The 54,978-nt window shown below is 33.4% G+C and overlaps 3 protein-coding genes, 2 long non-coding RNA genes and 1 pseudogene across 8 annotated transcripts; 3 read left to right on the top strand and 3 right to left on the bottom strand.

Annotated features, from left to right (window-relative positions):
• Window positions 1-5,859: 5,859 nt before the first annotated feature.
• On the bottom strand, window positions 5,860-7,687 carry LOC144558691 (uncharacterized). Its single transcript, XR_013512969.1, has 3 exons — window positions 7,449-7,687; window positions 6,762-7,009; window positions 5,860-5,994 (listed from the first exon to the last, which is right to left on the bottom strand). It is a non-coding gene; the product is annotated as an uncharacterized LOC144558691 (long non-coding RNA).
• An 83-nt stretch (window positions 7,688-7,770) lies between these two features.
• Window positions 7,771-9,102, bottom strand: LOC144558839 (uncharacterized). Its single transcript, XR_013513004.1, has 4 exons — window positions 8,839-9,102; window positions 8,248-8,325; window positions 8,059-8,154; window positions 7,771-7,969 (listed from the first exon to the last, which is right to left on the bottom strand). It is a non-coding gene; the product is annotated as an uncharacterized LOC144558839 (long non-coding RNA).
• Window positions 9,103-18,296: 9,194 nt separating this feature from the next.
• HK5 (histidine kinase 5) lies at window positions 18,297-25,637 on the top strand. 3 transcript variants are annotated; one of them, XM_078307030.1, is made up of 14 exons: window positions 18,297-18,574; window positions 18,918-19,329; window positions 19,930-20,292; window positions 20,636-20,692; window positions 21,069-21,299; window positions 21,387-21,480; window positions 21,996-22,202; window positions 22,611-22,741; window positions 22,838-22,887; window positions 23,062-23,291; window positions 23,376-23,479; window positions 23,708-24,148; window positions 25,059-25,238; window positions 25,365-25,637. In XM_078307030.1, the coding sequence occupies exons 2-14, from the start codon at window positions 18,982-18,984 to the stop codon at window positions 25,494-25,496; spliced, it is 2,568 nt and encodes an 855-aa protein (XP_078163156.1). In that variant the 5' UTR covers window positions 18,297-18,574; window positions 18,918-18,981; the 3' UTR covers window positions 25,497-25,637. The 3 variants fall into 3 exon arrangements, with proteins under 3 accessions (XP_078163156.1, XP_078163154.1, XP_078163155.1); XM_078307028.1 differs by having other exon boundaries at window positions 18,418-18,574; window positions 21,069-21,480; XM_078307029.1 differs by having other exon boundaries at window positions 18,547-18,678; window positions 21,069-21,480.
• A 974-nt stretch (window positions 25,638-26,611) lies between these two features.
• On the bottom strand, window positions 26,612-27,657 carry LOC144558431 (protein GLUTAMINE DUMPER 3 pseudogene; annotated as a pseudogene). The gene has a single exon (XR_013512907.1). The product of XR_013512907.1 is annotated as a protein GLUTAMINE DUMPER 3 pseudogene (transcript).
• Window positions 27,658-40,352: 12,695 nt separating this feature from the next.
• Window positions 40,353-41,660, top strand: LOC144558558 (polygalacturonase At1g48100-like). The gene is made up of 4 exons (XM_078307402.1): window positions 40,353-40,388; window positions 40,645-40,867; window positions 40,970-41,051; window positions 41,135-41,660. The coding sequence occupies exons 1-4, from the start codon at window positions 40,353-40,355 to the stop codon at window positions 41,658-41,660; spliced, it is 867 nt and encodes a 288-aa protein (XP_078163528.1).
• Window positions 41,661-45,673: 4,013 nt separating this feature from the next.
• LOC144558358 (protein GLUTAMINE DUMPER 3-like) lies at window positions 45,674-46,448 on the top strand. Its single transcript, XM_078307191.1, has one exon. It carries the CDS (start codon window positions 45,777-45,779, stop codon window positions 46,329-46,331), a length of 555 nt encoding a protein of 184 aa, XP_078163317.1. The 5' UTR covers window positions 45,674-45,776; the 3' UTR covers window positions 46,332-46,448.
• The last annotated feature ends 8,530 nt before the right edge of the window (window positions 46,449-54,978 follow it).

The following is a 54,978-nucleotide window of genomic DNA, read 5'->3' as shown; positions in this document are numbered from 1 at the left end:
ACGAGCCAGCTCGGCACAGGCTCGGGCCAAAATAAATGAGCTGAGCCAGGGTTAGCTCGGACCGGGCCAGCTCGGCTCGTTAAGCTACAGTGAATTTAGGGTTTAGTCCCGTATAATTTTAAGTCCAGTCTCATTTTTAAAGGCGCAATTATACAAAATTGATGTATTTTCGGTTTGGGAAGAAATGATATGGCTTTAGTTGCTTGAAGATGTGCATGCTGGACAATTTCTTAAATTTTTTGAATGATATTTTTTATTTTTTTTATTTTGAATTTGTATAATAGCAGCCCAATAAAGTCCAGCGAGCCAGCTCGTCAGCTCGCGAGCTAGCTCGGGCTGACTTGTCACAAGCTGAGCCAGGGGTTTTGACTCGGGTGACCTAGGTCCAGCTCGCTCGGTCCAGGCTCAAGCCAAAATAAACGAGCCGAGCTAAGGCCCAGCTCGGCTCGAGCCAGCTCGTTTACAGCCCTAAACCCGAGACTCCGAGAGGATACGAACTCCTACTGACACGTGTCACTTGAGGAGACTATGGTCGGTCGTCCCATAAAACAATCTAAATATGGGGTTGTCAAACTTTACCGCCACGTGTCTGATTTTTGGTTGGATCTTTACCTTATCAGTTGAATCATCATTGAATGTACAATGAACGGTCTCACTCAATAGAGCTTTCAAAATTCTGTGCCCATGAGGATGAGGTCATTTAAAGTCCGATCAAACAAAGATTTGAGTCTTTTTTGAACGTAACCTCAACATTTATGAAAATTGGTGACTGTTCGATTTACTTTTATGTCTAATTTGATTCCGTGTTTTTACGATGAAGTTTGTTAGTATAACAACTGCATATAAGAAATTATCATTAGACTTCTATTATTTTCATCAAACAATAATGATTAAAATTGTATCCACATGATACACAGATTAGATATCTTGTCTTATTCGAATTCGAAATCCTCGCATGTGTGGAAGCTTGATCAGAGTTTGGAGAAACATGTCAACTTGCTGTCTCGCTAATATTGAATGAAAAACATTTATCTATAAAATTGAGTCTCTTTCTGCATAGCAAAAAATCTCAGATTCTTCTAGAATGAAACCATGTTGTGCAAGATATAAATCACAGCGCTTAATTAAAGGCTTTTTCTATAAAATGAAAACCATATGAGTAACTGGAGGGGAGGGTTCCAAATTGTCGATCCGAACCGTTCAACATGATATATTTACTAAAATATGGTTACGGATGAAATTTTATAATTTTTAGGAAAATTTTTACTATTTTTTAAAATAGATAGAAAATCATTGTTTTTTGAATGGTTCAAAAATAGTAATTTTCTATCCATCTTAAAAAATAATAAATAAATTTCAAAAAAAATATAAAAAATTTTCTCCGTGTATATTTTAGTATAAATATTATATTTAATGGTTCGAATCGACAATTTGAACTTCAAAAATAAAGACATAAAATATGAAGATAAGGCATTGGAACCCTCCTCGTTACTGGATAGGCTTCGTTCCTCTATGAAACCATACAGTTATAATTCTCGATTTCAAATTGTCATGACCGATTTTTAAAATGTTAGCCCATTTTAGCCCATTTTAGCCCATTATCTCAGTTTAGTTAGGCCCAATTGAGTAATTCTTTCAAAAGGAATCATAATAACTTGGTCTTTGACTCTGTGAAGCAGAATAGGAAACGCTGACCATTTTAAGTTCGGCTGAATGCATGTTTGTTTGGGTTATGTATGTATGTTTCATATATAGAGGAGAGTTCAAATATTTTCATATTTTTCATGTTTCTTTATATCTTATATATTTTATTTTTATTTTTAAAGTTTAAATAGTCGATCCGAACCGAGATTTATATATGTTTGAAAACCAATTTTATATTTTCTTGAAATTGTTTATTATTATTTTAGATAAATACAAAGTTATTATTTCTGGACCATACAAAAATAACGATTTTCTACCTATCTAGAATAGTAGTAAGAAATCATTCAAAAAAAAATATAAAATTTGATATATAAGCATGTTTTAACAAGAATATATGCTATAAATAATAATAATAATAATAATGATAATAATAATAATATAATAATAATAATAAAAAAATGATCAAATAACAACCTTAAACCCACAAAAGTTAATTTAAAGCAATTTGATATCGCTCTCCATATAGGATAAGAAATAATAGCTTGTACTAGTCCGGCCATTTTTATTAATACCCTTAAGAAAAAAGTTAATTTTAAAAATAACCATCAGTTCTGTTTTTTTTTCAAAACTAACCTAACCGCCAGGCCCACGGGCGGCCCAATAAATAAGCAAACCGCCTGGCCCACGGGCGGTCTCCTAGGGGACCAAACCGCCCCCCCCCCCCCCCCCGGCGGTCTCCTTTTTTTTTTTTTATAGAGAGATCTGAGTATTTTGATTTAAATAATTTTGTGAAGAAAAAGTTTTCTTGTTTAGAGTGTATGCCAAAAAAATAAGACATTTAATAAATTTATGAAGTGATGTCATAACTCTTTATAACTTTGATTTTATTTGTCAGTTAGATATCACAAGTGACAAGTCTAAATATAACACTAATGAAGGACTTGGCATTTATTCAAAAATTTCCAAGCTCTGACAGCTTGTTGATCTTTTTCTCTTTTTCCGGTTTTTATAATATATGTATAATATATACAGAGATGGGCTACGGTGAGTTGCGAAGTAAAGCGACTATTTTACTTCACGCTCATATTTTGTGATTTTAAAGTTCAAAATGTCGATCCGAACCGTTCATCTTGTTCTCCATATTGAAATGTGCTTGGAGACCAAATTTTACATTTTTTGGAATTTTTTTACTATTTATTAAGCAATTTTGAAAGTCGCTGATCTGATAGTTCAGAAAATTTTACTGTTTTTTTACTGTTCACAGCAAAACAACAATTTTAAAAAATGCTTAATAAATAGTAAAAAAATTCCAAAAAATGTAAAATTTGGTCTCCAAGCACATTTCAATATGGATTAAACATCTAACGGTTCGGATCGGTCGTTTGGACTTTCAAAATAAAATACGGCGTGAAGTAGAAATGCGTTTTACTTCGCAACTCACCGCAGCCTACCTCAATATATACATATATACATATATACATATATGCATATATACATATACACATATACACATATACATACATACATATATACATACATACATATACATATATACACACATACATATACATATATACATATACATATATACATATACATATACACATACACATATACACATATACATATACACATATACATATATACAAATTTTTTTTTTATAAACTCAGTTTTTTATAATATATGTATATATGTATATATAAAGAGGAGGGATCAAGTTACGACAAGTTACAACAACTATTTTTTATATTTTTAAAGTCCAAATCGTCGATCCAATCCGTTAGATGTGATCTCCACAATAAAATGTGCCTTCAAATCAATTTTTACATTTTTTGGAATTTTTTTACTATTTATTAAGATGGGTACAAAATTCAATAGTCTGAATTTTCCTAGTTTTTGTACCCATCTTAATAAATAGTAAAAAAATTCCAAAAAATGTAAAATTTGGTCTCCAAGCATATTTTACTGTAGATATCACATCTATCGGTTTGGATCGACAATTTGGACTTTAAAAATGTAAAAAATCATTGTTGTAACTTGTTGTAACTCAAAAATTGTTGTAACTTGATCCCTCCTCGTATATAAATATATACATATACATAGGAATATGCTAGCATGCTATGCATAACATAGAGCCCCTCCATGCAACGCCTTGGATTTCGACTTTTCAAAATCCTAACGGTCGATCCGAACCGTTCATCTTGTTCTTCATATTAATATGTATTTGGAGACCAAATTTTACATTTTTTTGGAATTTTTTTACTATTTCTTTAGATTTATTGAAAATCGCTGTTTTTTTATGGTCCAGATTTGCTGAAAACAGTGATTTTCAATAAATCTAAAGAAATAGTAAAAAAATTCCAAAAAATGTAAAATTTGGTCCCCAAACACGTATTAATATGGAGAACAAGATAAACGGTTCGGATTGACCGTTAGAATTTTGAAAAGTCAAAATCCAAGCCGTTGCACGGAGGGGCTCTATGCTATGCATAGCATGCTAGCATATTCCCATATACATATATTATATAGAGATAGGCTAATGTGCTTTCGGTAGCATATGGGCCGAAATACACACGGTCCAAATTTGAAATTTCAAAATTGAAAAAGTAGATCTGAACCGTTCATCTTGTTCGCCATTTTTATTAATATGGAGAACAAGATGAACGGTTTAGATCGACTTTTTCAATTTTGTGTATATGTATATGTAGATATGTATATGTGTATGTGTATATGTGTATGTGTATATGTGTATATGTATATGTATATATGTATATGTGTATATGTATGTATGTATGTATGTATGTATATGTGTATATGTATATGTGTATGTGTATATGTGTATATGTGTATATGTATATGTGTATATGTATATATGTATATATGTATAGAGTTAGGCTGGGGTGCTATGGATAGCATAGTGGCCTCCCGTGCTACGGCTCAATATTCAAGTTTTCAAAATCCAAACGGTCGATCCGAACCGTTCATCTTATTTTCCATATTAATATCTGCTTGGAGACCAAATTTTATAATTTTCTGAATTTTTTTACTATTTATTAAGCCACTTTGAAAATCGCTAATCCAACGGTTTTACTGTTTTGTGCAGCCACCGTTGGATCAACAATTTTGTAAAATACTTAATAAATAGTAAAAAAATTCAGAAAAATGTAAAATTTGGTCTCCAAGCAGATATTAATATGGAGAATAAGATGAACGGTTCAGATCGACCGTTTGGATTTTGAAAACTTGAATATTGAGCCGTAGCACGGGAAGCCACTATGCTATCCATAGCACCCCAGCCTAACTCTATATGTATATATGTATATATGTATATGTGTATATGCATATTATAAAAAAATGAGTTTATAAAAAAAATTGTATATATGTATATGTGTATATGTATATGTGTATATGTATATGTATATGTATATGTGTATATATGTATATGTAATTATGTATATATGTATGTATGTATGTATATATTATACATATATTATAAAAACCGGAAAAAGGAAAAAGATCAACAAACTGTCAGAGCTTGGAAATTTTTGAATAAAGGCCAAGTCATTCATTAGTGTTATATTTAGACTTGTGATATCTAACTGACAAATAAAATCAAAGTTATAAAGAGTTACAACATCACTTCATAAATTTATTAAATGATTTAGAAGATGAAAAATTAGGGTCTACAATAATATACTAGTAATCGTGCCCGTGCACAGCAACGGGAGCAAATTATGTAGTAGAAAACATAATTTACTAAAGTATTTTTTTTCATAAAAAAATAGAGAAAATAAATATCATTGAATGTAATAACTTTAGAAAACCTAATTTACTAAAGTATTTGATTTCGATTGAAACTGATTGAAACTAATTTTGCCTACGTGTTGGGAGATGAGTAAGGTATAGCTGATTTTCACCTAGATCCATATTTGAACCCAAAAAATAAAATAAAAATATAGCACCTTAAGTATAGTAATTTTCATTTGTGTCTATGTTGCTTTCAAGTCTCATTGAAAATCTATTAATATGCCTTATTTTGTAATTTTTTTTTATACAGAGTTAATTTTCATAATCAAACCTCTTAAGATAGATTCTATTTTTTTTATTTGTAACTAATATAGGAACCCAATTATTTTTTAAGTAGAGAATGAAAGAAACATATCATTATCCATATTACATAATATACTCTTTTTTTTTAAATTAATATACTCATAATAAAAGATACAAAACTATAATAAAGGACAAAGTGAAATGGAAACGTGTTGAAATGATAATTCAAATGAAAGTAAAACTATTAGACAAATAAACGCACATCTGGAATTGTTCGGTATCTCTGAACTTCAAGCTGAACTGCGCATAAATTAAATAAACTAAATTATTTACCAAACAAATGTGCAAAGGTCATTGTAACATGGGAATACCAAATATATAAAATTGATGAGTCCAGGTTATTATATGTTAATTTGGACAATAATAGATGAGTTATTAGTAACAAAATCAGTATTATTACATGGGAAGATAATCAGTGTTGCTAAAAGGGAAATTAATTGCTTTCAAATATTAAAAAAATCCAACGGCATGGAGAAATCCAACAACACTGAGATTATATATTGGTGTATAGACATTATGGTTCTCTTAGGCCAAAATACAAACAGTTGGTGCGCAAGACAAAGGCATAAATAAACAGATGTCGAAGCACAGAAAAAAAAGTAAACATGGATTGCATGAACCATGAAAAAGAGCAGAAGAGAGGCATTTGCTTTGCTAAAGAGTGAAGGGCCTTTCTCCCCATGGATATAAATTAACAAATATTAATAAGGTCAAGTTTAAATTTTAGAAGAAAAAAATAGAAGAAAAAAATAATAAAAAAAAGAAACAACTGCAGTGAGTCAAAGCCATTTGACATAATGGCAAGATCAACCCTTGTTGTCGATTAATGTATTTAAGTACCTCTTTCTATACAGCTAGACCATCCAACATTAAAATTGCCAGTTATTTGCTTGCAACACATAATAACAGTAAATCGACCAAGCTTTCAACTTGTTATAAAAATATGTCTTAATTGTAATACTATTACCACCCAACGCAAAACCTGAGAAATAATTTTAAAACCGTACTTGTATGTGTGCCAACCATTCTTGTCGCTGCTTTGCATCCCTGTAGGAGAACAGGGTGTTAAGACAGGATCCTGTAAGACGATTGTCCTCAAGACAATGTCAATGTCCATGTCTCCCATAAAGGACACTGACCCAAAGCCAACGGACCCTGCCTGGAAACCTCTAGCTTGTCGATCAGTTCCATGGAAGCAAACAACTGGTTGTAGTACTTGATTGCCTCATCAACCTCCCCTAAAGCAAGAAAACAACTGGAAGTAGAAGTACGTTAATACCCTTTCGTTACAAATACACAACATGAGACAGTATAATGGTGCTCCCAAAGAAAAAAAATACTAAACACTAAATGCAAGTCTTTTCCTTCCTTTATAATGTAACTTAAGTGTCCCCCATCAAGAATGAGAAATATCATCACACCGTTAATAATTAAAAGCATCTTTTGCAGGCCCTTCTTTACCCACAGTTACCTTTTTTTCTTTATTATCTGTTTATTAACCTTTTTTTATTTCTGGGGCACACATGAATTTTCTGTTCTTCCAAACTTATCTCACCCCCCCTACCAATTTCTTTCGGTGTATCCCTTCTTTCAAATTAAGATCAAAGATGTAATAGGTTCCACATGAATTTTCTAGGCACAATTTTGTGATTTGTTCCAAACCAGGCGTTTTCCCCAAATTATTACGCACTTACTTTGCAGCTCTAACACGAGCTCTGAGAAACCCAGTATCAGCCTCCAAGGCAATAAGACAGTCCCCTACTTCTCAAAAATTTTGAAAGTGAAATATTGGAAGAACTGTTGTACTCACCAATGCCAACCAACAATACAAGCGAGAAAACAGTGGCACACATCACAGCTGTAGTTATTGCATCAATAGGGCCTCCACTTGTCACAACATAGTGTAGAAAATATCTAAAAAACATAGAAAGTAAACCAAACTAAGATGGGACAATCAATTTTGAGGGTTTAGGGACAATCACAGCTGTCAATCTCCTAACAGGAGCTCGACCGAGGCACAAATACCAAATTATATATATATTAGAAAAAAAAAAAATCAAACTTAAACCAACAACAAAGAAAAAAAATACTATAAATAAGAACCATATGAAATTATGTTCTTCAATGATTATCGATTTACCTTGATACAATTTCCAATGTTATCACAGAAAGCCATTAACAAAGTCATTTGTCTATCCAATTGACCGTGCCAGCTCTATTGGAGAAAATACATCACATAAATTAATTTAAATTGATCACAAAAGAGGTTAAATAGAATAAGAGTAGATTGAAAAGAAGCCATACCCAAAAAGTATAGGGAGAAATCCAGTGTAGAGGCACCGAGACAACACAAGCTAGAGACCACATGAAAAGTTTATCCAAAATTGGATGTTGCAATTTCTGCAAAGTTGAAACAATTAGTACCTAAAATTGAAAAACAGAAAACATCTAAACATTTAACTAAAAGAAAATGTAAAGAAAACAGTGCCTCACTGGATTGGCATTAGAGCTTGGTTCCTTGTATTTGCTGGTAAGAGATTGAACTTCTTTCATAATTTCCTACTACCCCTCCTAAAAAAAATATAGTTTACTATTTAGTCCTCGGTTCATCCAATTATAAAGTATTCATAATTTAGTACCTATCTTCACTGCATTCTGATCAGACGGTTTACATACATAACTGGATTGCCCTTTATAACACCTCGTAACAGCATGGTACCAAAAAGATAGCAAATACCATAATTGTCCTTTCTGGGTTCATAACTGAACTGGTACATAATCAAACTTTTTTATAAAAAATCCTTTGATAACATGACATACATAAATAGTCTCATAAAAAAACATAAATTTATTATAGTGGCATCTAGATCCTATATAACCTCATCACTTGAATTCAATTCGGACTGGCTAGAATTCTTTCCAATAAAAACACAAGCAATAAGCTTCTGAATCTATATAGCAATATTATCACTCAACACATCCAAGGAATAACTTTAGCTTATATACATTAATTGAATTTAGAGCCTTAAAATGCAGATAATTTAAAGAGAGTAGCAAAGAAAATCAGATGCTAAAAACATGTACATGTTGAACTAACCCATCTTCACTGCAGCTGTAGAATGCATGTGAGCTACCGGGTTCAATTGCTATTTTGTGGAGTGTGGACACTTTCACCATGAGACCCAATTTTCTTTGTGTTTGCTCTGCCATTATCCTTGATCTTACCAACTCTAACCTGATTAAAATTGAAACTTTTGCAGTTAATTTGTACCTACTGATTCTTATAACAATTCAGAATTCAATTAAAAGTCAGACAAATAATTTTCACTATATTATTGGAAATAACAAAATCGTGGCCACTTATAGATTTGCTACAAAATGAAGAAAAATGGCAGAATTTCGTAAAAATAAATAGAAAAGATTGAGATATCTAATCAACACGATAGGAATTGCATACAAGATAGGACCAAACAAAAAGCAACTCAAATCGAATCAAATCAATCAACACGATAGGAATTGCATACAGAACAGATCGATTATTCATCAGACAATATTGACCTAGAGAAAGACGAACCTTTCTGCTTCTTGTTGCTGTAGAAGTAGAAGGCAGCGACCGCACCAACCGCCGCCACTGCCACGGCGATCGAGATGATTTCGCCTTGCGTCATCTCCATCTCTCTGCTCTCTCTTTGTCTTTATCTCCCGCCTCAGTCTCTCTTTTCTCTTTGTGAGTATCTCTCAAGATTTATGGGTTTGGTGAGAAGAGGGATTCTAGATGGGTAGGTGAGCTGAGCGGAGAGGAGACGTTGGGGCCTTGGGGTAGATGCTGAGGTATGGTAGAGGAGCGGGACAGTTATCTGATATTCTCCCAGTGCTTTGAGAGAGACGGTGAACGAAGGCGGAGTGGCGGAGATCTGAGGCGATTAGGGTTTTCTCTCTTTTTTTCTTCGGAAGAAGGGATCGGGGAGGGAGGGGGGGCACAGAGATAATTTGCTGGGAGAAGCGCAGCGCTCAAGCGAAAAAATTTAGGCATCGTAGATTAATTTGCACGATTTTTGATTGAAATCCGACGGTGCAGAATCAAAATACCTGTGATAATACATGTAGCGGTACGTGTAACGGGTACAATTTTAACTAATTTTGGACTTCTACACGTATAAAGGATGTATTTAATCAAAGGAAGGCAGATTGTTTGTTTAGATGGCTCAGATTCAATCCGAAAAAAAAAACAGTAAATCAGGACCTTTGCAGGATCTAGACATTAAGCTCCTTAATAAGGTAGGGGAGATACAATACGGTTTGTGGGCTGTATTTAAGAAATGTTTTATCACAACGGAGCTCCATTTTTTATTTTTGAAAAATCATAAAACATGAAAATCAAAACCTAAATTTTTTGGAGTTACGAAAGCGTATGCCGAGCGATGACAATAGTTTACTTTGTTTTGTCAACCAGATGAGCAAAGAAACATGCATTATCGTCCCTGCAATATATTATATGAGGAGGATTTCAATGCCTCATTGATTTTATACCTCATATTTTATATCTTCATTTAATAAATCACTGTCGACACAAATGAACATAAAAAGAAAAGAAAAAACCATAAAAGTTAATAAAGGTAAAATTGAATTTATTTAATAAATTAATATGATAGGATTTTAAACATGTACATTAGAAGTTAAGCTATGATAGACTCACTGAGAAAATTAACCTTTTTCCGCCTTTTTTATTGGAACGAGTCTATTCACAATGACCCGTTACACCATATAATACAGCTCAAGTCGCAAAGTATCTCTTATTGTCAACTGAAGTGCATGGTCAGGCACCCTGGCACGTTCTATGATCGATATTCGATGGACAGCTTTGAGCCTTTTATAAATATAATTAGCATTATATAATTGTTATGTCAAGTGCTTAATTAATTCCCAGTTAGCAATTTCTTACTGCGGACCCTTTTGTAAATCTTAGTTCATATATGACCAGATTCATGCCACTTTATACTTGTCCAAAATGTATTTTTTTTTTTTTTTTTTGGGGGGGGTAGCACTCTACAGCGATTATTTTAAAATAATCAAGGCTCATTTTGATCTCAAATCTCAATTGATTCCAACTATGAATCTCTCCCAAACGGGAACATATTTGATCAAATATTAGATTAAAAAGTTCTCTCTCTAGATTCTTAAAAAGTTCCTGATCACTTCGAGATTTGCTAAATCTTATAAAGTTGGGTTTTCTAACACATAGATTCTTGATTCTTATCCAACTCAGATTTTTTTTCTTCTTCTTTTTTTTCAGAAACATAATCAAGTTTCTAAAAAGTTGTGAATTTATAATTAATAAGAAGATACATTTTGACCACTAAACGCCTTGGAATTGGAAACACTGACAAATTGGACTGAACCCATTTTTATTTTATTTTATTTTATATAATAAGCACATTTTATTATTTTGTAATTTATAGGAAATCTCTTTGAAGTTTCCATATTAACCATCATAAGAAAATAAAACTATCCCTAGAAAGTGTATTAGAGTGTATTAACAATGGTTTATACCACATATTACCGGTTTAGAGTATATTGACAGTGATAAAATTATCGGTTTAGAGTATATTAATAGTGGTTTATACCACATATTACTGTATACTTGTTTATATATATATGAATTCTCATTTAAAATCCGTATATATAAGTCCGTATAAAAATCTGCATATGCGGTGGCTTTCTGCATACCACATATAAACTGTACATTAAAACACTAGCAGCACTAGTTGACCCACATAAAAAGAAATTCCGAGTCCGACCTAGATTTTAACAGTAACGAGGTTTTTTTTTCTAACGAGCTAGGGTAATCAAAAATATTTTATAATCGATCAGCAAATATAAGCTTTACATTTGAAATTCGAAATTCAATATTATAAATATGATTAATATGATGGAAAAGGTAAAAAAATATAATATTATTAATTTGATTGTTTTGCTATATATCATTCATGTCGTGTCCATTAACACACTTACTAGTTATTAATTTTTCTTGTAATTAATTTTATTTCAATTGCTTTGAGAAATATATATATATATATATATATACCCTGAAATTAATTAAATCCATGTTGACATTAGTTATAAATTAATTAACATTTAATACTTTTGATCAGCTAATGATTAATAAAGGGACTTAAACTTTAGCGCTGGTAGCACTTGGTAGCTAGATTCCTATTGGATATATATATAAGTTGAGGTTGAGGCCACCATGTATGCATGGAATTTGGATAGATTAATATGCAATAAATAATTAAAGAGGATTAGTCTGAGACCGTGAAGGTCAAGTTGAGCAAAAGCCTTAGGTAATTATTTGTACAACATGCATAATATAATGTAATTGTGTAATTATTTGCACTTTGACAACTTCTTTCATTGTCCTTTTGTATTTCATATTATAGATGATTTTGAACATCACTTATTGTTATTTCATCATTTAACAATTCAAATATCTTGTAACAAAAATATAACACTATCTGTGTGAAGGGGTGGACTCAGGATTTTCGTTAGAGGAGGCAAAAAAATATCGAACCGGATTTAAATAGCTATTTGGGTTTAAATCCATTAACTAATTAGATACTCGATAAAAAACATTGCTTTAACTTATACTTTTCAATACTCTGACTTGTAATTTATGATTCTCTAACTTATAATTATAATTGTCAATTATAATTCAAAAAAATTATTTTAATTTTAACTCTACATTTAACTCGAATTGTAATTATTTACTCTGACTTCCCGGAACACTCTAGGTCCACCCCTATCTATCTGAGAGATCCTAAATTTAAAACTCAGATAATATCTTCGAATGTTATAGTTCAATTTTTATTTACCATTTTTTCAGAGTAAATATTAATCCAAAAATAATTGTTCTTGAAAAAAAAAAAACAGTAGGTAGAAAGTGCCATCACACAGTACTTCTTTTAATCTAAGTTATTTTTTTTAAATTATGAAATGCAGATTTTGAATTAGAGGAGGTGCACTACTATTAAGCTTGCTTTTTGTCTAACAAATCACGCTGACTTGTAATATATTTTTTGAATTCCGTTAAACCTTTTGATTAAAGATAACTTGTATCCGGAGACTTCTGAAAGTGCTTAAAAAACCAATTACTTAAAACAAACTTGAAGGAAACTCAAATTATCGGTAAGATTCCAAGTTGTATAGACCGCGTTCATTCAAAAGTCTATGTACGGACAACCAAAAAAAAAGCGCGGGTAAATGTACCGGGATTGGGGAGACAGCCTCCTCAACTCCGAATTTCTGTGTCAATTTCGAAATGCTACCATGTGCGGCGAGTTGATTCGCCACATAATGGATCCAAACTACAGTGACAAATGAATTATTCGGGTTCGATTCGGCGAGGTTAAAAATTCGTGATTCGGGAATAATTCGGGTATATTTCAAGAATGATTCGAAATTATCTGAACCAGAGATCTCAGTCCTACAAGAGAGTAAAAATATATATATATATATATATTATGAGAAAAATTCACGAATAATTAATAAATTATTCAGATTTAATTTGCGAATTTTGTAACTATTATGACATAACACAAGCATAGACACAAAAGATTAATGGTATCGAATGTATGAAAGAAATATTCAAATACAATAAAAATAAATTCAGAATTATACAATTATAGCCCGGTTTTTATTTATTTTTAATAAATATGCTCCTGCACACATTGAACTTCTATGTTATATAAGCAGAGACGTAGTCTGTGTTATGAATAAAATATTTATGGATGTCCATGCATGTTGCAACTCTTTTGAGCAATTACTTGAAAACTTCTCTTTAAAGAAATATGTTTCTCTCCCACATTTATCAATAGAGTTAATACTAGATGGCTTGTAATTTACATTTTCTAGCCTATAAATAGAGGTTTTGTATGGATCTATTACACATAACAAAAGCATATGAATAAAGCATAGCCATCTTTATACAATCTCAATATCTTGTTTATTATTCTTTTACTTTTTTTTTTTTTTTTTTTTGGTTTTGTTTCCATAAAGGATGAATACATCTTTGGTTAACAACAACAACAATAATGAAGATATATGTCTCGTCGACAGTGCAACAACTCATACTATTCTTAAAGATACAAAATACTTCTCTTATTTACTAATGCACGAAGCCAATGTTAGTACTATTTCTGGTAGTACAAATTTGATAGAAGGCTCCGGAAGAGCTACATTGTTGTTGCATGGAGGAACACAACTTTATATTGATGATGCATTATATTCTTCTAAGTCTCAAAGAAATTTATTAAGTTTTAAGGATATCCGTCGAAATGGATACCATGTTGAGACAACTAATGAAGAAAATATTGAATATCTTTATATTACTCGCAAAATCTCAGATAAAAAATGCATATTGGAAAAATTATCTATGTTATCCTCCGGTTTGTATTACACATATATTAGTGCAATTGAAGCACATATTATTGTGAACCAGAAGTTTACAAATAAGAATATGTTTATAGTTTGGCATGATCGGTTGGGCCATCCCGGATCAATAATGATGCGAAAAATAATAGAGAATTCATGTGGACATTCATTAAAGAACCAGAAGATTCTTCAATCTAATGAATTGTCATGTGCTGCGTGTTCTCAAGGAAAGTTAATTATTCGACTATCACCAGCGAAAATACAAAATGAATCTCTTACATTTCTAGAACGTATACAGGGTGATATTTGTGGACCAATACACCCATCATGTGGACCATTTAGATATTTTATGGTTTTAATTGATGCATCAACAAGATGGTCACATGTAAGTTTATTATCAACTCGCAACCTGGCGTTTGCGAGATTACTTGCTCAATTAATTCGATTAAGAGCACATTTTCCTGATTATCCAATTAAGAAAATACGTCTAGACAATGCTGGTGAATTTACTTCTCAAACATTCAACGATTATTGTATGTCTATTGGAATTGATGTTGAACATCCTGTAGCTCATGTCCATACACAAAATGGACTTGCAGAGTCATTCATAAAGATATTACAATTAATTGCAAGACCATTACTTATGAGGTCTAAACTTCCAATATCTTGTTGGGGACATGCTATTTTGCACGCAGCAGCACTAATTCGCATCAGGCCAACTAGTTATAATAAAACTTCCCCTTTACAATTAGTGTTTGGTCACATACCTAATATTTCCCATATAAGAATTTTTGGATGTGCGGTATATGTTCCGATTGCTCCACCACAACGCACTAAAATGGGACCTCAAAGAAGGTTGGGAATTTATGTTGGATTTGAATCTCCATCTATAATAAAGTATTTAGAACCAATGACAGGAGATTTATTCATGGCTAGGTTTGCCGATTGTCATTTTGATGAATCAATATTCCCAACCTTAGGGGGAGAAAACAATCAGCTGAGAAAAAATATTAGTTGGAATGAATTATCATTGTCTCATTTTGATCCTCGTACTAAAGAATGTGAACTAAATGTTCAAAAGATAATTCATTTACAAAGATTAGCTAACCAATTGCCAGACGCATTTACAGACTCAAAGAAAGTGACCAAATCACATGTACCAGCTGCTAATGCTCCAATAAAAGTTGATGTCCCTGTTGGACAAACTAATGAAATTATGACACGCATGAAGCGTGGAAGACCAATCGGTTACAAAGATAAAAATCCTCGAAAAAGAAAAGGAGCAAAGAATGGTCAAGTCGAGGATATGATAATTTCAGATAAAACTCCAGAAGAGAATCAAATTCTAAGTAATATTGGTGTTCCAGCAGAAACTAAGGTATCTGAAATTCATGAAAATGAAGAGATCTCTATAAATTATATCATGAATGGAATAAAATGGAACCGAGATGAAATTGATGTCAATGATATTTTTGCATATAATATAGCGCTAAATATAATAAATATTGAGGATCATGACCCGAAGTCTATTAAAGAATGTCGACAAGGAAATAATTGGCCAAAATGGAAAGGTGCAATTGAGGCAGAATTAAACTCTTTGGAAAAACGAAAAGTATTTGGGCCTGTAGTTCCAATACCTGAAGGTGTAAAACCAGTAGGATATAAATGGGTATTTACGCGAAAACAAAATGAGAAAGGTGAAATTGTAAGATATAAAGCACGGCTTGTCGCCCAAGGTTTTTCGCAAAGACCTGGAATTGATTATGAACAAACCTACTCACCTGTGGTGGATGCAACAACTTTTCGATACTTAATTAGTCTGGCAGTACATGAAGGACTCGATTTGCGCCTAATGGATGTTGTTACAGCCTATTTATATGGCTCTCTTGATAATGATATTTATATGAAAATCCCTGAAGGATTTAAGATGCCTGAAGCATGCAATTTAGGTTCTCGAGAACATTATTCAATCAAATTGAATAAATCTTTATATGGATTAAAGCAATCTGGACGCATGTGGTATAACCGTCTCAGTGAATATTTATTAAAACATGGATATAAAAATGATACGATTTGTCCATGTATTTTCATGAAAAGATCAGGAAATGAGTTTGTTATAATTGCAGTTTATGTTGATGATCTAAATATCATTGGAACTCCAGAAGAGCTTCCGAAAGCAGTAAATTGCTTAAAGAAAGAATTTGAGATGAAAGATCTTGGAAAGACGAAGTTTTGTCTTGGATTACAAATTGAATATTTGAAAAGTGGTATTTTTGTATATCAAGAAAATTATGTTGCAAGAGTGCTGAAACGATTTTATATGGACAAATCACATCCATTGAGCACTCCGATGGTTGTACGATCATTAGATGTGAATAAAGACCCTTTTAGACCTCGAGAGAATGATGAAGAACTACTTGGTCCTGAAGTACCATATCTTAGTGCAATAGGAGCACTTATGTATCTTGCTGGACATACAAGGCCTGATATATCATTTGCTGTAAATTTATTAGCAAGATATAGTTCTTCTCCCACACGAAGACATTGGAATGGAATTAAACATATATTTCGCTACCTCCGAGGTACAATGGATATGGGTTTGTTTTTTTCAAATGTATCCAAATCTGATTTAATTGGTTATGCAGATGCTGGATATTTGTCTGATCCACATAATGGTCGATCTCAAACAGGCTATTTGTTTACATGTGGTGGAACAGCTATTTCGTGGCGATCTGTGAAACAAACTATAACAGCCACATCTTCTAATCATGCAGAAATTTTAGCAATACATGAAGCAAGCCGAGAATGTGTTTGGTTAAGATCTGTGATTCAACACATTCGTCAGACATGTGGCTTGTCTTCTGGAAAAATGATCCCGACGATCATATATGAAGATAATACTGCATGTATTGCTCAATTAAAGGAAGGATACATTAAAGGAGATAGAACAAAACACATTTCACCAAAATTCTTTTTTACCCATGATCTTCAGAAGGATAATGTCATTAATGTTCATCAAATCCGTTCAAGTGAGAATCTAGCAGACCTATTCACCAAGGCGCTTCCTACTGGGATATTTGAAAAGCTGGTCCGCAATATTGGTATTCGTCGATTTAAAGATCTTGATTAATGTTGTCATGAGGGGGAGTTAAATACGCATTACATTTTCCTTAACCATGGTTTTTCCCACTGGGTTTTCCTGGTAAGGTTGTAATCGTGTATTAAGAAGAATAATGTACTCTTTTTCCTTCACTAGGTTTTTATCCCATAGGGTTTTTCCTAGTAAGGTTTTAATGAGGCATATTCTTATGTAATGGACATCCAAGGGGGAGTGTTATGAATAAAATATTTATGGATGTCCATGCATGTTGCAACTCTTTTGAGCAATTACTTGAAAACTTCTCTTTAAAGAAATATGTTTCTCTCCCACATTTATCAATAGAGTTAATACTAGATGGCTTGTAATTTACATTTTCTAGCCTATAAATAGAGGTTTTGTATGGATCTATTACACATAACAAAAGCATATGAATAAAGCATAGCCATCTTTATACAATCTCAATATCTTGTTTATTATTCTTTTACTTTATTTTATAACAGTCTGGAATTTATTTCTAATATCGAGGAATTTGTTTTTAAATTCAGAGGCTATATTCGATAAATTGGGTCGTCAATCGTCGTCTTTTTGCTACTTTAAATTTTTTTTTTTTTTTTTGTAAACATAAAATAAATAAATAGAATACGTGGCCAACCGAATAACGCTGACTCGTTAAGGTATATTTTATGTGGTACCTTTTATGGAGTTCGTATCCTCTGCATTAATTCAAAAAGGAATCTCTCGAGTTAATGCATCTGGACCGTCTAATTAGCTTTAAGATTCGTGCGAATTAAAATCCGCACTAATATTAAAGACCCTATGTTTTAGGCAGGAACCGGATGAACTCTGTTTAGAATCGGACGGCTGATATGTATTAACTCAAAAGATGCGTTTTGAGTTATCTTTTGAACCTTTAAAGATTGATTTGTTTTTAAAGTATAAAAAACAGCGCTAACTGAGTCCCAGTAGGGAGGTGACAAGTGACAACTGAAGAGACGCTCCGACCAATACACGATTAGTTACAAGCACAAAACAAACCCAAAGATAATGCTCCCAACTTCTCGTTGCACATGTCCTTCTTGCCTAGCACCATTTTTTTTTTCTCTGATCAATTTCTCTTTTATAATCCGTTTTTACCGCTCCGTTTTATATTATTTTCCTCACATGGTCGTCTCCTTTCTCCCCCCCAGCTTAGATCAACGCTTTCCCTACTCACAAAAGGGAACAAAACCCACAAAAAGGAAGAAAAAAAAAAAAAAAAAAAACAAAGGACACACCGATTGGAAGAGGAAGCAGGTATTAACTTGGTTTCTTTCGGGCATTACGGCGAGATATATTGCGAGCATATGTGATTTTTGGTTTTCTCGAGTTTTGGGTATTTGAGGCATTTTGTCAAACAGGTTGTGGGCATCGTTCCTTTCTTTCAAATGCAAACATATTGTGATGATTTAGTCTTTGAAGCATTTCACAAACGGTTGAAAGTATAGTAGTTATTCTTTTTCAACCTAGAATCTCATTTGTTAGAGTCGATTTTGGTCTGAGCGTTGCATTTTTATTCAAGTTTAATTATGTAGATTGAGAAGTAGCAGAAATGATAATCTTCTAATCACATCTGAATTAAATTCTTCTCTTTTTCCAGGTGTTATCTACACTTTCAACACAAACGGAAACCAAGGCATTTTAACAAGATTTGAGACCAAACAATGGGGGAAGATTTAGACTTGTGTGAGTGTGACGAAGAGCCGTTGGCTGCCATGTGGCCAACCGACATTGAAGACAAGTCAAACAAGCAATTCAACATAGAGAAACCGGGCAACACTGAGGAAAACCTTCTGAAAGAATTCCAATCCCAAGAAGAGAAGCACAAGCTTGACTTTATGAAATTAGCCGAATTAACTGACTACAGTGACATTGGGTCCCATCAGCTGACGAGCCTTGTTAAACAGTACAAGTTCCGGCGGGCCAATGCTTTCAGGTTATTGCAGGAAGAATTGGATTCACTGTCTAAACAGCGTCAAGAGATAGAGCAAAGAAAACAGGATATATTACAGGTTTTTTTTTTCACTCAGTTCGGTTCAAGCTGTATTGCAATTAAAAACAACCAGACCCTTTTGGTTTGCAAACTTATGAACCACCACATATATGTAAAGAAAGGAATCGATCAAGCCAGCGAATGTTTAGATATCTAAGCTAAAATATTATGCATACTTTGCACTTTATAATGTCAAGGAGTTCTATTCGGTTAGTTTGCTTCAAGCAGAACCAAAGTTCAGCAAAAGCAAACTAGGTTTACAAAAGTTAAAAAAAAAGCTAGACTATAAAGGTATGGGAATTAACTGGAGTTAGATTGAACAAGCAGGTAAAAAATGTTCATTAATTTTCACTGAAGGGGTTATAAATCTTGATCTGTAAATAAAAATTCCTATGTACTACTTTTACAAAAATAACATATTCCTAATATTTGTTTACTTTATTGGTTTGGCTTATTTGGATTTAAATTATCAAAACCAGAGTGCTGGAACTAAAGTTAACTAACAAATTTCCATTATTGAATAGGAACCAAATGAAAAAAAAGAGCCATATTGACTGAAATAAAATCCTTTCAGTTGAAACCTATAAAAACCTAACCTAAGAGCTTTAACTTATTACAGGAGCACCGTTTTGTGGAGAAAAACCAAATCTCAGTTTTGGATGATGGATATGACATTTGGGGAGCACCAGATTTGGAGAGAGCAAAAAAAGTCACATTCTTATACAAGAACGAGATTGATGTGGGTGTGAATATGACTGGAGAGTATGGTACAGTGGGTTATTGGAAAGGAAGGGCAGTGCGACTGGAGAGGTTGTTGGAGGATAGCTTGAAAAGAGAGAACATCCTGGTACAGAAATTGCAAGAATGTGCGAAAATGGAAGAACAGAAGTTACCTGTTGAGGAGCTGTCCAGTATATTAAAACGGGCCGATAATTTTTTGCATTTTATTCTGCAAAATGCACCTATTGTTATAGCACATCAGGTACAATAATATACAGTACCAGATTGACTTCAACTGGCCAATTTTGTTTTTATTTTTATTTTAAATTTAGTGGTTGTACAACTTAATATTTACTGCCTTAATTTGTAATGCACCCATCTAAACACTCCTACCAAAACATGAATTGAAACCATAATATCCTGGTACATGTACCAAGCATGTCCAGCTTGATATGCTAATTTTAGAGCCTAGAGCTTGGCAACAAAAATAAAAAATGGAATTCAATATCTGGTTATTTTAGTTTTTGTTCTGGAGGTTGCAAAGCTGTTTCTGCTTCTGAAGATATCAAAACATTTACATGAATATGCTTTTCTTTTCCTTTCAGGACAAGGACTTGAGATATCGTTTTATATATAATCACTTCCCTTCACTTGGAGAGGAGGTATATACGACTTTTCAAATGCAAACCTTTTACTTTCTTAAAATCCAGATTTAGCTCTACTAAATCTTGGAAATTTATCTATCCTTTCAAAATGAGATATATTAGTCATGCACGCCAAAGCATCAATAATTCCTCTATATATACCTCGATTCCCTCTTTTTATCAAAATGTGCTGAAACTATCCCGCTTCTATATTTCTTACTACATAAATGAGGTTACATGTGGATATAGATCAATTACTGAGGAAAATTAGTTGAGGAAGTGGCAGCAGTTTATTTCTCAATTTTTGATGACAAATCACATACATTTAATTTTATGATGGTACAATTTGTGCATGACTACTTATATATGAGCTAATTAGTCTCAATTTTTACAGGATATAATAGGAAAAACAGATGAAGAAATTTTGTTAGGATCAGAAGGCGTGAAGGAATTCCAAGATTTTAAGAGAGAAGTTTTAGAAAATGGTAAAGCTGCTAAGCGTGAAATTACATATGCAACCCCATTATTTGGCAAGAAGACATTCTTGACCTATGTCGAGCCAGTGTTCAACAAAAAAGGAGAAATTATCGGCATCAATTATATGGGATTTGAGGTGACAGATCAGGTACCTAGTGACTCAATATTTCGTCTTGAATGTTTCATCCATGCCTCTTACAAGTTTAAAATTATATTTGATTTTATTTCCATGCAGTTGGTAAAAAGAGAGAAATTGGCCAAATATCGTGAAGAGATGGCTGTACAAAAAGCTAAAGAAACTGAATTGTCTAAAACAATTCATGTTACTGGTATGAAACTTCAATTTTTTAATTTACGCATAGATGAATATTTATTGGAGGACTTTCTGGACATACACCAGTCTATGCAGCGTTTGAAATATTCTTTGTTGTATTTGTTAGTAAACATTGTATTGTAATCATCTGGTACAGTGACACTACAGGTTTGACCAATTTTTAGGACCCTTTTTTTTTCATGATTTTGGTTTCAAACTGAGAGATTATGTAGTGGGTCTGAATTTAGCTTAATTTCACTATTGTAAAATTGCACAGCTATTATTGCAAAAGTTGTAGAGGAAAAGATGCACACTAGACCCTAGTAGATGTTTGTGTCAGGACCTCTTGATTTGGGAAAATATGAGACTAAATTGGCTTTTTTATTGGAGAGTTGAGGGTTAATTGGACAAATTTGAGTAAAATCAAGGTTGAGTCCACAATAAAGGGTTTATTAGGATACAATTGACGAATTGATGGATTTACTATTATACTGAGCTATACCGAGTTACTAACTTCATGTAATAATCTAGAGGAAACAATGCGGGCAAAGCAGATGTTAGCAACAATGTCCCATGAAATAAGATCTCCACTTACAGGAGTTGTGGGCATGGCTGAAATACTTGCAAATACAAATGTTGATATGGAGCAGCGTCAATTACTTGATGTTATACTTTCATCAGGCGACCTCGTTTTGCAACTAATCAATGATATACTTGATTTTTCCAAGGTTGAATCAGGTACCATTTTTTTATTGCTATAAGTTATAACCTTGCTTTACCTTTTTAAACAGGTACGGTACCGGACTTTGTCTATGTTAGACTCAAGTTGGCCATAATTTTAGTTAAATCGAATTCTAGAAATGTTACAGATGGATATAAATTGAATGGGATCAACGAACACTAAATTGGAGGTAATTTAGTTCAACTAAAATCTGTATTAGCTAAATAGGAACTTAACTGGCTACAATTGGTTGGCTTCCTTGACAAATTGATCAATTGGGCCCCAGCAAAGTCTCTATTATGCAACTGAATCTTAAATTTTAAACCCGATGTTGCCTCAAGGTGACTTTGAGTTCCCTTTAACTGACTATCAAGAACCTGATTATATAATGCTTTCTATTTTTAATAAATTTTAAATTGTTCTAGGAGTGATGCAATTAGAGGAGACAAAATTTAGACCAAGAGAGGTGGTTAGGCATGTGCTCCAAACTGCTGCTGCATCTTTAAGGAAGGATTTAATATTAGAAGGCCATGTATCTGAAGATATCCCCCTTGAGGTATTCATGATAATAAGCGATAAAAAAATAAAGAAGGCATATCATCACTTATATAGTTGTATTCTATTGTTAACATTGGATTAAATACAATTTCAGGTGATGGGGGATGTGCTTAGAATCCGGCAAATACTGACGAACTTGGTTAGGTAAGGCTTTTGTTCTTTGTGGTTTTTTGCAAACAACTGCCTTATTTGCAATAACATTGACTCTTATGTAAGCCATTAACATCCAAGTATAACGACGAGCGCAATTTCAAGTAGAAGAGCCATATGGGGTGTCATTCCTTACAGGGTTAAGTCTATTATTTCTTTACCTTTCAGTAATGCAGTCAAGTTCACACATAAAGGCACAGTTGGTATAAATCTTCGAGTGGTGTCTAAACCAAACTCTCTTCAGACATACACTGCAAACGCAACAGAAAATCCTGTAACTCAGAAATGTTGTGCTGAGACATCATGTTCTTCTAAAGTTGGAAAAGAAACTGAGAATACAGGTGAAGAAATTGTGTGGTTGCAATATGAAGTGTATGACACTGGAATTGGAATCCCAGGTTTGAATTTACCCCTCTTTTATTATATACTTTTCCTCTATTTAAAATAAAATGACCGAGTATTGTGTTTATGCATATGCACAGAAAAGGCCATCCCAACTCTTTTTAAACGGTACATGCAAGCAAGTGCCGATCATGCACGGAAATACGGTGGTACAGGACTGGGACTTGCTATTTGCAAACAATTAGTAAGCAATCAATCAAGTTTTTTTAACCAATTTAACTTATATATCATCCCCACAATAGAAGGAAGGAAAGCAAAAAGAAAAATGTATAAAAATAAAGAAAAAATAAATAATTAGATATAACAATTTGTTGTTGAATTTGACACGGAAAGAATGTTATATCAATCCTTTTGGGTCAAATTCTCAAAATGACAATTTGTGTTAATTTCTAATGGTATAAAAAACAAACAGGTGGAGCTAATGGAGGGGAATATAACAGTGAAGAGCAAAGAGAATGAGGGGTCCACATTCACATTCATGCTTCCATGTAAAGTGCCTCTTGAGCAAGACCTCTCTGACGATCCTGATGAATCTCCTACTGTTTCCTGCTCTGGCCTTGATCCCATGGAGGGTTTCTTCCTCTTTAAGCCAAAAACATTTCACAGACCAAAATCGCCTGACAGTTCACATTTGAAACAAACTAGTAGTGTAGACCATGATAAAAAAGAGAATGGGAAAAGCAGGCCAAATCATCAGAGTTCAGGTCAGGTTTTACTGGTGGAGGATAACAAGGTTAATATAATGGTTGCCAAGTCAATGGTGGAGCAGCTGGGGCATAGCGTTTGTGTAGTCAACAATGGACTTGAAGCGATTCGGGCAGTTCAACAAACTCGATTTGATCTTATTTTGATGGTGAGCATGTTATTACTTATCTGGAATAAGCCAAGGTCATTGGTTTTGTTTGCAACTTTGCATTACTGGTCAATTTTTTCCTACACACTACTTTCTTTCCAACTAACATAGTGGTCATAATGTTAATTATACTAGAGGTTCTCTGATTGCAAACAGACTAAATTTTTTTTATAGTATTTAATTATTTATAAATAGCACCGTACATTTTTCATACTTGTAACTTACAGTATGTGATTTTGCAAATGAAATTCTAAAGTTATTAAGGGTTGATAATTTCTTCTCGAATTAGAACCCAAATCATACTTTTTTTAAATTGAACTGAAATTAAGTTGGGCAGACTAAACTGTTGGTTTCCATGTGTATGGACTGTTATTAAGCGATTTGGTTTATGTGATAATTTTTTGCTTCTAAGTGAGGCCTTTGATTTAACATTTTGGCGTTATGTTCTATTATAACAGAGAAAAGTACAAAAATGGTCATTTACAAGATGGAAATGGAAACTTTTTGAATCGGCAGTTACATAGCCGTTTGTTACAATCACTAATAATGTCCCTGGATACGAATATAGTAGGCATTTTGCCTGCTACTTAAAATAAACAATTTTTTGTTGTTATACTACAAACAGTCCTAAATATGGTCTTTAATTGCAAATATACAAAACCCAGGTTTTAATTTGAAAATTCTGTAATATATGTCTGGCGTAAATTGCAGAAGATCCTTGAGGAAATCTGTACCAGACATTTTGGTCAATTCTATGGGAGGTTGATACATGTTACTGCAAATTTTCTTCTCTTAAAAGTTAAATAGTTTGTGTCAATGAAGAAAAAGCTGTTAATAAATAGTTGGTATTAGAAAGTACTATTTTCTTCCAGAGTATGATTGACATGGTTCTTTATTTGGTGATTTGAAGGATGTGCACATGCCAGTAATGGATGGCCTTCAAGCCACTAGGTTAATTCGATCCTTCGAGGAAAATGGATATTGGGATGCCTCTGTTGGTCCCACTTGTCAGAGTTCACCTGCCAGTTCTTCTCTGTCACAAGAATGCTATGATGAAACAAGGAAAAGGAAACGAACTCCAATTATAGCGGTAACTTATGTCTTATTTATCCTAGTCAGCTTTAATTCCACGAGAAGGTTAATTGAATTCAAGTAGGGCTTAAATAGGAATGCAATTGAAAAACAATGTTAGCTAACAAGAGTTTGTGCAATTTAGATGACGGCCAATTCATTTGCTGAGAGTGCATCAGAATGTCTTGACAGCGGCATGGATTCTTATATATCCAAACCAGTAACTGTTCAGAATTTGAAAGAAATTCTCCAAAATTTCTTCGCATGTAACTTGTAACAGAAACAGTTTCTTGTATATTTATAGATGAACCGTATATACCGATATAACAAAATTTTGGGAGGGCAGATGATTTTTTTTCTTACTCCTTGTAATTATTATCTTGATGAGGTTTATTTATTTTTATTTTTCCTTTTCTCATTTTTATACTATATTCATCTTAAGAGTACAATTTGTAATAGGAAATCTAACTTGTCATGTTTCAGATAATAGCAAGTAAACTATAAGGCAAAATGTGCTCTTTTATCCAATGAAAAGAACACTTGTTTTGCTTTTTTAGCGAAAGAGACGAGCAAAGCAGCGCAGAGTTGTAGTTTCTCCACTTCAATATATATGATATGTTATATGATTATATCTGATCAGAAATGATGTCAGATTCTCCAAATCGCATTTCTTAATTATTCCCTCCAGCAAATCTTTCTTTCACCATAAAATAAATTATCAAGTTCGTTCGTTTTCTTTTTTTCATTTTGTCGTGTTGTGATTAGGTGTTTGGAACATTTGGTAACTTCTTTGGGCATAATGATGGGATCTTTGAAAAGGATAACCTGAAACGAGAGTAGATGCTAATGCTACCTGGTATCACACCAATCGGTACAGTTCAATTTTTGTATTGCTATCATAAACCGAAATGAAACCAACTTCTTTGTAGGAGAATGAGACACTTGCTGTTGGAACTTTCTCTTTAAAATCTAAGAAGAAGCTAAAATTTAATTTTATTAAGATAATGAAACAAAGTATTAGATACCTTAATTCGGGAATAGATGAGTTCTATCGAATGTAGGGTTTTGGCTTGAATACAGGGTTTCTTCAATTAATTAGGATTGATTATTACAACAATGGGATTTTCTTTTTTACAATTCAATAACCCCTGTACTTTAAATTAGAACAGCTGACTTTTATTTCTCCTCCCTGTTTTATCAGAAAAAAAATGTTTCAATAAATACAAAAATCACAAAATAAAATTATGCTATACTTTTGGAATCAACATGTAGATTCACTCTTCTATATGTTGTGAACAAGTGTTAAGAACTTGTTTTCCTACTTTCATGCAATGTCACCAAAAAAGAGTGTCATATCATCCCTCCTTATATATATATATATATATTGATAAGTCGTCTCTAGAAAAATTTGTCATTCCAAAATCATCTTAAAATTTACATTTCTACTCAAAAACTAAAAAAAATAATCAACTTTTAGCCCCTACAAAAAGGAAAGAAAAGACGGGGAAAAGAATCTCCAACTTGGTTTGATTTCCAAGCTCAAGTGGTAGATTTCTTAAGTACTTCTCTCAGATTTCCTTCTTCTTGTGCAACGACAGTGATTCGCTACACAGATTCCTCCGGAGAAGTTTCACGCTCTCCACTTTCTTCCTCTTCTACCCTCAAATTCCCACCATTTTCATTCTGCCCCTCAGTACTCTCATCAGTCTCTTCCTTTTTCTTCTCCATTGGTGTCGCCAGATAGGTCGGTCTCTCTTCTCCTGCCATGATGACCGCCACGTGTACTGTCTGCAGGACTACATGCCCAACATCGGTACCGTTCGATCCCTTTTCTCCTTCGGTGTCAGACCGGGGCTCTCCATTGGAAGTGACCGAGTCGAGGTAGCCTGACAGCTTCCAATATGAACAAGCAAGTATGAGCAGTGCTAAGGCGATCATGCCCATCATAGCAGCGATGCCACCGAACAGGTACGGAACTGGAGAGCGCCATGTTGAGTGTGGGCCCAACCCGTCAACCATGGTGGAGGTCGATGGAGGAGGAGAGGCAGTGGCGAGACTGTAGGCTTCGGTGAAAATAGGTCCTGGCCTCATACTTTGATTTTGAATTTTGCAAATTTTGCTTATTATTGTCTTTTATGTGTATCTGTGGGTATGTGTGTGATTGAGAGAAAAAGAAAAGGTGGTTATTAGTTGAGTGATGAAGAGGGAGAAGAATGAGAGGCGTATATTTATAAAGGGAAGTTGTTAGGTATGTAATGGGGCGATTAGAGATTGGATGGAATATGAAACAATGATGTCAATATATTCCTTTGTTTTTTTTTATTTTTAATTTGTTCATGCATCTGTTTTCCTTTTTCTAATTTCAACCTTTTTTTTCTTTAGGAATTAATGTGCTGTGGGCATTATTAATTTGAACACATTTGCATGCAACGGTCATGTTTTCAATGGAAGAAATATGATTAAACATTTTTTTAGTAACTTTCACTTAAAATCCGGCACAAATTGCATTCAGTGTAAAGATAGAAATAGGAGCTAAATAAGCAGGGACGTAAGATCAGATACATCACGGTGGTACGGTACCTGTGTCAGTTACGTACTGTGATTCATGTGTTTGTATTATGATTATTCGCGCGACATGATCATCTTTTAGAAAATTATACGACGTGTTACGTCACTCAAAAAATCTAATTATGCCACGTGTAATTACGTGAGTCACGCGTAATTAGAACAATTAGATTTTGATCTTGAATAACCCAACTTAAAACAACAACAACAATAATAATATATATTATTATTATTGTTGTTGTTGTTTTCAAAGAAGATCATATATATCACTAAATTGTTGATTTTATTTCTCTTGGGCGGGCCAATGAACTTCTAAATTATTTCAATTAATTAGTTAACTTGTCATTTTATTAAATCAAATAAACTAATTGAATACTGTTGTTATTATCGATGTCAGTAAAAAAAAAATGCATATCGATACGAAAAAAAATATCGAATAAGCACATCTGCTTAAAAAGCTGTCCATTTAGAAAGATGGAGATATATAAAATCATATATAGAACTATTAGGTTTATATGGGTGAATTATCTAATTAGAATATTATTATTTTTTGCTTAAGATGGACAAAGCCAAAATTCTTATACAAACTTGTAGTCTATGAGAAAATTTGGTTATCATGCAAAAAAAATATTTCCTTAAAAATAACTGTGTTAGTGCATTAAGTTTGTGTTTTCATATATTTTTTTATTAAAGAGTTCTGGTATACTTCAGTTTCTTTCAATATTATTTTCGAGAATTAAACAAACGTCCTCTCCAAAGAGAGACGAAATCTCGTGCCATTGCAGTAAGTCCACGGTTCAAGTTTGTGCATGTTTTCTACTTTTCTTATTAATAGTTGTTCTATACATGTACATATTTAAATTTCTTAATTCACAAGTAAAAAAAAATCATTTCCTTATAGGGCTTGGCTCCCCAAGTTTGCTCACGAATATATAGTTATAGAGAATAGGAAAATTTTATGTACTAAATATAAAAAAATGTTATCTTAATTTAATTAAGTTGTTAATCAGGTACAAATCCTTATATAATTTAATTATAGATATAAAAAAAAACTGTGTACTAGCAAGTGGCAGTCTAATTAGTTACCTTGCAACCGTTAATTTTTGTATTGAAAACTACTACTCAAATTTGTGTAAACCCTAAACCCATATAAATTAAATTATTTTCAAGCTGGGCCAAGTAACAAATATTTTTATTCGTCTAATTCTGATTGATTATTCATGTAAAACACAATGATTGCAACCCAAGAATTTGGCAAGGACAATAATTGTCACTGCAAATTTAATTTGGATGAACCTGAGGTACGTAATTAAGTTTAATTTGTTATTCGTCTATGTAACATCATGCTTTCCGTAGCATTGGATGATTTTTTGTTTTTGTTTTTGTTTTTGTTTCAGAGCATTAAATGTATAAATTGTTCCTAAAATCAAGTGATCTAGCTCAAATGACAAAACAAGAGGGAATCATTTAATAATTTTTTTAATTAATGATCGATGACAGTATTTGTCATTATAAATGTTTATTATAATTTAAAAAAAATTAAATTATCATCTTATTCTATATATGTCATTCATTATTAGTAATTAATACACATATGTAGAAATTATAAATTTAGAATTTTTTTTTTTTTTGAAAAGCTTGACATGCATGCAGGGACTAAATATAGAATTCATTTAAGTATAAATACAATACATTGAACAATATATCTATGGAATTAGTTGCAATTAATTAAGTGTTAGTTAGTATTTTAATTCAACTTTTGATAATTTGATATTTTACTAAATGAACTTCAAATTTAATAATTTTCGATGTACAAATACTTCTGATGATACAAAATAACATCAGTATATTGAATTTGTCATTTAATTAATTTGGTCCCTTCATGACAAAATTATTTATAGCATGATGTGGTTATTACAATACAAGTATTAAATCCTAATTTACGCTCAATTCGGTTGCAAGTGTACAACCTTGTTGAGTAGTACTTAGGGATCGTCTCCACAGGGACAAGTTGGAATATCAAATCTAACCTAACAATTTAATTTAGTAAAAGAAAATAAAAAGGTTTTTGTTTGTTCAAAGGTTGGTTTGGTTTCGATTAAAATGAATTAAACTGAAGTCTTAAAGCAAAATCTGATTTTTGACAAGTATGAGAAATTAGGGTTTCTTAGGGTTCCTATCCACTAGTGTTACGACTAATTGGTTTGTAAATTTTGTTCTTATATTTATGAAGGCACAGTTGGGTGTTGTAGGTACAAAGTGATATCTCTATATTAATACCATCTTTCAATTAGAATAAACGTCACATTTCGGTACTTGGCTACTCTAATCTAAAGTCATTAAGTTCTTACTGTCCCAATTGATCTAGAAAACTATCTTTCACCTCTCGGTACTTGGCACAATTTTCTAAACTATTAGGTGAAGCCCGTAAAAGACAAGCGTCACCTCTCGGTACTTAGCCTATCAAATACCCTATTCCTTATGGTCTGGACCTAATATTCAATTTCTCAATTGCAAATACCAAATCCTAGGGTTTCATGTGATTTCGATTAAGTCTTCACAATCAATTAAAATAAAGAATAGATCATAACAAAGAACAAGAATATATAAAATAAAACCAACTAAATCATAACAAAAGTTTCAAGTACAACCCCAATCAACCCTAGAAAAGCCTTTAGCCAGTCATGGCTAAAGCACAAATGAAATCAAAAGAATAAAAGAGTTCCAAAGGAAATAAAATAATAAAACCGGTTGATCAATGGTGTTCTCTCCTTCCTTCTTCTCTCTTCCTTGCTTTTCCTTGCTTTTCCTTGTTCAAAACTAGAAATTCTGCCTAAAAAACCGTCCTTAATCTATTCTACAGATCCCCTTTTATAACCCCTTGTAAAACCTAGAAATAACTAACTAAAAATAGCAAATTCGGGCTCTGAACCGCCTAATTGCGGGCCGCAATACATTCATTGCGGGCCGCAATGAGTGGAGGCAGTTAACAGACTGCGCAGAAAAATCTGGAGAGGTCATTGCGGGCCGCAATAAAGGTCCTTTCGGGCCACAATAAAAGTTCAGAAAATGCTGTCTGGAAGCTGGCTCTGTCTGATAATGTTGCGGTCCGCAATAACTTCATTTCGGTCCGCAATAAATGTGAAAGATGCTCCAAATTTCGTGTTGACTTGCTACAGATCACCCGTTTTGCTCCGTTAAGCTCCAATCACTTGATTACCTGCAAAATAAACATAACTAGAGAAGTAACTTGAACTTTTGGACATTTCTAACCTAATCAAACCTAATTTAATCAAAACTTGACTTAATTTACATAACAAACCCTAGGTTTCAATAGATACAATTTCGGCTTATCATAGCACCAACTACTAATTATATAATTAGCATTTTATAAGTCCCTGATTAATTAAGAAAGAAAAAGGGAGAATTGTACTATGGAATATATGTTCTTAATTCAAGCCAAACTCCACTAGAATTTTATATTTACATGGAATAATAATAATCATGGTGATGTTATTATCCACTAGGCGGAAGTGGAACTTCACCAATCTAAATATCTAATGTGAAATTGTGGATAAGTTATACATTTAATATTTCAAAGGGCTATACACCTAGAGGAATCAAAGAATTTTTCAATAAATCTATAGGATTTATTTTTTGTTCTTTTTAGAGAAAAGTATAGCTTGTTATCTTTCAGCTATTGGAAACATATGTGCTCTTGCCCATTGTTTATATATATAATTATATATATATAGCTATATCACTTTATAAACTATTCCAACTTTTGAGATGTGATATCACATTTCTTGTGTGTTCTCATCCATAACTGGGGCCCTAATTAATTGATCAATAAATAATTTACTTTGCCATCTTCTGTAGAAGCAACGGAATACTAAAACAAATCAGCTATCTTTTAAAGAATAATGAATAGTATCCGCGAGGGATACTGTCAGTATACCGTCGCAGATACTATCGTCGCTAATAAAAAAAAAACATCATTTTGTCGGTATATCCTCGTGGATACTATCATATTAATTCTTGTATTAAAGAGGTTCCAACTAGATCTCTTTTTAGCAAGAGCTAGTTGGGAAATTCAAACTAGTTGCTAGATAATATTTACAAGAACTTTTAATTTCATCTGAATTTTAAACATCGTTTTTTTCATACAAATTAAATCACTACAAAAAATTTGTCATATATATTTCCACAAAGATAAAAGTGTTTAACAGTTCGGTCGTCAGTAATAGCAATTAATAACTATTCAGAAACAATTTATGTTGACTAAACTTCGGTAATAGTTATTTTTACGCTTGCAGATAATAACAGTCTTATTGTGGAATGTTGGTTCTTAAAGTTATGAACTCTTCAATAATTTCACCTTAGATTGTTGAACCTTGTGCCTTCCAATTTCATGTTTAATTAATTAAAGGATTCATTTAAACCTGAAAGTGCCACATAAATTAGTGGCAATGTCAAAGAATTCCAAACTCATAATTTATTTGAGTTATATATTGTAAGAAGTTACCTAGATTAGCTAGAGAAGAATTGAATTAATAAATTTGGTCTCAAAAGAAAAGCTAGTTGGTAGGGAGGGGGTAGGGTGTCAATGAGTAGTACCATATAGATCAGGTGAAGACGTTCTTATACCTATACCAATTAAGAATTGATTTTACTTGTTCTCTATTTTTATCCGTTAAGAATTAATCTTATTCATACTCTATTCTTATCTATATATATAAGTACGTTTGGATGAAAGCTAGAATAGCAAAATTTGAGAATAGTAAATAAGAATAGAGAAAAATTAGTGATTTTTAGGTTAGTGTGAAAATGGTGCTATTCAGAATAGTAAAAATGTTGTTTGAATTGTACATTTGAAATAGTGAATAGTTGTAACTGATAAATAATATTGTTAACAATGTGCTAATTAAGAGAAAATATAAGCAAGTGGGATCTTAAACGAATTGTCACAACGTGGAGATAATATAAAGTAGTGTCAATTTTGTTATTTCGGGAGTGTGTTGACGAAAATCCGAAAAAAAATCATTTTTTCCTCTCACTTCATATTTTCAAATAGTAGTTATTCCAATATTTACAAGGAATAGAGAATAGCAGCTATTCTGACTATTCCGAATAGCAAAAATATTGTTTGGATGCACATTGCTATTCTGAATAGCCGCTATTCTAGAATAGCCTCTATTCTTGACACATCCAAACATACAACAAAGAATAAATTGATATAACTTAATCCAAAAATATAACAAATAAAAATATATATTAAAAACATCTCATACCTAATATCAGAAAAATATAAAAATTATAATTTTTTTATCTCACTATTTAAAAAATATATAAATTATTAATTAAATAAGATGTTAAAATGTTTTATAAATCAATTTTATCATATATTACTAATTAAAAAATATATATATAATGTATAGTAAAATTAATCTAATATTAACTATATAATTATATAATTATATGTACAAATTAAAAAATATCATATATTATTTTATATCCATTAATTATTATATAGGATAATAGGTATGAAATAGTTCTTACTCATATTCTTATATGATAAGCTAATGAAAAAAAAAAATGGTTAGGGGGTGGGAGGAGGCATTAAACGAATAAAATGCTCATTGTCTTTATAATGCAAAAGTTGGGTTTCATTAATTACTTGCAATATAGTATGCTATGTTTTGTGTGACATGATATGATACGAGTACGACGTAAATCACATGCCTCTCTGTGAAGTATCATGTTACCTCAAGCAAAAAAAAAAAAAAAAAGTATCATGTTACCACAAAACTAGCTTAGGATTGGGCTAGGTTTAGTTATAAAGACAAGTTTTAGGACGTCGTTAATGAAATTTGTTCATTTCATTACTCAGATTTATAGTGTTCTATATTATGAATATGAATATATAAGGATAATGATATTTAGTTTACTGGATAAGAAATAGATATAAAAAATTTCGTTAGTCTATCATATAAGAATATGAGTAAGAGTAGTTTCATATCTAATATTACAGAAAAATTGACAAATATAAAATTAAATATAATATTTTTTTTTATTAATTATGTAGTATTTATCATTATGCTCAATGAGATTGATTTGTATAATATTTCTAAATCAACAATTTATATTTCAAAAAAGGGACCAATAAATACATATTGTTTTGTTATATTCGTGAGATTTTGTACATGTAATATAATTGTCTGTTTATTATGTAGATATCAATTATTTAATAATTATAATTGTTGATCTTAAAAAAATACATACAACTAAAACTAATGGCGTAAATATTATTGGGTAAATTTTGTTGGTGATCACTAAGCTTTGTTTTTTTGTCACTAATTGATCAATCAAGTCTCATATAACTTTTCTATTCAAATTATTAATGGAATATTTCATTACATCCAAAATATAACGGAATATGCTCATTTCATCTAAAATTTAATAGAATATACTCATTTCGTCTAAAATACTAGTGAAAAAGTTATATTTTATTAATCTATTGGATGAAAAAGTTATAGGGTGACTTGATTGAGACAAATTAAAAATTCAATAGTTATAGAGAAAAAAAAAATCAAATTTGAATGACCAATTCATAACAAAAGAAAAAATTTAGTAATCTCTAGCGAAATTTCCCTTATAATAAATATAGTTTAGACAAGAACTTCTAAACGAATCTCCATTCTATTATTAAGCATGTTGGGTGTCCGATCCGCCAACGGCTACAATTGAAAGATGAAACTTCAGATTTGATCTCAACCCTCCAATTACATAATTTGTCTTCTTTTGATTAAATGCATCTGTTTTATGTATAGAAGTCTAAATTTAGTTAAAAACATACTCACCACATGTGCTGCCACATGATACGTTACAATTAAAATTGAACAAACTCTAAAATTTAGCGATATTTTTATTTGTTTCATTATTTATTTGTTTCCATATTTCTCCTCTTCAATTGATAAGACTCCACCTTCTATTTTTTTTACTTCTTCTTTGTTTCTATACGGAACACAATGAAAATCAATGTTTTTTTTTATTTCCTTATTTCTCTTTATTTGTTTCTATACATATTGTTGTGGGCAATTTAGAATATATTTCCAATATATATTATATCAATGTGTGTGTGTATATATTCTAAATTGAAAACAAAGAAGAAGAAGAAGAATATAAATTGGAACACATGTGTGAATATATATTTTTCTTATAATATGTGTGTGTGTATATCCTATATATACACACGATAACACTTTTTATTTATGTTTTTTGATATCATATTATATGTCGATATTGAATTGTTGTACAATATTTGATATTAGATTCGAATCGAGCTATTATTTGATATTACTGGTACTTAAAAATAAAGAATAATCACATCATCAAATTGTTATCAGAGATCACGATCAAAGTTAATTAAAAATACATAATCATATAAATTTTTCTATTAACATGTGTGTTAATTTTTAGATAATTATTATTTTCATTGATATATATATATTTTTTTATAATATGTCTCTGTTGCAACGCACGGTATGATATTAGTATAAATATAAAGTGCCTTCACCGAATTGGTATCCTAGACATGGAGGCCTATTTTCAATCAACCACCTTTATTACCATAGCAACTAGTTAATTAATTTAATTGGTTATGGTTTACGAACTAATTTTTTTCTAATGTGGTGCCATCAATTAGTGATACATATTTAATCAAGGAAAACAATGCCAATATGCATCCATTACGAGCATGGTCCAAATTAATTGTGGCTTTGCGGAACATATGTCAATTAATTGTTGATTGGAGCTAGTGATTTGCAAATGGGCCGGTCCGGTCCTGTTCGGTCCAAATCCGATCAATCCATGAGTCTTCACCGTCTACGGATCTCTCGGTCCACGGATTGGCATGGTTCGGATCCGACGAGTAAAATTTGGAGGGGTTGGTTCAAATCTGTGCCATAGATAGGGGTGTCAATGGGTACGACACGGGTAGGGTGGAACCATTTTCACACCCATACCCACTAACAATTGACCTTACCCATATCCTATCCATACCCGTTAAGAATTTGTCTTACCCTACCCTACCCATACCCGTTAAGATTAGCGGGTAACGGAACGGTAGTGGGCGAATAACGAATAATACAATTATAATAATTTTATTAATTTTTCAAATAAACCATCAAAGCAATCACAATTACTAATATAAAATTAAAATATAAATATGCAATTAATTCTAAGCAATAGTTTTTTTATTAAGCAAAAGAAAATCAAAATCACAAATATCTCTTCTAACAAATTCAATTCCTTAACTAAATAATAAAACATTCAAATAAAAAAGTAAAATATTTAGCATAATATTCTTCTTATGATATAATTTATTTTATATAATTACTCGTTACCCAACGGGTACAAAATAACCTTTACCCGTACCCATACCCGTTTATCTAACGAAATTTTTTTTACCCATACCCAATAAATTAACGAAAAAAAAATCTTACCCATACCCGTCTTATCGAATATGATATGGGTAGGGTAAACGGGTGCCATTGACACCCCTAGCCATAGATCATGGTCCAAACCTACACGGATTGGTCCCAGGGGCGGATTTATGTCTGTTGTAAAGGGTGCTGAGCCACCCTATGATTTTAAAATTAGTAATTATGTATATTAAAATTTAGTCGAACTTTTGAGTTTTTTAAACTTTTATATAGTCTAGCCTCCTTCATAAAATAACAAATATGTAATGGTAGTCTAGTGATTTGACATCTAGTTATTATGTGGAAGGACATGGGTTCAATTCACGCTAACCATAATTTTTTTTCCCATTTTTACAATATTACATTTTATAAATTAGCCCCCCTATTCAAATTTTCTAGTTCCGCCCCTGATTGGTCCGATCTGGTGTGGTCCATACGGATTTGTCCAGTCCTTTTTTTTGCGTGAATCAATACACTAGTTGGAGCCTTGGAGGTCACATGCTAATTTCCTAAGTTAAGGGGATATCAATTCACATGTAGCTTGAATCATAATTTCTTTTGCTTGAATTTTTTCTTTTGCATTTTAACTTTTTTTAAAAAGTCAATAACTTGATCTTGATTTTAGCGGTTGTGTTCTTTTATCGTTGAAGTTCCCTTTTTATATTATTAGTATGTATAATTGCTGATGGTATATGCACATGACTCAAATGACAAACTAATAAAAATATTAAATTAATCAATGAAAATTTCCATTTATTGTGGCAAGAACTTTAAGAAGTTTTAATTTTGGGTTACATCTATAATCAAAACACATGTAATTTGATTACCTAATTTTCAATTTATGCTTCCCTCGGGACCCTAGCGATCGGATCAAATTCAATCTTAGACTCGGTCGGAGACGTTCAACGAGTATCAAGATCCGTGCACACTTAATTCGTACACATTTTAAAATTGTTTATGTGAATCTTGATGCGAAACAGATGATTCCGACCAAGCATCATATCCGACCAACCCCAATTTCTATTTGTATTGGGCTGTCATTAGTATAGTCACAAGATTCGCAAATTAAACCCGAATGATTTTTTTTTTTTTTTGTAATGCCGAACCGAACGCTGAATTATTCGGTTGACCGAATTAAACTCGAATAATTTATAAATTTTACGAATTATTCACAAAATTTTCCCATAATATTTTTTTTGGTTTTTTTATTTGCTCTTTTGCAAGATTGAGATCTCTGATCCGGATAATTCCGAATCATTCTCAAGTTATACCCAAATTATTCTCAAATCGTGAATTTTTTATCTCGCCGAACTAAACCCGGACAATTCATTTGTCACAGTGGTCATTACAGAAGTTAAAAGGCTTCTAATTGTTCTTTGTGGGCCCATGCATGATGAGTCATCACCCACCCATCCGGGATAAAATGGAAAGAATGGCTTATAACGGTCGAGTGTAACTCTGTAATTCTATCAGCCCACCTTAATTTAATATTAAAAAAACTTCCAGCGTAATTGAAGGGTCGAGGATTCCGTTGCAATTTTAGGAATTTTGTTATTTGCCCCTTGCAACTCTAATATATTATGCCTGTATGAAGATAAGTAGAGAACACATATACTGCACAACTCTATTTTACTATTGTTAAAGAGTGAGTCTATGGTACTATGCATAGCACGATTTGATCCATAATACTAAATTAATGTTTTCGTTTTCAAAATTCGAATGATCGATTCAAACCGTGCAACATAATTTTCATATGCATAAGTACTTGTTTTATATTTTTTTAGAATTTTTTACTATTTTTTTAAGATAGGTAGAATATTACTTTTTTTTTATGGTTCATAATTTTCAGATCAAGTGATTTTCTACCTATTTTAAAAAATAGTAAAAAAATTCTAAAAAGTATAAAATTTGATCTACAAGTACATATTCATACAGGAATCATGTTGAATGACGATTCGGATCGATCATTTGAATTTTGGAAACAAAAATATTGATCGATATTACGGACCAACCCGTAATATGCATATTACCATAGACTCACTCATTGTTAAATGTTCAATTAATTCCTGTTTTACCCTCGTAAAATATTTAAACGATTAAACTTATTTATTCTTAACCCTTTGGCGTCAGAGTGTCACTTCATTGCACCTTACCACTTTCCATGGATGGAAGCATCATATATATATAGGCCACCAAAGTTGGGTTCAATTTTGACTTTTGAGAGTCATTTTTTAGGAAGGGATAAATGTCTGGAGTGTATTCTGAACTTGTAATTTATGCAATGCAAATATGCAATGAAGGTGTTCGATGAAATGCTCGAGAAGAAGATGGTTTTGTCGAACTGTATAATTGCTGGGTTTTAAGAGGAACACCAAGGAGAAGTCAATTAAGTTGTTTAATGACTCAAATTCAGACTCCAAGATACCTAGTTTCATTAACAATTTTACGGTTTATGACTACGTGATAAAAAGATGGATTTGATTTGGATTGGAAGGTCCGTAATTCAGTTCTCGTAGACTGTTTAACTTATAGAATCATAGATGGATTTAAGAAAAGATGCACATGTGTATATATATATATATATACTGTTTGATGGAAACTAGCAAAAGCGTTCTTTAATAAATCTCTGAAACTAACATGTTTCCAATGCAATCAATTTTTTTTTATTATTATTGAAAGAAGTTTATTGTGCTTGTATTTTTTACAGCATTCTATAACACATCTTAATGAATAGTAAAAAAATCCAAAAAAAATATAAAAAATGTAACACATCTTAATAAAGAAGTTTATTTTGCTTATATTTATTAAATATTTTACAAAAACTAGTCAAATTCAGATTATTAAATTTTGTTCTCATCTTAATAAATAGTCAAAAAAGTTCAAAAAAAATGTAAAATTTGATATGGAATCACATTTTATTGTGGAGATCATGTTGAACAATTTAGATCGACGATTTAGACTTTGCAAATGTAAAAAATAGTTGTAGTAACTCAAAATTGTGGTAATCGGATCCCTCCTCTCTCTTTTTTACGATATGTAATTTTTTTTTTTTAATTACATATCTGCACTCATACATTAAACAATAATACGAGGACTACTAAAATTAAGAAAAATCTAACTAGTTAGTACTCGTATCAAGAAAAATATAACTAGTTAGTACTCATATCAGTACAGCATTTTATAAATCATTCTTTTAAGTTATACAGTTTCAAACTTATACTATTAATAACCCTTGTTACATTAATATAAATAGAAATGCAAAATCCTCTCCAAAGCTTTAATTAACATTTAAAGAAAGTTAACCCCCAAGAGAGAGTATTCTATAATCTCATTTGAAGGTTTTGCATGAGACCTCATGCGCCATTAAGTAAACTTATAAGAAACTTTTGTTTTTAATGCATTATTGCTATTATATAAAACTCATATGGCATCATCTAATTACATATATCAAGCATCTTCTGAAATTGGAGAAAACCTAAAAATGGCACTTGTCAGCATAGCCCTTTTACTGCTAACCTTCATTCCATTTGCTTTTATTCAAACAGAAGCAGTTCAAAATAACCTGAAATATGCCAATTATCCAGAAAGAATGCAAGTACTAAACGATGTCGTTTTACTCGCACCAAGTTCTGAACCAGCTGCTGGTGACTCAAAAACTAGTTTTGATGTGCGATCAAACGGAGCAGTCGGTGATGGAAAGACTGATGACAGTAAAGCATTTAAGGCCGCATGGGACTCGGCATGTAATGAAACAAATCAGGCTAAAATCTTGGTTCCAAAGGGTTACTCTTTCTTGGTACAACCCATTGATTTTTTTGGACCATGCCAGAATAACTTGATTTTTCAGGTATTTTTCTAAATTAGATAATGTCTAAGTTTAACAAAGCCACTAACCTTAAAAAAAATATGTTGAGGTTTGACAACTCTCGTAGCTGATTAATTATTATATGTTTATGTTTCGATGACATAGGTTGACGGCACTATAGTTGCACAACCAGACCCTAAATCATGGTCATCTAACGATGACAGCTGGCTAGAGTTTAACAGAATCAATGGGCTAACCCTTCAAGGAGAGGGCTCAATTGATGGCAAAGGAGAGAAATGGTGGAGTTGTGAATCGTGTGCCAGACCTGTGGTATGATCAGCTATCTATCAGAAATATATAACTGTGTATAGTTTTATTATGAAATGAAACTTCTCTCTACCTTTCAAAAATGTGATATATCATACTCCTGGATTCCTTTAAGAAATTATATTATAAATTATTTCTCAATATCCTTCCATTCTTTAATTTGTCCAAAAATATCCAAACAATAAAGACTGATTCATTCTTACCCTGATAACAAAAGCAGAACAACTTAATTTTGCTCCTTGTAGGCATTGAGGTTTCGCACTTGCAAAAATTTGACTGTTCGTGGATCCGAAGAATCTAGATTGAGTATCAAAAACAGCCCACAATTTCATGTTGTGATCGATCAAGAATGCCAGAATGTAACAGTTGACTCGATCTCCGTTGTCTCTCCAGCCACAAGCCCGAACACAGATGGAATCCATATAGCATCGAAAGATATAGTCATCAGAAACTCAAATATCTCTAATGGTAAAGTATTTTTAACCTTGCTATGATCCTACTGTGAATAATTACAACAGAGTTTTAGTGAATTCTCTGACTAAACAACTTACGCATTAATTCAAATTCTAGGTGATGATTGTATATCCATGTCAAATGAAAGTGAGAACATTCACATAGAGAACATGGATTGTCGTGACGGTCATGGTATTAGGTACGCTATTAAGTAAAAGTATATGATATTTATGTATTATTTTCTGAAAATTGTTAGATTTAATTGTCATTTTGTTTGTACAGCATTGGAAGTCTAGGAAAGGACAACTCGAAAGAAACCGTGAAAAACATAACAGTAACTAATTGCTTGATTTCCAATTCTCAAAACGGTATCAGAATCAAGACCTGGGCAAGCGGTTCTGGATTGGTTTCAAATGTAAAATATGAAAACATACAAATGAAGGAGGTGTTGAACCCAATTATAATAGACCAGTTTTATTGCCCAGATAACAGTTGCAATAAGACAGACACAAACTCAGAGCTGTTAATTTCTGATATCACATACAAAAACATAACTGGAACTTATGACAGAAAGAAAGCAGCAGTATACTTGAATTGCAGCAGCAAGGTGCCATGTGTTAACATCACCATTGTTGACATGCGACTGCTCTCTGATATAAAAGATGAGGAACAACCCATTTCAATTTGTGCAAATGCGTCAGGTTGTTTGGGAGAGGATATCGAACCACCGGTCACTTGCTTAAGAAAAGGATCTTCACAATTCTTTGATAATATCTCGAAAAAGGGTGTTAAATGTACTAATAAATAGAAAAAAATATTAATTTTGTTTTAGATGAGAGTAGCTAGGATAGGAACTAGCTAGCAACAGGAATGAATGAAATAAAAGTGTTTTGATGTGTTATATATTGAGATTGTAGGTGTGGCAATATTCAATTGAAAAAAAAAATTAGAATAATATTTCACTGGCATGAAATTTCCATAGTAAATAGCTCTGAAGTTGATGCTGAAAAATTTAGAAGAATGTGAGTCGTAGATGAGAAAGAAAATTAAAGGCTGCTTGGTTGCTAGCAATGATCCCCCTTTCCTCTATTAATTAAGCATGATTGACAACAATTAAGAAAGAAAAATAATACAAGGTTTTATATATAGAGAGAGAGAGATGGGCTACGGTGAGTTGCGAAGTAAAACACGTTTATACTTCATGCAATATTTTCATTTTCAAAGTTCAAATAGCCAATTCGAACCTTCCAACATGTTCTTCATAATAAAATATGCTTGGAAACTAAATTTTACATTTTTTGGAATTTTTTTACTATTTATTAAGTCACTTTAAAAATCTGAAAATCCGGGCGAACAGTAAAAACAGTAAAAATTTCTGGACCACCGGATCGGCGATTTTCAAAGTGGCTTAATAAATAGTAAAAATATTTCAAAAAATGTAAAATTTGGTCTCCAAACACATTTCAATATGGAGATCATGTTGAGCGGTTTGGATCAACGTTTTGAACTTTAAAATCACAAAATATGAGTGTGAAGTAAAATAGTTGTTTTACTTCGCAACTCACCATAGCCCATCTATATATATATATATATAGAGAGAGAGAGAGAGAGAGAGAGAGTGACTAATGTGCATTTGTATGCATATGGCCTGATATGCATATGGTTCAAATTTGAAATTTCAAAATTCAAAACGTCGATCCGAACCGTTCATCTTGTTCTCCATATTAATATGTGCTTGGAGACCAAATTTTACATTTTTCTGAAATTTTTTACTATTTATTAAGCCACTTTGAAAATTGTTGATCCAACGGTGGCTTAACAAAACAGTAAAATCAGCAGCCACCGTTGGATCAGCAATTTTCAAAGTGGCTTAATAAATAGTAAACAAATTCAGAAAAATGTAAAATTTGGTCTCCAAGCACATATTAATATGGAGAACAAGATGAACGGTTCGGATCGACGTTTTGGATTTTGAAATTTCAAATTTGGACCATATGCATACGAATGCACATTAGTCACTCTCTCTCTCTCTCTCTCTCTCTCTCTCTATATATATATATATATATATATTAGAACTAGGGTGTTCTTAAGTTCACCAAACCCCTTGGTGAACTCAAGTCTAAAACCCGTCAAATCGGCTTTAACTGACAAATTCGAACAGTTGAAACTCGCCTACCTTACAAGTGATGCGTCTACATGTGAAAAATTTTAACATTCCAATTAATTTAGTATAAAGTCCAGCGGTCAAAAGGCTTTCCAAAAACAAATGCATTAAAATTAATTTATTAACCTTCTAAGTTTGACCGACCGATTGACTTTATACCAGATCAATTCGAATTTTTAAAATTTTCAAAAATACTAAAAGTGATTCCTTAAAAATTAATTTATTACTTTCATACAAAGAATCATTAAATGCGCGCACATAGTTTTTAATTTTTAAGGGGCTGTATGAAAGTATTACGCCACATATATATAGTTAAATCAAACATGCCACACATATGACATATTGCACCACGTGCAAAAGAGAAGATGCTAATTAATTACTGAAAACTTAAAAGCTTGATATAATATATGCGACGGTATATATGCTTCCTCTGTTTCTTTTTGTTGCGAATCATGACAAACTCGTGAAGTTTACATACCTTTTCTCTTAAAACTTAAAGAAGTCTTCTATTCTATGAAGTCGTTGGGTATTGTAAAAATATAATAAATTAACTAGTCGGTAAAGAAGCACTAGAAAAAATAATTTGAAAAGAAGCGTGAAGAATCTAGTACAGGACAATGTACCTTTGAAAGCTCCAAACAATTTATGACGCGCGCTATCCTTTTAGCATAGTAGTACTGATCAAAACTTTTTTTTTTTTTTTTGGCAAAGTGGATTTCCATAAGTTTCGTTACGAAACAAAATAGTTCATACAAAATGATGCATAGCATCAAATATCCAAGTATATCGAACTAGTGAAACATCTACCAACTAGTATCGATCATCTACAAAACATAATAACATATCAGAAAAGGAATCAAACTAATATCTCTAATAGCACTAAAATCAATCACGAATAGCAATCACACTAGTGGAAGAGGAGCTAGAATCAAGTAAAAAACAATCAAGAGACAATAACCTAGCTAGCTGCCTCATTAATGGAATCATAGATTGATATCTCTATCATCCGACCCTTCCTAACCAAGAGAAGGGCACCTGATCAAAACAATTAATTATCGGTTTAGTGAGTGATGACATATTTTAAATGGAACGGTTCAAATTGAAGACAAAAAATGCTATTTATTGTTAGAAACAGGGTATCAGAATATAAGGAATCCGATGTCAAAGATTTTAGTGTGAAATCGGTATCAAAATAAAATTTCAAATAATTATTTATAAAAATTCCGGTAATGTAAGTGTAATATAGTTAGCACTTATGGAAGCAACTTGGGTCCGATGCTCATTGGATCCAAAGTGGTTCCAGTGGGTTCAGTAACCGTCGGATCTGCTTTAGGATTTGTGCCCGCAATTTCGCGTCTGCTTTAAAATCCGTATACACGAATTCTAAAGCAGATCCGACGGTTACCGAACCCATTGGAACCACTTTGGGTCCAATGGGCATCGGACCCAAGCAGATCTCAGCACTTATACGTTATATGCGTTGTCATCCATATACTAAAAAAATTAGCCTCATTCATTCATACCCTGATCTGATACTTAACTTTAATTTTGTAACGGTCTAGTAAATACATATCTATTTATCTGGCTATTATATATATATAAACCATCACGCCAAGCTAAGGGGTCATTAAATTAAAAGTGATTCCTTTTCAGAAACGTATTTTACCAGCCTTCAAATTCTGACAACGCTGAGGATGTGAACGTTTCTAAAACACTCACAGTTTTCTGTTTAATTAAAAGTTGTACAAAGCACAATAGGTGTCACTTTAAAACCTCAAAATAATGAATTAATGATTTGTGTGTATATATAGATACCCTGAAGAATGTGAACTTTTCTCATTTGCCCATGGAAACATGGAAAATGTTAATTACCCCATGCTCAATCTTTTTGTTTCTATCATTTTTCCAAAGAGATAATATTCAAGATTAACTTGAGTTTTTTCAGCTATCCAACCAAAAAAAAATGGGGAAATCATTCTTGTCACAGCACGCGCGACATGACATGGAACGGCAGTCACAATTCGAAACAAACTGTTAGATCTTGATTGACACGTCAAGATTGAAAGAATTTGGAAGAAAAAAAACTTTGTGGGGGTAGTTATGCATTGCCGAATGTGAATGCGTATATTTCAGATTTTAACCGTGCCCAATAATGTGCACTCAAATATCTTAGAAGTGACTCACGACGTGATTGTTCGCGTGCTGTGATCACTCCTCACTATTTTAGTCACGGTACGGCATGGAACGTGAAAAATTTGATTTAGTCACAGCACGATACAACACGTGACTGAAATCACAACATGGCACGGTACAAATTTACCACTCTAACTATAGGGGAAAATGCATATATATATATTACATGAGGGTATATATCTATTATACTCCTCCGTTAATTAATTTATACCTAGAGATATAGCAGGGTGTTTGTTCTATTTCTCAGGATGTCAGTGGTATGGACACAACATTTTGAGAATTTGCAGAGAACACCTGAAATTATTTCATCCCTTTATAAAAGATAAACCAATACTACGGGCAACTGCCACGGCCCACATTAGCACTTTGATCATCCTAAAAATGACATCTATTCTCAAACTACATTATCATATATACATATCCACCTTTACCTAATCTTACACTTCCTTTACCACCTCTTAGTTATATATACACACATGACACACCTCTCTCCTCCTCAATTCCTCAACCAAGATCCCTGCAAAGCATACAAGAGATTCATTATATTTTTAAAACAAATAAAAGATCATGAGGCCTGGGACCACTTTCTCTGGAACAGTACGCAGCCCGATAGGCCCTCCTTCGCCCTTGGCCTCACCTGGCGAGTTGGGTCTACACTCCGCATGGCGCTCTCCTGTCCCGTACCTGTTTGGTGGTTTGGCTGCTATACTTGGCCTAATTGCACTTGCGCTTCTCACTCTGGCGTGCACGTACTGGAGACTCGCTGGATACCTCAACTCGACCGGTGCAAATGGAGAGATGAACTCTCGTGGTGGCAATGACGACGGCAAGGCGATTGGTGCTGAGGATGCCGGGGTGGTTCAACCGATCACAGAACATGTTGCGGTTATCATGGCAGGAGAGGCCAAAGCAACCTACTTGGCAACCCCAGCACAAAAGAAGAATGTCCATAATAGTTCTAACAATAACTGTGGTAATAGTTGTAGTAAAAATGATAGAAACATTGTTGCTGATGTACAAGTTGATTTGGAGAGGATAATTGGTGCAACAGATGGTGATAGGAATCAAGGTAGTATTAATCATAATCTTGAGTTGAATCAGCAGCAACTGAGAAGGCAGTGAATATTATATATTTCTTTTGCTTTTTTGCTTTTCCTTTTTTCCCCCTTTTTCTGGGTTCTTTTTGTAAATTGTAACTTTGAGTTTGCTTAATTAGTGTTGTCCATTTGGAGCTATAATTGTAAATTTTGAGTCTATAACTGAAAATTTCAATGAAGAAAAGTCTCGCATTCAACAAAATTTGAACATAAATAAATATCTTTTTTTTTTAAATATTGAAAACTTGTGCAATAAAAAAAATACAATTAGCCGCTTAGAAAATCTTACAGACAATGAAACAATAGAATTAAATTACTGTAGGAGTATAGTTGAGTATTATACTTAAGATAAATCAAACACATATATATTATTCTTTAAAGAAAAGAGAAATCTAGAGAAAATATCTAAGTCCATTGAAGAAAATAAATAAAGAGAGAGAAACATATTATCGAACGAATGATTGAGAGCATTGATAATGTGGCATGAATCATAGTGACAAATGAATTATTCAGGTTCGGTTCGGTGGAGTTAAAAGTACTTTATTCGGAAATGATTCGGTCTAACACGGGAGCTAAAAAAACCCAAAAAAATAATAATAATAAAAAATCGCATTTTATTCGCGAATAATTTGTAAAAAAAATATTTTATACGCGTTTTATTCGCGAATAATTCATATAGTATGTTTTCACATTTTATTTGTTGTTCAATTTAGAGACATTAAAAAAAACATTTTATTCACAAATAATTTGCAAATAAAATGCTAATGGTGTTACTATGGTATGAATGAGAAGTCTGAAAACTTATCACTCTTCAGGAATAATACATTGGTTTGATATTTTAAATACAATTGTTCAATTTAGAAAACTAAGATTGTAAATTTGTTCTTCATTTCTTAAATAGTACGTGTTTTAAATTTGGATTGATTTCAAAATTGTTTAGCCTTCTAACAATAAATTATTATTTTTTATGATGAAGTTCTAATAGATTTATGATAAATAATCAATTAAATCTCAAATTGACTTAAATTTATTACACATTCTATTTAAATAATTAATAAATAACACATTATAATTTCAATTTTGAGTGAGTATGGTACTATGCATAGCATGGATTGGTTCATACTATGGATCATAGCATGGATTGGTTCATACTATGGATTAATATTTTCGTTTTTACAGTTTAAGATCTAAACTGTTCAACATGATCACCATATGAAAATATATATATGCAGACTAAATTTTACATTTTAAAAAATAATTATTAATATCTTTTTAGGTAGGTGGAAAATCACTACTTTTGAACATTCTAGAATTTTTAGATAAAGTTATATTTTTACCTATCTTAAACAGTGGTAAAAAAATATAAAATTTGATCTACAAGTACATTTTGATATTTTCATATTGGGGTCATGTTAAATGATTGAGTTTGACTGTTTGAACTTTAAAAAGAGAAATATTATTTCATAGTATATATAAATTACCAATACGTTGTAGCCTCACTCTTTATATTTAATTTGAACAATAATTGAAAGATCTTCTTTTAACTTAATCCAAATAAGGTGAATTTGTAGATGACTGAATGTATGCAAAATCTGGATATTAATTTTGTGCATATCCGACTGAAAAAACAGAATTGACAAAACAAACAAGTAAATTACTAGACGTAAAGCCATATATATATAGCTTTTCTGTTTCCTTTATATTTCTTTTTCTCATCTCTTGCTGTTTTACTTTTTCTTTTTGTTAAAGCGACCTTTTCTTTTTTCCTCCTAGACATTTTATAAGCGGTTTATAATAGAGTGCTTTTAGTTGTATTATGCCCGTTTTATGTCTATTGGAAGCGTTGTATGAAAAATAAAAATTTTGTTTAATTTACTTGCTAATTATAATGATGGTATCAAATTTTTTTACCAGCGATGTCAACTAAAAAGGAACCTATATCTTAAGAATTTTTAAGTGGATTATAAGTTATAATTTGAGTAGAACTAGGGTGTTCTTAAGCTCACCAAATTTCTTGGTGTGTTTAACCTCAAAACCTCAAAAATATATCAAATAGGCTTAAAATAACGAATCCAAACAGTTGGAATTGATCTACTTTGCAAGTGATGAGTTTGCATGCAAAGTTTTTTTTTTTTTAAATGTACGTAAACACATTGCTCGTAAAGTAGATCAGTTTCAACGGTTTAAATTTGTGGGTTGAAGTCAATTCAATATATTTTGGAGCTAAATAAGCTGAACAAGAAACTTGATGATGAGCTTAAGAAAACCCTAGTTCTACTCATCAGCACATGTTTGCCTTTTGTCATTGAAATGACCTTAATTACTTTATATGAAGTTTTTACTTAATTTCATGTAGGTACTACAATGCATTGCCAAAGCTTTAATTTGGATGTGCTCTTGATTATAGATAATTATTTCCATGTAAACCAGCCAACTAGAATGCATGGATACAAATGCTCCTAATAATTAATGGTTTTAAAACATAAGAAAAAGAAATCCGGTTCTCTCAGAAAGTGCTATTGGCCTTTGGCGGAAACGCATTGCCTGGAATATATATTAGATAGAAAGTTTGGCAAATAAAGCGTTCCTAGAAAATAGCATTAATTTAATTCCTCCTTTTATTGCATATTCCGAAAATAATTTCCTGGGAATATTGTTTCATGCTGCTAAGAAACAATCGCTAAATCCTCGCCATCTTGGTTCTTTATTTTTATCTAGTTGCATGTTGTCACCTGTGATGTTATGTTTCTATAAAACTGCATATCTTATATTTTTCCAATATATGGAGTGAGAAAGTTGAAGGGAAATAGAGCCAGGTTTTTCAAGGCCCATTTGGCAAAATAATAAATGCCTATTGAATTGAAACTAATTTTTTAAAGGCCCATTTGGCAAAAAATAATCAAGGCCCAAGTGTGCCACAAGCTATCTGGCAATTCAGGCCATGGATTTGGTGTGGGCCTATAATAAATATTTTTCAGAAATATCTTTCTGTGGTCATCAGCCCATTTTATATCAGTTCAGTGTCAAATAATGCAACGAGGGAGGGAGGGAGGAGCTAAATAAATTCAGCATGAAGTAACAAAAGAATTTTGAAGATGAAAATTATAAACATTTATTGCATATTAAGCGAGATCAAGATGCTTCTCGTGGAAAAAAAAAAATAAGATTTTTGGAACCAGAGCTTTAGCATTAAACAATGTATGACGCATGTGCATAGAATTTTGCATAATTTTAATTTTAAAATATGGTATGGTGATTAGTTTAGACATGAACTCCCCTGACAATATCAGAATTGGGACTTGCACCCATGATTTTTTTTTTTTTTTTTTTTTTGTCTCAAAGGACCCGTAGGTCAAATTCCATTAAACAAAGTGCGGTTACACAGAACTGATAAATCTGATACATTCAACACACAGCTATCCAAAACAACCAGAATTCTAAAACCGATTAAACAGAGGGAATGTGTATCCTGTCACATCCCAGCCTTGAGATCTTCCTAATTTAGACAAACCATCAGCAGTTTGGTTGAGCTCCCTTGCAATATAAACACATGAGAATGCATGCTCTTCTCGCAGCACCTCCCAGATGCTCATAATTTCCTCAAAAGCTCTCCAGTCAGCATTTATTGGGGGAGAGGCAGTGGAGACATCTTGTACCAGCTGGTTACAGTCAGAGAAGAAGCAACAATTCGCAATGCCTCTCTCCCTTACCAGTTCAATTGCATTCTTTAACGCCATGGCTTCAGACTGAATTGGGCAGCATCCTTGGATCTTTGCTGATCTATATAGAACCAGCTCCCCTCTAAAGAAGATGCAAAATCCAATACCCCCTTCCCATCCCTTCTCCCAAGACCCATCTACAAAGCATGTAAATTCCTGACTCTCGGCATTAAGAGAGTAATTCACCTCAGGTTGTGACCTTTGATGCCTTCCCCTACTTTCAATAATTGTTGACTCCCATGAAATTGCCTTCAAGAATTTTTGAAAATCACCAAACCCCACTAAATTGCCTCCATAAGCCTTGCTATTCCTGCATCTCCACAAGGCCCACAGAGAATTAGCATAATGAGACCATTGTTCATCATCCAATTGAGCACCTAACCATTGCAAAGCTGCAAGGAAAGGTACCGGTAGAGCTTCTGATCTTAGAGCAAGAGGCCCAGCCAAGTGACAAGCTTTTGCCAACTCGCAGAGATGAGTAAGGTGGTTGACATCTTCATCGACCTTGCCACAGGTGGCACATATAGTACTGACTGTTGGGAATCTGCGATTAAGAGTAGCAGCTAGAGGCAACCCATCATGGACCAACTTCCAAAGGAAAACTCTTACTCTTGGTGAGATGTTACCCATCTGCCAAATTGACTCCCAGGTTTTTTTATCCCCAATTGTTGATGACTGAGTTCTTGACGAGAGGAGAACATATGCCTTTTTAACAGAATACACACCATTTGTTGCATGCTTGAAGATTAGCCTTCCGTGACCCGCATTCTGACTTGGAGGTTGGATGTTTTGTAGGATATGGATGGAGTTCACATACCCATACAGAGATATAAGCAGATTTACATCCCAAGCCCCTGAATCTTGCAAAATCAGATCACTAACCTTTAACTGCTGGGTTATGTTAACCTGAGATGGACAATTGAGTGCCCCTTCAAACCAAGGTTGTGCCAAGGCTGTACAATTCTTCCCATCTCCCAGCCTCCATGTGATCCACGGCAACAAGGTATCTCTGAGCCTCATGAGTGCTCTCCAGAAAGGAGTGCATTTTGTAGTTCTCTTACTTAGCCAAAGCTCGCTCCTTGGGAGGTATTTTGCCTTAACCACCTGAACCCAAAGAGCCCCTGATCCCGCTGCCAAGCGCCATAGAAACTTCATCAGTAAAGTCTCATTTACCAGTTCTAGATCGGTAAAACCAAGACCCCCCATACCCTTTGGCTTAGTGATCTTATTCCAGCCGATGTATGCCATATAGCGAGTGTGCTCCTGCTTGCCCCAAAAGAAACTTCTAATCATGGATGTAATTTCTTTTATAACAGCTTTTGGAATGCTAGAGGTGGCCATATAATATATCGGGATTGCCTGTAAAACAGATTTGATCAGAACAATGCGCCCAGCTTGTGACAAGAGATGGCTTTTCCAAGATTGCAATTTTGAAGCAAACTTTGCAATTAGAAAATCAAAGGCAAGCCTTGTAGTAGCAACAGGAGCTCCTAAATAGTTTGTACAATCCCTATCCAGTGGCACAGATAGAATTTGCGCAACAGCCTCCCTTTCTTGTTGTGAGGTTGGATGACTAAACCAGAGAGAACTTTTTTGGGGTCCCACCTGTTGCCCTGACACAGCTGAGAAGGCATGCAAGGCATTGATAACCACATTAGCCTCCTGGGGTGATGCAGATCCGAAAATTAACAGATCATCAGCATACATACAATCAGTTAGTGGCAAGGCAGTGGGGGCCAGCCTAACACCCCTAGTCACTCCTGAATTTACCAAGCATGTGAGATGACGAGATAGAAGGTCCATACCTAATATGAATAAGTAGGGAGATAGAGAGCAACCCTGTCTTAATCCACATTGAGGTCGGAAAAACCCGTCACCGTTACCATTAATCACCACTGTAAATTCTGCCGACCTTATGCATGCAAGTAACCATTTGGAAAATTGGGGAGGGAAGTTGTACAAAGGCAGAACCGATTCTAAAAAACCCCAATCCATTCGGTCAAAAGCCTTGGACAAATCTACCTTAAGGCAGAACTCCTTGTTGTGATAATCGGGAAGAGAGAAGGAATGTAAGATCTCTCTGAAGAGAATCACATTTTCAGAAATTTCTCTACCCGGTAAGAAAGCACTTTGAGCTCTAGAAATACACCCGTTAACATATGGTCTGAGGCGAATGGCTAGAAGCTTAGAAATTATCTTGTAGATGGTGTTACAGACTGAAATCGGCCTGAAATCACCCACATTTGAAGCATTCTCCTTTTTTGGGATTAAAACTAGGCTAGATCTTGCAATTGATGAAGGCATAATCCCAGTTTGGAAGAAGGTTGCAATTTGACCCATAACGGCTGGCTTGAATATCTCCCAGTTTTCTTGCAATATAGCAGCAGTGAAACCATCAGGCCCCACGGCCTTATTAGGACCCAAAGTCATGAGTGCTTTGAAGACTTCAGTTTCTGTGGGCTGGGCTTCCAGGTGACAGTGGGCTGCATTCGGAATTCCTTCAATCCCCTGAAAAATGCCATGTGAATAAACATGATTAATAGGCAGAGTGTTGACCTTTGAATAAATCCCTTTGAAGTGAGAAACAAAGAGACCCCTGATGGCTCTTGCATCAGATTCCCAACTGCCATCCTCCAACTGTATTGCTCGAATTGTATTCCTACGCTTGCGAGTAACTGCTGTAGCATGGAAAAATCGTGTATTTTCATCTCCAAAGAGCACCCAGTTAATCCTTGAACGTTGATGCCAATACTTCTCTTGTTGGAGCAGGGTCAGTTTGTGCTCCTCGTTGAGCTTTTCCTCCTTCCATTTTGAGTGCTGATTTGGGGGATCTGCATTCAGGGCTGCCATTCTTCCTTCTATATCCTGCAACATAATATCAGGCGTAGGGTGTTTGGCAACCCAGATTTTTACCCCCTTTTTAAAATTGGCACGCACTTGAGACCAATCAGCTTTCCCTTCATCTGTTGCAGATCGGCACACCTCCTGGAACCCCGGTTTTAGACTCCACCAAGATTCAACCCTAAATCTCGGTTTCCCTCTAACCGATGCTGGATTGGTTCGCAATAAAATGGGGAGGTGATCGCTGGAGAATCTTGGCAAATGGAAAATCGCAGAGTTGGGATATAGAAGAGCCCACGGAACCGTTCCCATTCCTTTGTCTAAGCGCTGATCTATGTGAGAGAGGCCGAATTGTTTATTTGACCATGTGTAGCATGGGCCGTGGTGGCCCAAATCCAGAAGGCCATTAGATTGAATCCAGTTCCTGAAAGCTAGATTGTTGGGCCCCAAGTTACTGCAGCCCCCTCTTTTATCACTGCAATCACTTATTGCGTTGAAATCACCAAGCAGACATGCTCTCCCCTCCATCTGCTCCAAGAATTGTGAGATTTCTTCCCAAATAGCTTGATTTAGAACCCTAGAGGGATCACCATAAACGCATGCTAACCCCCAAGACTCCTTGCCATCGTTTAAATTAATTTCTGCCAATATAAAAAATCGTGTTGACTTCACCACCCTCAATTTGACCTCATCTCCCCAAATTAACCAGAGCCCTCCAGACCGCCCTCTTGAAGGAACTACTGAGGAATTATTCAAAGGCAAATGTTGAATTCTACCCCGAGCCACCTCCTCATTGCACTTTGTTTCTGAAATGAAAGCAACAAGTGCTCTCGTAGAGCGAAGATATCTATTTAACGTGGTCATTGTCGAGCCTCCGCTGCCCCGACAATTCCACGAGAGGAAACTCATAACCCCCGTGCCGGCGAATCCTGGCCCGCCGGCCTCGGCCTTTTTAGCTGACCACCATCTAGTGGTAACTCCAATGAACTCGAAAAATTGTTTGGAAGTTGACTTACCATCTGCCCGCCAAAAAAAGACTCGTTTGGCATTCCCAGACCTTGCCCAAGTCCTTGTCCTAAGCCTCTGAGATCTCTTTTACTGCCTGATGAGGTACTAAGAAAGGTTGGGCGAGGTATAGCACCTGCATTTGTCATCCACGCTCCAAATTTTGGACTTAACACCTGCTCAGCATCATACTTCCCTTGTTGACTAGGGCTTTGCAACAGCATAGAAACCCTTGCATGATCACTACAGCCAGACAGCTCATGCCCCATCTTTCCACAAAAAGTACAAATCCTCGCCACCTTTTCATAATAGCAGTGCACTTGAACTCTTCCAACAACTGGGTGATCCATAGACAGAAAGTCCTTGAGTGGCTGTTCAAGGTTGACCCAGACCCTCTGTTTGATAAACCTCTTTCCATTGACCATTCCTTGAACTGATGGAGAGATTGGTTTCCCAATTTTTCGAGTTAGGGTCTGGACACCTTCTTCGGTCAATGAGTTGACCGGTACATTAAAGAGTTGCACCCACACATTACCATATTGAACATGCTCTGAATGCAGGTCAAGGTGAGAGGTAACCTGGCGTGCAGCAACCAAGTCCCCTCGAAAGGTCCAGGGACCTGCTAGAAGCACTGTATCCATATCAATCTGAGAAAAAAACTCCACTAGATAGCAGTTCCGGGAGACTGATCTGAATACCGTGTCTGGGCTGGCATTCCAGGCTTTAGACATCGCCTCCGAGAACTGATTATCTAGAGCTGTTCTATCGGAGACCACCCTGACTAGGAGAGCCCGGCCCCAATCCATGCTAGTGGCAGCATTTGCCGGTACCTTGACCACTAGGTCAGGGTGATCAGAGGTATTTAACCCAATGAAGCGCTGGATAAGAGCTTCATCCTCAGGAGTCATTTCGGCCATTGGAGTGATTTTCGGAGGTTTGAGGTGAGAGGTAAGTTTAGAGGCTAAGAAAAGTGGTTTGTGAGATAAAATGGATTTGCATGGGGGTAGGGGTGTATTAAACTGGTGAGGTTTAGGATAGATGGTAAGGTTATCTTCAGCCTTTGTCTCTATTTGCCTGACAAAAGGTGTATTGGTCCTTATACACGTG

This window comes from Carex rostrata, chromosome 8, assembly GCF_964058835.1.
Source record: "Carex rostrata chromosome 8, lpCarRost1.2, whole genome shotgun sequence".
Classification (NCBI taxonomy): domain Eukaryota; kingdom Viridiplantae; phylum Streptophyta; class Magnoliopsida; order Poales; family Cyperaceae; genus Carex; species Carex rostrata.
Note: the sequence above shows the minus strand (reverse complement) of the source record. Positions and strands in the feature narration are given on the sequence as shown.

Coding starts and splice junctions, on each gene's coding strand:
- HK5 (XM_078307028.1), top strand. CDS start 18,982: ATGGGGGAAGATTTAGACTTGTGTGAGTGTGACGAAGAGCCGTTGGCT. Junction 19,330..19,929: donor GAAAACAGGATATATTACAG/GTTTTTTTTTTC, acceptor AACTTATTACAG/GAGCACCGTTTTGTGGAGAA. Junction 21,481..21,995: donor TAAAACAATTCATGTTACTG/GTATGAAACTTC, acceptor GTAATAATCTAG/AGGAAACAATGCGGGCAAAG.
- LOC144558558 (XM_078307402.1), top strand. CDS start 40,353: ATGGCAAAGGAGAGAAATGGTGGAGTTGTGAATCGT. Junction 40,389..40,644: donor ATGGTGGAGTTGTGAATCGT/GTGCCAGACCTG, acceptor TGCTCCTTGTAG/GCATTGAGGTTTCGCACTTG. Junction 40,868..40,969: donor AAACTCAAATATCTCTAATG/GTAAAGTATTTT, acceptor TTCAAATTCTAG/GTGATGATTGTATATCCATG.
- LOC144558358 (XM_078307191.1), top strand. CDS start 45,777: ATGAGGCCTGGGACCACTTTCTCTGGAACAGTACGCAGCCCGATAGGC.